The sequence below is a fragment of the Henckelia pumila genome, chromosome 2 (genome assembly GCF_033568475.1).
Source record: "Henckelia pumila isolate YLH828 chromosome 2, ASM3356847v2, whole genome shotgun sequence".
In the NCBI taxonomy this organism is placed as follows: domain Eukaryota; kingdom Viridiplantae; phylum Streptophyta; class Magnoliopsida; order Lamiales; family Gesneriaceae; genus Henckelia; species Henckelia pumila.
In genome coordinates, this window is record NC_133121.1 from 13,101,835 (window position 1) to 13,166,672 (window position 64,838).

Consider the following 64,838-nt stretch of genomic DNA (forward strand, 5'->3'; position numbering starts at 1 on the left):
TATTTTTGTACAATCGATTAATTTAATCGTTTGATCTGAGCAACCTGGCTTTGATACCACTGTTGAAAAAACGTGTTCAGATCAATTAAGAATTGATACCCGGTGCAGCGGAAGTTTAAAAATTTTTATTTTTCTATATGGAACGATTCCATATTATGGGTATCAAAACTTTACGATTAAATTATGCAAGTAAAAATAAAATCACAATTAAATTTTTACCTATTCAAGCAACGGCTTGATTATAGACACCAACAGAATTTAATCTGCTCTTCTTGTATATCCCGGAAACCGATGGCTTCACGATCAATCTCCGGAATAAGGTCCACGAATAGAAAACAGAAACCCTCTGATTGATTGCACTAGAAATCAATCAGATGTTTATCGAAGAGAATAAACATATTTGATCTGTTAATTCGGAATGTAATTTTTCACAAAAATCACAGACCGAATTTTCTCAAAAGGGACAGAGGAATTCGAAAAATTCCCCTTGAATATTATGAGTGATTTTCGAAAATTGGAAGATTGAATTCTTATGATTTTCGAACACTACTCATATATTTATAGATAATTTCTAGACTAGATTAAGTTATGATTATATTAGAACTCTAACTCCTTAGGGCCCATAATCCATAACTTAAGCCCCCAACAAGTCAAGCCTGTTATTATAGAAATTAATATAAAATTCATCGTGACTCCTATTGATAAACTGATTTTACCAATGTACACAGAAATCATTTCTGCACCTTTTAAAGTCAAGATAATTTTTCTGAATCCGAATTCAGTGATTTCCAAAAATGCCCATCCCTATGTCATTTTAAAAAATTCCACTCCCTTTTAGTTAAGAATTCCAACTTCTCTTTCATTAAATTTAAATCTTTAAATTTAACTATCTCAACGGGGTTTAGTAATCCATTACTTGTGTGACCCTCAATGGTTCAGGGATACAGCTAGCCGTGGGCTCACAACTCCTTGTGACTCGGAACAACAATTTCCGACTTGCCCAACGAATCATGGTAAGAGCGTCTAGCAACATCACCCCATGATTCCCTAGGTATCACTGATAGTGTCTGCAAGAACCAGTAAGTTTTGGTTAGCGTACAGTACGGTCCATTCATCCATATATCCCGATCGAATCAACAACCATTGGTGCATCGAGAGTCGTTCGAGATTCGATAACTATGCATTACATCTTGGAGATCAAATAGTGACATCGCATGTGTTACTAGGAAAACCGAGTAACCTAAAACACATCATGTACTCTGGCCAGAGATTCGTCACACTAATATCTTCTCAGATCGCATAGGATATCCACACTCGCAAGTATGTGGTGAATCCTTGACAACAAAGCATCGACTCCTATATGTGTCGTAACTGTACCCAATCCCGACACCTGTTGACCCCAATAAAGTCGGTAAACGAGTCAAAGTACAGTACTAGCATATAGAGTCTCAATGATGTTTCAAGTAGTAAGGACTAATGGTGTACAACCAAAACCGCGGACTTTATCCACTCGATAAGTGATAACCACTTGGAAAGTTCGAATAGGGTAGTTCGATCATTCATCATATGAATATCCATTTGCATGCTTTGAACATCTCCATGTCCATTACCAATGAAACGTGGTACTTGGCATCACAAATGCTAGTCTCAATCTCAAGCGATCCTTATCCTTATTAGCGGACGGCTCAATTGACTAGGAACTGTTTAGAATATACAGTTACTATAAGATGTGTTTCATAATAGTGATCTCTCTTTATTCACTATCTCATCTTACTTACACTATAGTATATTCAAGGTCTTTATCAAAACATCAATAGTATATCACAATATAACAATATGAAGAAAGACAGAGAAAATGCCATTAATGAATGTAAATTATATTAAACAAAGATTATTTATACATAGAGTCACAAAAGCCCTTAGCCACAAGTTGGCTAACCGGGCACCCACTCTTTCAAAATGGTGGGCGTTTCTATGGAGCCTGTCCATACCGCTGAAAGTCCGTATATTTTGGTGGCAAGTCTCCTATAATGCGATCCCTACACAATCAAATCTCCTCAAACACCATGTCCCGGTGTGTGGTGATTGTGCTCTATGCCATTTCAGCTGTGAAACAATATGTCATGCTTTGTTTTTTTTGTCTAGGTATAAAACACTTGTGGAAGTCAACCAAATATTATCAAATCATGAAGGAATCGCGGGAAGCCCACACGTTGGAGTTCTTCTATCTTTGGTTGTACAACAAGCTATCTAAGAGTGAGTTTGAAGAATTTTCCATCCACACTTGGGCAATATGGAAAGAAAGGTTGAAGCACACTTATGATAGTGATAGTGATACTCGTCCACGCTCCAGTACTTGGAGTGCGACCCTATTACAGGACTTTCAAAAATCTAGAATGATCGATCACACAAGGAGGCATAATCCAGCAAACAGATATGATGACAAATGGTCACCACCCATGAGATGCTAACTCAAACTCAATGTGGGTGCATGTATCAATAATAATCGGAATCGGTTCAGTGTGGGTAGCATATTGAGGGATACACAAGGCAGTCTGTTATTGGCGTTTGGGAAACAAAATAATAAACCGATCTCGGTTCTCCATGGAGAGCTTTTGGCCATTCGTGAAAGGGCTCTCCTACTATTCGGAAAAAAATTACCAGGATGTCTTAATTGTCTCCGACTCTTTATTGGTAGTGAAAACAGTCACGTCCAACCAAGAAGACCTTAGCTACGTGGGATCTTGTGTTTCAGACACGAAAAAACTATTATAGAAATCGTTGGCCTTCAACAATCTGCACAGGGGTCGGGAATCTAACATGGTGGCTCATCGACTTTGTAAGGCCCAGAAATATTAAATTATTACTTATGGGATTTGAGAATTAAATTCCATATTATGGGCTAATATTGATTTGAGAAGCGAAAGAAATTATAGATTTAATTTCTGAGCCGAAAATATTTAATTTGAGAATTTTACGAATTTTGAGAATTAAATTCCGGGAATTCTTAAATTAAAAGAATAAATATTCGATTTGACTATTTATGGAATTTAAGATTTAATTCCAAGTTTTGAGAATTAATATGATTTAATTTTGAAGTGAAACCTGATCAGGGGTTGATTTGCAAATATCGAAGTTGCAAGGGCTAATGTGCAAAAGGTTGGGATTATTTAATTTAATCCGAACTTATTTAATTTTAGTCCAAGTATATTTAATTTGGGAATATTTAGAGTTTCGATTTAAATTCTAATATTCTTAAATTATTTAGGATTAAAATTGAATTAAAACAAAGGTCGAGAATTGAATTGCAATTAATGAAGACTTGAGGGACTAAATTGCAATTTATGCAATACATATCCAATTTTACATTATATTATCAGCATGTCAACGTGGATTTCATATGGAATTCACAAAAGAGAGAGCAGAGGAAGCCGAGACCTCTTTTCCTTTTGAATTTTGATTTTTCAAATCGCCGTAACTTTTGATCCGATTGTCCGATTTTAATTCCGAAAAGAGTTCTGGAATCCTTGAAACAAGGACTTCGATTTGATGTAAGTCTTGATTTATTTCGGCATGTTTCAAAGATTGAAATTTGATAGAGATCAGAATTTGATTGTATGTTCATGTTCTTGAACGTTTCTACCTCGTATATTCGAAACCGAATCGAAGATTGATCATTGAATGAACTTGTTATGATTTCCAGCATGTATATAGAGAGTTTATAGCAGCTGATTGTGTTTGATATGATGGCGTATGAGGTTATAGTGCTAATATATCACACGTTCATGAAGTTAAATAAGTTAGATTCGAATTCGATATTTCGTCGGTTACCGATTTTTAATCGCTACGCCGTCGATTGATGATTTGAAGCCATTTTGATAGCCTATGACTGAGATGAGATGTTCTTTTAGATTTTATCGATGATATAGCAATTTTATTTCTTAGTTTCAGACTAGTTTGAAGGCTAACGACTCAAGACTTCGAATTCGAACCGAAGAAGAAGAAGTGAGGTTTGAAATGATTTTGATTGAAGATATATTGATGATTGTGACTCGATTCTAAAATGATTGAATAGAATGAAGCTTGATATGAATGTTTTGATGCTATGTTTCATATTTGAAGCGTTCAAAACAGAGGAAATACGAAGGTATAATGACGACATCGAGAGTCAGGGATTTTGAAACTCAAGATCGATTCTTCTTGAGTTGTCCCACCAAAACCACATACGTATGTATTGTTTTGATTTGATTTTGATGTTGTCAATCCATCTCAGGTAGTGGATCTTTGAGTTTGAGTCGATATGTTTACGATATGATATGCTATTGAATTGATTATATGCCAAGATCTGAGGCGATCTTATTTTATAGTCTGAGACGACTACGATAGATGGATATCCATGTCAAGATCATTTATGAATCTTGATGGCAACGAATTTATATGAATCAATTCTTATTCGAAGCATTAATTACTCTATTCGTGAGTCCTTATGTTTAGAGTTATTTGAAATGATTTATTTAATGTTTTTGATATGTTGCTTATACTGAGATGATTTCTCACCGGAGTTTATCCGGCTGTTGCTTTGTTTTGTATGTGTGCATTGCAACAGATGGGGCAGGAGCTAGTCTGAGATGACGTTGATAGCTCGGGAGCGAGACTTAACATGTGTGGACTTGGGTTTTAAGCTGAAGAATGGTAGTTAGATAGCATTGAATTTGACATGAAACTTTGTTTTAGAAGCTCACTTTTGAGACATGATATAGCTTGTAGTTTCATGCTTTTTATGCTATTCGTTTGATGTAATAAATGCATGATTTGATACTTGAAATTTTATACATGTTGATATGCATGTTTTAGAATTTATAAACCATGAATTGAGTTGATATTGAATTCATTTGGACTGATGATGCAAGATTGACAGCAAGAAAATAGAGTTGTCATTTTCTGGAACAGGAGCCCGCTCGATCGGGTGAATATCACCGATCGAGCGAGGCCTGTTTTTATTGTGCAAAAACTTGAATATTTCTTGCTCGCTCGATCGGTAGGATTTGACCGATCGAGCGAGGCCAAAATGTGTTCAGACCCGAGAGCTTGATTTTTATAGCTCCGAGGTCCTCACAACAAGTGGTATCAGAGCGTAAGTTTCTTGGACTGAGATAGAAGCTGAGCGGGGTAGATTGAGTTGCATGCATTTATAGTATTGCATGATTGTGCATTACTTGATTTGATGATTCGATGATTTGAAGAATTGCATGTGAACATGATTTACTCTTGAAGTGAAACTACCTGATTTACTGATTTGTAAATTTTCGAATTTCTTATCGGTGTTGTTATAAGATTTTCCCCGAGTGATGTAAGAACCCATAATTAAATAGAACAGTGTTCTTTGGGTGACGTAAGCACCCCCAGACTGACAGAATAGTATGGCCAGACTGAATAGAATGGTATGGTCAGACTGAACAGAACATTATTGCTCAGCTGAAAGAAGTATCTTTGATTGAACAGAACAGAATATCAGCGAATGAATAGATGTTATTGTAGGTAGAAGTTGGCCTGAAGAACTTGATCATTCGTTCAGATACCTAAAAGATACAGATGAATGACGCATCAGATTGACTATTTACCAACTTCAAGACCTAGCAACCAGCTGATAGATTTTGATGAAGAAATTCTGACAGAATTGAGATATATTTATTTGTTGGTAAGTGCTCAGAACAGATTTTGATTAACGGTTCTTTGCCACAGCAGATAGAAAGGATGAGAAGGCAGGATATGCCAAGAAAGAAGAATAGCCAGAAAACATAATATACCAATCAGAATTAGAGCAATTTGCAGACTGAAGAATATATTCCTAGATTTTCAAGCCTACTACTACGATTCTATGAATTATAGATGATGAAGAAGCTCAAGATTGAGTGTTTAATTCATGGCTTGAATTCAAAGATTATGTCTGAATAAATGTTGACAACTGAAACATTTTATGAAAGACATAGACAGAGCGAAGAAAACTGAAATTGAATGATGAAGCAGAAGGAATGAAATTGTAGATATGCCACAGTGTATGAGATAATCACAACTGGCTGCAATTTTTCCTTCCAAAATAGATATGAAGTGAACGATATGAAAGTAGTTCTTTAACTCTAGTAGACCGATGCAGATGTGTTTGGGTCTGAATGCAGAGTATGTCAGAGATTACTACACTCATTGTAGAGGGAGTTATCCGAAAAAGCAGTGTAAAGACATTTCAAGCCAATGTGCTAGACTATATTCGAAGCAAATCAGATTCTGAGATGATTTGAAGGAAGAACGGTTCCAGAAGTATACAGAGGATCAGAATAAAATTGCACCTGAGAATGAAATTGCAGGTAACAGATTTATTTTGTTTTAACCTATTTATGTTATTGGTGCAATAGATATATGATAGCTGAAAACTTATTATATGTACACCTCTGTATCAGAAGAGAGAATTTGTGAATTGAACTGAAGAATGGAACTACTGAATTGATGAAATGAGACTGAACATGATTTTGCTTCAAAGAAATGAAACTGAATATGATTGTGTTCGTATTTGAGATATCTGTTAGGTTGCATGATAGATGATGATGCAATAACCTAATATAGATTAGCAGAAGATTGATGATAAGAAACGATTGAATTAGATCAACAAGAACATAATGTGCATATGAATATGATGATATAGTATGGAATCTAGAATTAAAATTCTTTGATTTCGGATCAATGTATATTGTGTTGATTACAAAGATATTCCGAAATAAGTATATTCTATGCACTAGATATGTTCGAGATCTAAACAAGCATTGGTAGATATGTCAATGAGTAGAGATTGCAGATATGTTCCAGTAAGATTTCGACTTTAGTTTAAGTTGTGAACTGAAATTTTATAGCGACTTGATGAATTGATGAATTGAATGCTGCTTTTGAGGTTTATAAGATAGACGATGATATGAAAATCAGTTACAGTTGAGTCTTTTCTTTGATTATGCTGAATCGATTACATCAATTGGAAATATGATTCTTGAAATGATTGAATATTGATTGGCTCTCATGGCACATTGCTTTCGTTTAGAGCATGTGTTGATTCACTCATTCTCAGTTGGGTGATGCAAGTGAGTTGTTTTCACTTTATAGAGTTTGTTATCCAGAAGATTTGATTTTGGATGACCTTGATTGAGGGATTTTCTCAATCTTGATTTATTTCTTTTGATTTTGAAAATTATTAATCATTTGATGGATATTTCAGCATATTTTAAGATGGTTGACTCGTAACTGATAGAAGAATTTGAATATGATCTAGAGTTTGAGTTAAATGACATGAATTGTCAGTATTTTGGAGATAGAAATGAGAAATGAAATAGGCATTCGATAAATTGATTTCAGATTTCTGTGTATTCTGGTTCGAGTATTCAGACGAATGCATAACAATCAGATGAATCTCGATTGGAAATGAGCCAGAACTATTCAGAAGATAAAAAAAAACCACAGAAAGTAAATTGAAACGATGAGAATTCAGTAAAGAATGCCAGATTGAGATATGAATTGAAGCCTCAGATCAGAATGGATGAATTCGTTTGTGACTGATTATCTGTTTGTGCCTGATATTTTCGAAAAGAGATATCAGAATTTGAAGAATTGCACAACAATGAATTCAATATTCGTTCAATAATTGTTTTATCAGAATATAAAGCAAACATATGTAATAAAATTAGTATGTTTTTGAAGTTAAACGTATAGAGAGTTTCTGATGAAGTTGAAAATCGTTGACCAGATGAGTTCAGTGATAGTTTAGAAACTGCAGAAATTGAAACGAGATTATGATTTGAAAGAATATTTTGCGAAACTACCATGATGAAGCAGTATAGATGAGGTAAACAGGTGGTAGTTATGATCAGATTGATTGAAGTTACTGAATAAGATGATCTGTCTGTACGAATAAATCACTGATCCGTGATCAGAATTGTGCGAGATGTCACAATAAGCCAAGAATTATTGTTTCAAATTGAGACATTAGGTTTACTAGTGAATTGTAATACAAACGATCAGAAGGCTCTGAGTACTTTTTGGATGGAAAAGTACAAGATGTTATTCTTGAATTGAAGAATAGTCAAAGCAGATGAATCGAATTTCGAGAATGAACTATATCTAACATGATACCGATTATCAACAACTCTGAATATTTTAAAATCTATTGTCATGATTAAGACTTTAGATTTATTCGATAGATGTGGCATCGATTGATTGATATTTTGGGTATTGGTTATATGTGATTGCATTATACCATTATCCGATTGATGGATTATCTGACTTGATTATCCAGAATTTTTGAGAATATTCTCAGAACTTTAATACCTGATTTGGTATTAATTGAATTGATGTATTGCCACTTGATGATTATAATTCCTATAGCAGCTATCGAATTGATATTGAAGTGGTGCTGTGATGATGTGATGAGAAGAAATCAGATTTCTTTGTGTTGAAATGATACTACCGAAGTATACGACATTAGACCAGACATGATTTGCCGACATCAAATCAGATTTGATTTGAGGAACACAAAGATGATAAATATGAATCTGTATGAAGCGATAACAATGAAGAATCAGAGTAAGTAATTGAATGATAGATATAACTTTTGAAGCTGAAACTGATTCGTTAAGCGAAAGAGTTATTCTTGAAACACCATTCAATTCAGAATTGAAAAAGAGCAGAGTTGTTTTACAGATTCCGAATATGAATGAGAATAATGATTTTGAAGCGATGAACAGAATGACAGTGTAGACTTGATATATGTTCTATGCAGAGCATGGAATAATATAGAGAAAGAAACAAGTCAACACAAAAATCTGAAATTCATTGAATGAGATGTCCGACATAATTGATGATTTGATTGAAAGATTTATTCTTTTCATCTCGATACAATGGGTCCGAATTGTTACATGTGAATAAGAGAAGAAAGTATCAGTAGATTCTTCTTATGTACTTTAATCCGATGAGATAGATATTGAAAAGATTCTGAGTTAAGTCGATTATTCGACAGATATTTGATTGAAGAAAGAAACAACTCAGAGAGAATTTTTTTTAATTAATTAAAATACCAATGAATAGATATCGAATACAAGAGAATAGAAGCATATTCGAAGAAATAATCTGATAAGAGATGAAGATATGAGATACGAAGATCAGAGTTGGATGATTGAAGTGAGAATCACTTTAGATAATCATTCAGTTCATCAGACTTAATATTTCGATTGAATGTGATTTCGAGGACGAAATCATTTCTTAGAAGGGAGGAATTGTAAGACCCAGAAATATTAAATTATTACTTATGGGATTTGAGAATTAAATTCCATATTATGGGCTAATATTGAGTTGAGAAGCGAAAAAAATTATAGATTTAATTTTCGAGCCAAAAATATTTAATTTGAGAATTTTACGGATTTTGAGAATTAAATTTCGGGAATTCTTAAATTAAAAGAATAAATATTCGATTTGACTATTTATGGAATTTAAGATTTAATTCCAAGTTTTGGGAATTAATATGATTTACTTTTGAAGTGAAACCTGATCAGGGGTTGATTTGCAAATATCGAAGTTGCAAGGGCTAATGTGCAAAAGGCTGGGATTATTTAATTTAATCCGAACTTATTTAATTTTAGTCCGAGTATATTTAATTTGGGAATATTTAGAGTTTCGATTTAAATTTTAATATTCTTAAATTATTTAGGATTGAAATTGAATTAAAACGAAGGCCGAGGATTGAATTGCAATTAATGAAGACTTGAGGGACTAAATTGCAATTTATGCAATAAATATCCAATTTTACATTATATTATCAGCATGTAAACGTGGATGTCATATGGAATTCAGAAAAGAGAGAGCAGAGGAAGCCGAGACCTCTTTTCCTTTTGAATTTTGATTTTTCAAATCGCCGTAACTTTTGATCCGATTGTCCGATTTTAATTCCGAAAAGAGTTCTGGAATCCTTCCAACAAGGACTTCGATTTGATGTAAGTCTTGATTTATTTCGGCATGTTTCGAAGATTGAAATTTGATAGAGATCAGAATTTGATTGTATGTTCATGTTCTTGAACGTTTCTACCTCGTATATTCGAAACCGAATCAAAGATTGATCATTGAATGAACTTGTTATGATTTCCAGCATGTATATAGAGAGTTATAGCAGCTGATTGTGTTTGATATGCTGGTGTATGAGGTTATAGTGCTGATATATCACACGTTTATGAAGTTAAATAAATTAGATTCGAATTCGATATTTCGTCGGTTACCGATTTTTAATCGCTACGCCGTCGATTGATGATTTGAAGCCGTTTTGATAGCCTATGACTGAGATGAGATGTTCTTTTAGATGTTATCGATGATATATCAATTTTATTTCTCCGTTTCAGACTAGTTTGAAGGCTAACGACTCAAGACTTCGAATTCGAACCGAAGAAGAAGAAGTGAGGTTTGAAATGATTTTGATTGAAGATATATTGATGATTGTGACTCGATTCTAAAATGATTGAATAGAATGAAGCTTGATATGAATGTTTTGATGCTATGTTTCAGATTTGAAGCGTTCAAAATAGAGGAAATACGAAGGTATAATGACGACATCGAGAGTCAGGGATTTTGAAACTTAAGATCGATTCTTCTTGAGTTGTCCCGCCAAAACCACATACGTATTTATTGTTTTGATTTGATTTTGATGTTGTTGATCCATCTCAGGTAGTGGATCTTTGAGTTTGAGTCGATATGTTTACGATATGATATGCTATTGAATTGATTATATGCCAAGATCTGAGGCGATCTTATTTTATAGTCTGAGACGACTACGATAGATGGATATCCATGTCAAGATCATTTATGAATCTTGATGGCAACGAATTTATATGAATCAATTCTTATTCGAAGCGTTAATTACTCTATTCGTGAGTCCTTATGTTTAGAGTTATTTGAAATGATTTATTTAACGCTTTTGATATGTTGCTTATACTGAGATGATTTCTCACCGGAGTTTATCCGGCTGTTGCTTTGTTTTGTATGTATGCATTGCAACAGATGGGGCAGGAGCTAGTCTGAGATGACGTTGATAGCTCGGGAGCGAGACTTAACATGTGTGGACTCGGATTTTAAGCTGAAGAATGGTAGTTAGATAGCATTGAATTTGACATGAAACTTTGTTTTAGAAGCTCACTTTTGAGACATGGTATAGCTTGTAGTTTCATGCTTTTTATGCTATTCGTTTGATGTAATAAATGCATGATTTGATACTTAAAATTTTATACATGTTGATATGCATGTTTTAGAATTTATAAACCATGAATTGAGTTGATATTGAATTCATTTGGACTGATGATGCAAGATTGACAGCAAGAAAATAGTGTTGTCTTTTTCTGGAACAGGAGCCCGCTCGATCGGGTGAATATCATCGATCGAGCGAGACCTGTTTTTATTGGGCAGAACTTGAATATTTCTTGCTCGCTCGATCGGTAGGATTTGACCGATCGAGCGAGGCCAAAATGTGTTCAGACCCGAGAGCTTATTTTTATAGCTCGCTCGATCGGTGAAGTTTGTCCGATCGAGTGAGGCTTTTGAATAAAAAAAATAAAATTTAGCTCTTAATTTTATTTATTCTTAATAGTTTGATTAATTGTTTAATTAATCATTAGTTGCCCTAAGACGAGATTAACAACCCGAGGTCCTCACAGACTTGCTCTTTTTGCTTCTTTTTCTCCGTCACCTTTTATTTTATTAAATGGAGTTTTTCCTATTTGGTTGGTTAATTTTGTAACAGACAACTATTGATTCATAAGACTACAAGTTTAACCTTAAAAAAAAATTATTGTGACCATGAAGACATGATGGGAGTTGGACACCTGTCGTGTTTCTCCTCACAAGATCCACTTAAAAAATATGTGGACCTCATATGTATTTATAGTCAGTGACAAGGTCATGATTTCAAATCCACATGAGTTATAATTTGTTACACTTTTCAGTTCTTAATTTGAACTCACAGTAAATTCGCTCATAGAAACAAAATATATACTATTTAGGATATCTTTTTCAAGCTGAAGTGACGACTTTCTCTGTATCATATATAACGATAACACAAATTTTTTTTATGAACCTAAATGACTTGAACCTCAGAAAAAATCCAAACAACTCCATGGAAGCACACAAATTTAACTAAAGTACATCTTTCCATAATCAGCAATCATTAACCCTCAAAAAATTGTTAATATCGTCTTTAGAAATAAACACAAAATCAATATCAGAAATACAAAACCAACACAATGGTTAAAATGAGTCAAATTAGAACATTGGAATGCGAGATTCGTTTGACTAGATGGTTCAACCCGATTATCCCGCTTGTTATTTGTCTTCTTCCTTCTCGCTCTTTGCAATTCAAGGGCGGAGACAGACAAAGTTGTTGAAGAACAACCCACATTTGGTCAATAAAATGGGCTCATTAATTTTTTTTATATCTACGGACTGAAATTAAATCGGCCCAAAAATATTTTTTTAAAAAAATCGAGTCACTCGAGTTACAGTTCAGGTGGCCCAATACATGAATCTGCCCTTGTTGATGGCATTAATATTTGGATAAATTATAAAAACAACCCCTTTAGAAAAACATTGATTTTTAGATAAACTATAAAAACAAACTTAAAAGCTATCATCTGGTCTCGCTATCCCTTCGACGAAACTCATATGAAATAAGTGCAAACTACACAAAATCATTCCTAGTAGTGTCAATGCATCAATCGTGTTGAGGTCCAAGAAAAGCAAACCTAGGCATGTCCAAAGGGAGTGGTGGCTCTCGAAATCAGCTCGATGCTTGATCCTCCTCGTTTCTGTTTGCTCCATCGTTTGAGAAGACCAACAATGTGGCTCATCATTTAACTCACAAAACATCGATTATTTCTTCTAACTTTGAATGAGTATATGGATGTATTCCAGATTGGCTTTCTAATATTGTAAAGAATGACTTACTACCTTAATTTCTATTTTTGAGTTTATTTTCCTTTCCAAAAAAAAAAAAAAAAAGGTCTATGGGTTGATCATGAATTTTCAACAACTAAAGGGTCCTAAATGCTAATATGCGCAACAGCAGTACCCATTTCTGGAGGGCGTGGGCCCCAAGATATAAATCCGCGAACACCCCCACCCATTTCACCTCACTCAACGCTATCGCTATTGGCTTCAGCAAAGTTCTGTATTCTGCGAACCCTAGCTTTCCCTTATTCGAGCTAAATTCGCCAAACATTTACGGTGTTACGAGATTCCGTCCCAAATGATTCCGCTGTCATCGAAATTGTCCAGTCAAATTCGGTTTCTCATCCAGAGCTTGGATGACTCCGACTCGGGCTCCGACTTCGAATCGATTTTCCTAGAGCTCTGCGAGGTATGATCGCGTTTATGTAGATTCTTTGTGTCTCTTTCTGGTGCATGGATGAATTGCCCATTGTCGATGTTTCGATTCGGTAATCCAATTTGTTTATCTATAGTTGGATGAGGTATTGATGGTGAAGTTGAGTGGGATTTTGACGACTGGAGCTTTGTGTGGTGGTATGGAGTTTGAGTCGTCTTTATCTTCTTGGGTTCGAGGCTGTTTGTTTCTTTACATGAAATGGTGTTTTATGGGGTGGATTTGTTTGAATTCCGTGTTTGATGTTAAGATATGTTAAACATGTTTGCAAGAGAGGCTATTGATGTTCGCTTTCATATGAATATGATTACTTATGTGAGTAAAGTTACTGAAATTGCTCGTGCTCGCATTTATTTTATTTTTTCGACATTTTACTTGAATGGGATTTCGTTATGTTGCTTATGATTCAGATTTTAGAGCAAACAGTAGTGAGCTAGTTTTGTTGACACATCTGTTTTGAGTTGTTTTGATAATGACAGATGTGGATACTTTTTGGAAAATCCCCCAGCCACGTTAAAACTTAAAAGACAAACATAATTCTTGTCAATCATATCTTCGTCTTTGGTCTATATAACCGCATGTCGAACCGGTACCTATCTTCTTGAAGTAGTAATGATGGTCCCATAATTAGCTTGCCACAAAATAACCAAAATCAGGAGAATTGAAAATCTAGTTAACGTGACAGCACTTGGTTTCAATGTCTGGGCTGGTGGTTCCACCAAAATCCAAATTGTTTCACCACGAGGGAATAATTTAAGATATTACTCCAAAGCAGTAAAGCAGATAAAAACGTAAAGTAAAATATAAGAAAAATAAAATAGTAAAAAGTGGTTCGGAAAAAAATAAATTTAATGTTCATGTCCAGAACAATTTCAGTAATTGTTATTTTTTAAATCTTCATTGATACAATATGCATACTTATACAGTAATAGTTTTATATACTACTAATATTAATATCAATAGATTAAATGTGTAATTTGCCTTTCAATAAAAAAATTAAAAAATATGTATATGTTAAAAAAGAAAGCATGGTTTATTTTGAATTCGATCTCCCAGATGTGTATCAATCGCATAATTACTTGTTACTGAATTGCTCAATGGATCCGGATATACATAGTTGCAACTGCTTCAACCAGAGAAACAATGTTCATTAAAATTCTTAACTTTTTTTGTTTCAAAAAAAGGATGGAAGTCAGGTTCACTATCTACCACTATGATTACCCTGCTGCTGCTTCACTCTAGTAGCTTGCCTCCCCTTCAGACTCATATCCACTTTATATTTTTTGCTAATAAAGCTGATGTTTCTGAAGCTTGGTAAGAAATAAGAGAAAATGTAGTTATTCATTTCATATCTCTAAGTTTTAAATTTCTGCTATGTATCTTGACTATCTTCTGCATCTAGCAATATATTTTCTCCATCACGAGTTGAAAACGTACCTTTCCTCGTGTATGTCATAGCATTCTGTGTTGTTTGTGATCAATTTAAATTTTTTTAAAAAATCAGTTTGTGATGAATCTCATGATGCAAGTATCAAGATTTGTCTACTTTTTTTTTGTTATTTTTTTGATTGTCATTTTCTAGTGGCGTCTTTAAGAAGTTTCTGGGTTTATTCGTAGTAGTTACAGCCGCAGGCAACGTGGCTCAGATAGTGTTGAGGCACAACCCTTGCGAAAGGCCCACAACCTTTTGCAGGTCGCACATTGCACATAAGACGTGCAGTTAAAATTCAAGTCCACACACTATTTTTTTTATAACAAAAACGCTTCGCCAACCCACTGAAGTCAGCCCCCTTACCTAATGCCCAGAACTCTTTAATTAATTTTAATTAACCCTGCATGCATGTTGGAGTCTTTTTTTCTTTCTTTTGCTCCATGGTACCCTTGCGCTTCATGTCATTGTATTCAAGTTGTGGGTTATGATTCTAACAATGTTACATGTTGCAGTGTACTTCACATGGAACCGAAGGAAGCATATTGCTACTCCAAATCTGTTTGGATCACTTGAATACTTATCAGAAAGATTTGAAGAATATGCAGATGCATCCAATATTTGCTTCGTTGTTTAAACATATTATGGATAAACCTAATTTCAGCACAGTCCTCTGTCAATCATTGAGTACTGCAGCTATAAATGGAGAATATCTGCAGAATCTTTCTAATGGGTTGCACTTATCGCCATTAGAGAAAATGGGAATGGGCCTTGCTTTGTCTGATTCAGACAACCTTGAGATCAGAATGTGCGGTTAGTATTTTATCTTCCTAGACACCTGGATACGAGCATTGAAATTATTTGGTTGTGGAAGTGGTCTTGAATCTAAACAACTGAAGATTACAGTAAATAAAACTGTTGAGCTTAACCTTCTTTTCACTGTGCATTAAAGTAGTTCCATTTTTGTCATTGTCTTGCAGGGAAAAACTTTTGCATGAGTCAGATTACAGAATTGGGTGCCAATCCCGTGGCTTCAGATTCTTCTGAGCTAATTCAGCAAATTCTGGTGTTTCTTAGTCAATCCGAAGGTCTATCTAAGTATGTAGATTCGTTCATGCAAATGTTATCGCTTGTGCAATTGAAGGAGGGAGCCCAATTTATCTTAGCCCCTTTCCTTTCCGATGAATTGCGTGACGAAAATTTCTTCAGGTACTTTATTTGGGGGACTTGGTGTCAAAATCTCTCATAGCTGATTTGTTAGTGAGTGAGCTGTAAAAATAACCTTTCTCACCTCTCTCGTTTATTTAATGCAGGCATTTGGATTTATTCAATGAAGGTGATGAAGATGATTTTGATGCCATTCTAGCAGAAATGGAGAAGGAAAGTAGCATGGCTGATATGATGAATGAATTAGGCTATGGATGCACTGCCAATGTCTCACAATGCAAAGAAATGTTGTCTTTATTCTCCCCCCTTTCTGATGTCACCATTGCAAAGATACTTGGTACAATTGCCCGAACTTACGCAGGTCTTGATGACAGTCAAAATGTGTTCTCTACATTTTGTTCTGCACTTGGGGGTAATATTGCTTCAGAGCAACCGCCTCTGAACTCTTGGAATGTAGACGTACTAGTGGATTCAATAAAGCAGCTCGTAAGTTCTGTACTATGTTTCATATCAGTTTAGTGTATTTCAGTGATTCATTGCGTGGTAGTTAGTTCTAATTTTTGTCTCAGGCTCCTGGAATTAACTGGATAAATGTCATGGAGAAGCTGGACCACGAGAATTTTTATATCCCTAATGATACAGCATTTTCCTTTTTTATGTCCGTGTATAAATATGCATGCCAGGTATGCCTCCACACTCGGTCTTACTGGTTTTGATTCCCATCTTCTGTGAAAATCAATAATACTAACTTTATGAAATTGATGTTCTTTCCTGAAATATTCACTTTCCTTGCTAATTTTCTACATAATGCGCACATGTATAGATAGATAGCATCTTTTTGGTGTAGAAGATCCCTTGGTGCTCATTACGAGAAATGTTTCTATTTGCCTTTAAAAAAAGAAACAATAATATGATTTATGTGGAACTTGATTTTTCAGGACCCGTTTCCTCTTCATGCCATTTGCGGTTTTATTTGGAAGAATGTCGAGGGTCAGCTATCATTCTTAAAGTATGCCATCTCAATGCCACCTGAAGTGTTTACATTTGCACATTCTGAGAGGCAAATGGTATGTTTTCTTTAATATACAGTTACTGCATAACGCCGCTACTGCATGCCACATATTCTTAACTTTTTCTTCAAGAGCTTGCAAGGTGTATATTATTGAATCTGATCCATGCATATTAGCTTAAAAGTGGATACAAGTTTATGATAACTAATTTTCAACAATCCCGTTTCTTATACAGGTCTACGATGATGTTGTGACAGGGCATAAGTTTCCATCTGGTCTGTTAAATCATGCTTGGACCTGCCATGACCTCCTCGAGGTGTTATGCCAACTAGCTGAGAGGGGCCATGCAAATTTTGTGCGATCTGCTATTAAGAATCCTCTTAACCACTGCCCTGAAGTTTTGCTTATTGGGATGGCTCGTGTGAATGTACTTCATCTTAAATGAACTTTTATTATGTGTTCTGCCTTTTGTTGTGTAACTCATTATGTAACCCCTGATATTGCAGACGGCATATAATCTTATCCAGCACGAAGTGTCTTCTGCTGTTCTTCCTATGGTACTCAAAAATGTTTCAGGGAACAGTTTAATGCTTCATCTGTGGCATGACAACCCGAACATGTTGTTGCGAGGATTCATAGATGCCACGAACATTGATCCTGACAACTATAGTAGGATTCTGGATGCTTGCCAGGAATTAAAGGTAGATTTCTCACTTAATTTTGTTTCACAACATTCTAATTCATAATGAACTTCAAATAGTTTTGTACGTCGAAGGATGGTGTTGTTTGATGCAATAACAGGCAAACCTTATACAAGTTATTGATTACCAATGGCTCTTAAGGTCTTCCATGTGTTCCCTCAAATTTCTTCCGTATGATTCCTGGTTGGGATCTAGTTAACTTCTTGATTAGGATTTGTGACTTTAACTGCTGATAAGATTGATTGTATTTTATTAAGTTCATGTTCTGTCATTTCCTCATATTTTATTACTACTAGCATTTTGTTGCACGCATTGCGTGCTAACTTCATTTTTATAATAAAATTATATTTCAATTAAAGCCGACGAACAAAATTATTGTATTATATATTAAATACGAAAATTGGGGAGAAAAAAATAATTCAATGAAAAAAAAAGAAATCATAATTGAAGGAATTTTTTTTTTGAGATAGTGGATAAAAGCGGTTGAGTGTGTTCGGTGGTTTTTTTTTTTTAAGTGTGTGGGTGGTTTTTTTTAAAATTTATTTAATTATTTAAATTAGCATACCAAGAGACTAAGAGGTTCTTACATAATATATAGGAATAGATATATATATGTTGAATGCAATTTATGCTACCAACTGGCTGATTTCTATTTTTAATGTAGTAATGCGTATTTTTATGCCATCTGAGAGTTGCCTGGTACCGCCTGTTATTCTGCTACCGCACTGCAATAGCATCTCTTCCACCACATGTTACCACATTTCCTAGGAGTAGTTATGAAGTTTTTTTCGTGTTATTTGGTGGATTTGCGAAATATCTTTCCCTCTGTAAGCAGACACTTGAGATCAAACCCCCAGGAATAAAGTGATATTTAGTTTCGTATTTCATTATCGTTGTAGCAGTAGCGTTAGTTGATGTTTCTTCTTAACTTCGTTACAGATCCTATCTCCCGTATTGGATATGATTCCCTCTTATTTTGGAATTCGACTGGCTACCCTTGCTTCTAGAAAGGAATTCATGGATCTTGAAAACTGGTTGAGCAATAAATTAGTTGCATACAAAGATGCTTTCTATGAGGTAACTCCCTTTTTGTCTTAATAACACTTGTCCACCACCACTTGGGATCAAAGTATCTCTTGAGACCTTTAAAAGGAATAACGAACTTGACAATCTGCCACCAGTAACATTATGCTGATGTGGCTATCTGTCTCTTATAGTCTTGTACTTATTTTAGATGTCTGGAGTAATATAGAATAACAGATAAGTAATAGAAATTGTTTGCATGCTTTTTAGGAGTGCCTCAAGTTTCTAAAGGAGGTTCAGCTTGGAGCTCAGGATGTATCTTCTAATCGCTTTCACCCCATTGGCGCTCTTGTGAATACTTATTTGGAAGCATATCCCTCTTTCTTAAAGGTTTTGATATCCCGCTCTTCCCGCTTACTTTTGTATATCCAACTTGATCTTAATTGGCCTTAGCTGTTTACATGCTGGATCTGCAGGTCCTTCGGTCTCATGCTGGTGCCATTTCGTCCAGTCATTTGCCCGAGGAAATGGAAAAATTGCAAGCCACTACCATGCGTGGTAATACACGACTTAAAGATGGTGGAACTGCTGACTCTACCTCTTCTGATAGTTATGCTGATGATATTGAGAAAGAAGCAAATTCATACTTCCATCAAATGTTTTCGGGTCTGCTAGCAATTGATGCGATGATTCAAATGCTTACTCGTTTCAAGGAATCTCCGGAGAGAAGGTTTATGTCCAACCAAGATACCTGTCTTTATTTTTACCCAATCAATGTGCAATTTAAAACCCAACTGGTTGATAATTGGGATACTACGGTTATGAGCCTGGATTTTTTGCTTCGTCGATTTATTTTGGTTATTTATAAGCTGCCTTCGAGATACTCAAATGATACATTGATAGGACGATTGTGTCACCAATTAGTTATAGCTTTTGCAAGTGCAATTACAAGTTGAGGCTCAATTGAGAAAGCTGTTATTTTTAACAGGGAACAATTGATTTTTGAGTGCATGATTGCTAATCTATTCGAGGAGTACAAGTTCTTTTCTAAGTACCCTGAAAGGCAGTTGAAAATTGCCGCTGGTCTTTTTGGTGAGTCTTGTTTTACATTTTTTAAAATTAACCATGTTACTTATTCTAGCTAGTTTTCAGTGTCATATTTTTAGTTTTCATTTTGTTTATAGGCACTAATTCATTGTGACAGATGCACAAATGGCATAATGTATTTATGCATCAATTAATTTTTCTTTCTAGATTGGATGGTTAAATGTCAGATGTTAGGTTATCCTTTTGTGTTGTCATCCATTTTTTTGGTAAACTGATTACTTGAACATAGTTTTTATGCAAAGTCACTTCAGAATGGCCACATAAGTAGTTGTTTTTCACTTATTGAAATGTTAAAAATGCCGTTACATTTGTGTCATTCATGGAAAAAGGAGACTGACTGTCCAAGAAGGCATCTCCATCTGTTTGGGTTTTTCCATAAATAAGTCAGCACTGATTTAAGATATTCTGCATTTTTACATTGACTGAAAAGTGGGCTCCTATAGTCCTTTTCGATGCATAATTTCATAGTTTAGAGCCAGGCGAAATGGTGAGACAACAAGGTTAACCCAACTTAGCAGTTGTAGGTTTAACTATGTAACCTGACCAAACTTGGGTCGATTACTTGAACTGAGATAAAAAAAACTGATGCTTTATCTATATCTGTATTCCATTGGTGGAACTGAAATTATTGGAACAGTGGTATTTAGTGACTTTGAAATGGCTGTCCTGATTTCTTGTTTGGAGGAAAGTTGAATTTCTATTGAACTCAATTTTATAGGCTAAGGCAGACTCTTCAACTCACAAATATGCATAAACTCTCTTTTTTTTGTGTGGATAGGAAACAAAATTATACAATAAAGATATAAATGATGTTAATTTCAAAAAGTGAACTTGAGGTTCACACAGAAAGAGGTAAAACCAGAGGCATCTTAGCATAAAATAAGAACCCAATCGCTATACAAATATGTAACCGAAAAGTTTTTGAACTCCAGATTCTTCGCGATCCAAAACGGATCTGTGAATTTTATCTTGTCCCATCACTCACCAACCGATTCTTCTCCATTGCCAAAAATCCGCCTATTTCTCTACAACCGAACCAACCAACGTATACAATGGACCATCACCACCCAAAATTTTTTACCCCCCTACCTAGATTACAACCAAGATCTGCTGCGCCCTTCTACCTAGATTACAACCAAGATCTGCTGCGAATAAATCCCTAGTTGATCTCGGGGAAATCCAAACCAGTCCAACACCGCCAAAGCTCTGAATCTAAGAAAACTCGTAAAAGGACAATGAATGAGCAAATGGTCCTGTATCTCCACCTCTTGCGTAGTGCCTAAACAGTAAACACACCAACTTGGGCACAATGAACAATTGAAATTCCTTTTTTGCATCATCTTGCAAGTTGGTAATTTACCAAGCACAACAGTCCACGAAAACACTTGAACTTTTGACTGAATCGGCGCGTTCCAAATAGATTTAAAAAGAGGAAAAGAAGGGTAAATATCATCTAGGAAGAAAGATTCAAAGAAAGATTTTACATAAAAAAGCGCCGAAGAATCCCAAACTCATTTCCCACACATATATACACACAAATATGCATAAACTGGTTCATGCATATTTAATTTGTGTTCGTGAATTGTGATTGCTAGCTTAACTGGCTTACTCAAATTTGTTCTCTTGTTTCCTAAATTATGCGACGGACTCAACTTAAGGTGCTGCTCCTTGTTGGATTTGTCCATATTTATATTGAGTTTTTGGCATACCAAGTGCAACATGGTAATCTTTACTATGCTGTTATCATAAATTTGTAAATGTTCGCACTTAATTAGGCCACCACCTCTTTATTTTTTTATTTTTTTTTTGCACATTTTATGTATGAAGTTATTTGGTTTTCCTGACATGCTGTGGTCCTTTTGTATGTTTGTTACAGAGATTTCTCTGTTTAAGATTCTGAGCTGTTATTTGAAATAGATCTTGATCTGGATTCTCTTTCCAGGGTCACTCATCAAGCATCAACTCGTGACCCATCTCACCCTCGGTATCGCTTTGCGAGCTGTTTTAGATGCTCTGCGGAAACCTGCGGATTCAAAAGTTTGTTTATGTTCCTCATCTTATTTTTGTCAATTGACTCATTGTTTTGTTCATGAACTGACCAATGGCTTTTGTATCTTATGACATGTAGATGTTTGTTTTTGGGACTAAGGCGCTGGAACAGTTTGTTGACCGCCTCATTGAGTGGCCACAGTACTGCAATCATATTCTGCAAATATCTCATTTACGTGTTACGAACGGGGACCTCGTTACATTTATTGAGAGGGCACTCGCTAGGATTTCAGCAGCTCATACTGATCAAGACATTGTCCATAGTGACACTACAGATCTTCATCATGGTCCTATCCAGTCATCTTCTACTAACGTGGAGGTAGTGTATTGTTTATTACTCTGTTACATGCTCTGAACTTTCCACAGAAAAAAATTCAAGTTCAAGGATCAAATTTGATAGGTGAACTACTCAATGACATTGATGAAGTAGCAGTCAATGCAAAAACTGCCAATTGGAAAACTTGAGTCATGTTTTACATTTCACTTTTCTTGAAAGAGCGCATAAAATAATTTGAATTTTGACCATTTTTACGTGTAATAATGCGACATGGATGCAAATTTATCAGTAGAACTAGTGCTTTTGACTAGTTCAATCAACACTTCTACATATGCCTTAACAGAAATGTACTTCAAGGTGGCCCCTCCAAGATTTGCATTTCAAATGCCTATCCTTCTGGTTATGGGACCTTGATTTTGTTGGTTAACGATTGCTGGTGTTGGTCTTCTAACTCCTTTGGTAGTTAAATTACTTAAATAAAAATCACTGACCTTTGCCTTGCTAAATAATAACTTTTGTTTTGATTGGATTGCTTGTTATAACATGTTGTAACAACTATCGTTCCAGTGTCATTGTGTCAATTTTTTAGGCTGAAATCCTTGTGCCTTGCTCAGAATGCTAATTCTGCTATGTTATGACAATTACATCCACAGTCTCTCCTTATACTTTTGTACGAATTGCCACTTTGGACTCCATGATAATTGCTTTATATTCATTTGGTCGTCTCTTTTTTTGTGGTTGCTGGTGTTTCATTCTTAGTTCGAGCTATACATTTCATATCATAAACCATAATGTTTCTGGCCTTCTGGAAAAAGCTGTTAAATTTTGGTTATTGTTACGCTCTATTTTGCCTGTTGAGTTGGTTGAACCGAATGATAATTAAGTCAAGTGAAACTATTTTGAAAAGATGAGTTTTTCTTTTTGGGAATTTCTCTGCAATTTTTCTATCATTGATGGAATGTTCACACGGCCTTTATGTATTGTTGAAGTTAAGACTGTCATTTTCTGAGTGAGTTATATTCTGTTTCCCATTTTTTAGATTCCGAGCTCGTCTTTGTTGTTATCTGGACTGGGAAGTTCACAGACTGGGCCGCCAGTCACCCCTACAGTCCAACTTCCCCAAAGATCTACAAGTTCTTTAGATGAGAGAAAACCCCCCGTGGTGCTGTCTAATTACCTAAAGCCAGGACAATCAACTGCAGGGCAGCCTGCTGTTGCTCCTTCAAGTGATGCATCTGTCATTCAGAAGGCAAGTGATATAATTTCTCATCTACTATTACCATGGATATAATGAGTGTGTTTTAGTTTCCTTATATTTTTATTTGAGGTAAACTATACTGGCCAAACTTGCAGTCTCAGAGTTCCGTCGGTGCATTATCGCATGCTGCCTCTCCTGGTTTTCAACGCCCACCTCGAAATACCTCAACAAGTATTTTTATCCCCTCAGAGCATGTGATATACTTTTTAAGCTTGGTATCTTTAATTCAATGTTTATTCATTTTACAGGGTTTGGCTCTGCCTTAAACATCGAAACTCTTATCACAGCAGCAGAGAGAAGAGAGATTCCGATAGAGGTGCATTTTCTTGGTTGTGTTATGGATGCATTATTTGGGTGAAACTTTTTCCTAGTTGGTATCTCAGTCGTTGCTTATGCGTCTTACTTCTCATAATTTTCACAGATGATCTCCATCTTTTCATCCGATCTTTGCTAGTTTTCTGAGTTTGACCTGCCATTGGATGATTGTTTTGTCAATCTGAATTTCTTTCTTGCTCGTCTTGGTGATGAGCTGTCTTTCTTCCAGAAGCTATTTTCTGGGCGTTGTTTTTAACTGTCTGCACTCTAATATTTCATGTGCATAATATTTCTCACGACTGTTTCCCTAATAGTTCTATGACCTATCTTAGTTGGTCCTTTGCAGTTCTTGATTATTTTGTGATATTTACTTTTATTTTGGAACAGACTCCTGCTTCTGAAATTCAGGATAAGATATCTTTTATCATTAATAACTTGTCTGCTGCCAATATCGAGGCTAAAGCTAAAGAGTTTTCTGAGATTCTGAATGAGCGCTATTATCCCTGGTTTGCTCAGTATATGGTTATGAAGAGGTGAGAATTTTAATTTTCATTGTAATAACTACTGGGGTATATCTTTATCACTGAGAAACTGAAAACTCGTGTGTGGATTTTAGTTGAGAGTAATTTATTCCTTGATTTGCTCAATTTACCTTTTCGCCTGTGTCATCTGAACTAAGGGAAATTCGAAATTTTTTGAAAAGCAGTTCTAAACCTTGTGTTGGTTCTCATTCCTTTATCAACAGAGCAAGCATTGAGCCAAATTTTCATGATCTGTACTTAAAGTTCCTTGATAAAGTAAATCTGAAGTCTTTGAACAAAGAGGTTGTACAAGCCACTTACGAGAACTGCAAGGTTTGCATGACCCATAGATATATTCTTCATAAATTGTATCCCTTAAATGGTGTTTTATATGTGCCCTTTTAATTTTTCAGGTACTTCTAGGGTCAGAACTTATAAAGTCAAGTTCAGAAGAGCGTTCATTGCTGAAAAATTTAGGAAGCTGGCTTGGGAAGATTACTATTGGGAAAAATCAAGTTTTAAGGGCACGAGAGATTGATCCCAAATCTCTGATTGTGGAGGTATCTTCATTTTCTTCTTCTGTTTCCTTCTCATGTCAGCATGTGTATAAAGTCATCTTCTTTGTGACTCTTCTGTGACCTAGATTATCTTGTCCCTTCTTGATTTGAAGTTGATTTCATTCGGTGTATCGAACTATTTGCTATTTTTGCAGGCGTATGAGAAGGGACTTATGATTGCTGTCATTCCTTTTACATCCAAGGTATCATTCTTTAATTTTATGGTTGATGTTGCATCAGGTTAATATGTTGCATTTATCTTGTTGTTTTGCTCCAGATTTTGGAACCATGTTCTAACAGTCTAGCTTATCAACCTCCAAACCCTTGGACAATGGGTATACTTGGATTGCTTGTTGAGATTTATGCAATGCCTAATTTAAAAATAAATCTGAAGTTTGATATCGAGGTAAATCTTACGCGTAAATTTAGTGGTATTTTCCTTGAGGGGAAAAGTGCAAATATGAACACTCTAGCTATTTTCTTTTCATTTCCTTTTAGGTCCTGTTCAAGAACCTTGGTGTAGATTTAAAAGAAGTTACACCTACGTCTCTTCTCAAGGACAAAATTCGAGAAGTTGAAGGTAATCCTGATTTTTCCAATAAAGAAGTAGGATCTTCACAACCTCAGATGGTAAATGAGGTGAAGTCTGGAATAATACCTACACTCAACCAAGTTGAGCAACCACTTGATGTTGCTCCACCTCATCCGGGTGCTCATTCACATATCATATCTCAGGTGAGTCTTTGTGGATTGTTGCTTAATTTCCATGAAACACAGAAACACATTCTTTTTGGATTTTGAAGGTTCTTTTATGTTGTGTATTATCAGTATGCGGCTCCTCTTCATACTCCATCTGGCACATTGGCTGACGATGAGAAGTTGACAAGTCCGGGGGTAACTGAGCAGATTTCTTCTGCTCAAGGTCTTCCCCAGGGACAGTCCCAGTTTTCAGTTAACCAGGTTTGCTTAAATTTTTTATCCCTGCTTCCATAGCTGGATAGCTGTCATGGGTATTGACCTGATATATGCTATATTTGCTCTCTCAGATTCCAGTGCCAGCCTCTAATATGGAACAACAAGTTATTATCAATAAAAAACTCCATGCATTGGGTCTGTACTTGAATTTCCAGAGGTCAGATAATTTACTCATTGTTCAATTCTACTTCGTAAAAAATCAGTATTTCATGTTATATGATTGAACTTTTGTTTGGTTTAGTGTACTTCCAATTGCCATGGATAGAGCTATCACAGAGATAGTGTCCAGCATCGTGCAGCGAAGTGTTTCTATTGCAACTCAGACAACAAAGGAACTTGTTTTGAAGGTTTGCTTATATGAATTATTTCTTTACACATCTGAAAATCTATGTTTCGGTGTATGTTCATTCCAAAGTTCTAAACAAAAGTTCCACTCTATAATGGCAGGACTATGCTTTGGAGCCTGATGAAACCCTCATACGTAACGCAGCACATTTGATGGTTGCTAGGTTGGCTGGGAGTCTAGCACATGTGACATGCAAGGTAAAGCTGCACCTTTCCTTTACATGTAACTGGAATCATGATTGTTTGTTTCCCCCAAGGATTATTCCCTACATTGCATGTGTTTTAAGATTTATTTTGTTACTTTCAGGAACCTTTGCGTGGTTCAATATCAAGCCAGCTTAGGGGTTTGCTTCAGGGATTGAGCATATCGAATGAGCTTTTAGAGCAAGCGATTCAACTTGTGACCAATGACAATCTGGACCTTGGCTGTGCAGTGATTGAACAAGCTGCCACTGAAAAGGTTAGATGAATTGCTGATCCTTGTGACCACAAAAGTTTTTGAGTATCCCAAAAGTTTGACATCTTTATTCTGCCTACTTGGTTTTTGTGAGTCTTCTGAGATCAATTTTTCTCTTTGAGATAAAACTTGTCTACACTTTAATACCTGAGTTGATGAAATCTGATGTTTATTGCATGTTTTTGTATCTACTGATAAATGCTATGTTTAGAATGCTATATATTGTTGTTTCATTTTTCTGATGGAAATCGTGGACTAGAAACTTCTGTACAAGAAGTTGTTCGACCTCGAGCAAAGGGCAAAACATGGGAGTGAATAGGTGGGAAGTTATGGTCAATGTAAATGAAGTGAGAAAAAATAATTTTCACCATAGCAAAAAACATAGTAGATTCTAAAAAGTTACTAATTCTAAGACTTTGTTTTGTTTTGATGGGGTTCCAATATTATAAGCCGAAGTTAGCTGTCACGGGCTGGTTCTCTCATTAATAGCTACTCACTATTCATTTTCGGCAAATAGTAATAGTATGAATAAGTATTATAACTTCAATACTTCTGGCACAATTGTATTTATTGCATTGGAATTGACTTCTTTTGTTGCTGTTGTTTCCTTGTTGCATCATAATCCTATTGGTAGGCAATTCAAACCATTGATGGGGAAATTGCTCAGCAACTTACTATCAGGAGGAAACATAGAGAGGGTGCTGGTCTCACATATTTTGACTCTAGCCTGTATGCCCAAGGTCAAATGGGTGTTTTGCCGGACGCACTTCGCCCTAAACCTGGACGCCTGTCACACTCGCAGCAGCGTGTTTATGAGGTGGATTGCTTTGGCGCATGCCTAGAAAATCAATCAAATTGTTTCACATGGGAATTGGATTATACTGACTGGTGAATCCCTTTTGTGTTAATTTTAATTAGGATTTTGCTCGGTTACCGTGGCAGAATTGGTCCAGTCAGGGTTCAAATGCTGCACCTGTTATTCCCATTACTTCATCTGGCAGTGGGGGACTCTCTCGGCAATTTGTATCCGCATCTGACCAAATAACTGCTGGTATTTACACATCTGGCATTGCAAACGCAGGAATTAGTGCCATTCCCCAGAATCTGAAAATTGGTTATGAGGAGTTTGACGCCAATGCTTCTCATATTCCTAGGTTTCGTTTATTTCTATTCCTTTTCATTTTTTGTCATTAACTTTGAATTAAAGAACTAATTTACTTCCCCTCTTATGGGGATGTTTCAGTGCTTCCACTAATATTGCAACTGTTGATGCTTCTACTCTGCAAAGTCTTGAAAATGATGTTTCTTCGTTCCCCCTTACTTCGACACCTGAATTGCATTTGACAGGACCTTCTAATTATTTAAAAGTGAGTAATATTTCTATCAAAGTGCTACTGCTACTATTGTGAAGTTCACACCTTATGTGGGATTCTACATCTGCAGGAACCAGTGGCTTCGGTGCAGTCTGTTATTCCAACTTTGGCATCGGATCGTCTCGGAAGCAATGTTTTGGAGCCTTCGTTAACCACAGGCGATGCACTGGAGAAGTACCAGACTATTTCAGAGAAGGTAAATCTGGTATCCTAATTTTTCTTCTTGTATACGTATTTGGTATCAGTGTGATGACTAGAGGTTTCATGTTAAAATAGTAAGTGTCCAAGTAGCGGCAAAGGAATTAATATGATCTGCTTTGATTTTTTATAATGCTCTCTTCGTTGGTCCTTTTTCAGCTTGAAAATCTAGTGATTAGTGATGCCAAGGAGACAGAAATCCAGGTAACTACCTACCCCCAGAAGTGTTAATTCTCTCGTTTCTTCCTACGTATTGGTTGTAAATTTGTTTTCGTCAAAGCATTTTCACATTTGTGATTCGGATTCTTTACCCGAGTGTACCTGTTTTTTGTTTGTAGGGAGTTATAGCTGAGGTTCCCGCTGTCATCCTCAGGTGCATAAGCCGAGACGAGGCTGCTTTGGCAGTTGCCCAAAAGGTGTGATTTTCTGGATTCTTATTTGATTGTTACCTGAAAAAAAGAAAATATTGATATGTTAATTCCTACTAATTGTGCAGTCTTTCAAGGGCTTGTATGAAAACGCAGCAAACCGAGCTCATGTCAGTGCTCATCTAGCAATCTTGGCTGCCATTCGTGATGTTAGCAAGCTTGTTGTTAAGGAGCTCACTAGTTGGGTATGTCATTAGATTTTAAATTACAGTTAATTAAATTTGATCTTCTTGCCGGATACCTTGGAATTGGTAATTATTTTTGTGCAGTATTTTGGTATAGTTTTTGCATTTTTGAACTAATTGGCTTTGACAAATGCTGGTTCTAGAATTGTTTTAGTTTGTATTTTGAAATTGTTTTTATTTTTGGTGCATGATTATTTTGATGTCAGACTTGAAAAGTTGTATTCTCGTTGTTTTGATCTCCTTCGCGTGGTATTTCCCGGCCCCACAAATAAATTTAGGCATTAGTAGGGTATTACATTGATATGTTTTTCCACATTTTGTGTCTCCCTACGTAAATCATTACTTTTTATTCAACCGTTCATCACTTCCAAAAATGATTATTGTTATCTTATGTTCTAACCCGAGGAGCGAGTTCTTAGAATTTTAAAATATCTTATATCATGATTTGATAACATTATTAGACAATATTAAACATTCATTTTATTCTCGCAAAACAGTTATTTGAAATTATTTATCTAAAATTCTAAATGCATTTCTCTAAAACCCACAAATGTATCTGAACAACACAAATATTGCCTTGTGCCCTCTTACATTGTAATACAGTAGGATACTGAGGATTTATGATGAAAAACGTTCGGTTTCATGCCACAATTTAATCCCAATTTATGGTAGTATTGTACATTCATCAACATGATGTGAAATACTGGAGATAAGAAGCCAATGTAAAATTGCAGTATCTTCTCTTTAACTTCAAGTTTGCATATCATTTGAAAAAAAAGTATGGATCTGTGGACTGTTCTGTTTCTATATGGAAAAGCTACGGTATGTTTGTTTTATTTCTCAAAACCAAAAAATTTCCTTTTCCTGAATCAAGTACATACTATTGTTTTTTTTCCTCTAACAAATATTCCCCACCTTTTCACATTTGCAACACAGTTCTTAACTTTTTGGTTTTTCAATTTCCCAAAATATTCTGTCATTATATCACATCATAATTCAAAATATACTGTTTTAAATTTTGTTATAATCTGGCATGACTTGACATCTATAGTGTTAAAATCAGGCATTTGTAGTGAGAAAATCTGTTCTCCGTATTATATTTTCTGTACACGAATTCTGCTATTTATACATTTCTAATGAAGGATATATGTTACTACTAAAAATATGCAGAGCACGACTTCAAACTAACAACTCTGTTTGAACAGTGTAACAACGTAATTTTGCCAAAGCAAAGCCAAATATGCATTTTTTTCCCCGAACGAAGCTTTCAGAACTCTCATACTAAAACAAGAGATTCTGCAAGTGTTAATTCAATTCTTTTTGTGTTTTGACAGGTAATGTACTCTGATGAGGACCGGAAGTTCAATAAGGATATCACTGTTGGTCTTATTGGCAGTGAATTATTAAATCTTGCTGAATATAACGTCTATATGGCAAAGCTTATTGATGCGGGAAGGAATAGTATGTGTCTAATTGCTTAATTCCACTAGCATTATCAGTGACATTAATGAAATGCAACTCACTCTGTTTATCTTGCAGAGGCTGCCACAGAATTTGCCATTTCTCTTATCCAAACATTGGTTGTCAATGATTCTAAAGTGATATCAGAACTACACAATCTTGTTGATGCTCTGGCAAAGGCACTCGTTTGCTCCATTTTTCTCTTGCATACTACATCTTGCTCATTATGAGATCCTGACAAATTTTTCTCGTACTTTTTAGCTTGCTGCAAGGCCAGGATCTCCCGAGTCACTGCAACAGCTAGTTGAGATCGCTAAGAACCCTTCCGCAAATCCTACAACTTTGCCTACTGTGATTGTTGGGAAGGAAGACAATGTGAGATCATCTAAAGACAAAAAGGTTTTTGAAGTGACTTTTTTCTTGCTCCTCCTCAGACTATGTAATCAATATTTATCCCTATACATTAAATTTCCTGTTCTGAACAGGCCTCTGGGATACCTGGGTCGAGCAGGGAAGACTACTCGGCCACAGAATTGGTGGAACCAGATCCCGCTGGTCTGCATGAGCAGGTGCTAGCCGTAATTTGTCCTTTTAAATGATTTTTGCTGAAATACATCAACATTTGTGATGCTATTCGTTCTTTTACCCCATTTTTTTAAAGTGACGGTGATATAATTCTAGGGTTTGGCAATTTTTTTTCAAAATCATGCTTGCAATCTATAACAGCACGTTGACCTTTGTATCGTCATCCCTACTAGTGTTTCATCTCACTGTCAATGCTATGCTCTTGGCATTTGCATCATCTTGTTTGTTTGTTGTCAATGGCCAAACGCTTCTCAGTATGTTACTAATTCCTCCAGTCTCACCTGTAAACCAAAGAGTTATCGAGTGTCCCATGTTCAACATTTCCTCTGTTCAAGCCTCAAACTTTTTCTAGATTCGGAATGAGAATGCTTTGATATAGAGTGTGGCTTACATCAGCTCTAACATATCCAAAGGGGGATTATGGAACAAACGAAGCTATTTTACTCCTGTGTTTTCTGCTGAAAATATAACTCGTTTCTGCGTGCTTGTTTTATGTTTTGCTATCAAGAAAGCTGGTCTTTTTTGGGTTGATGTGTAACCGCGAGGTTGTTTCTTTGGTTCAAAGCTTTGGGGGAGTTGGTCTTGGTTTGGGTATCCCCGAGATCAGCTTGGGATTTATTTGTAGCTTCCTAATCTAGGTAGGAGGGTAAGAATGTTTTGGGCGGAAATAGTCCATTGTATATGTTTGGTTGGAGAGAAATATGAGGATTTTTGACAAAGGGGAAGACTCGGTTGGTGATTTCTGGGACAAGATAAAATTCACGGTTCCGTTTTGGATTTCGAAGTATGCGAAGTTCAAAACTTCTCGGTTACAGATTTGTATAGGGATTGGAGTCTTATTTTATGCTAAGATGACTCCGGTTTTTACCTCATTTTTTGTGATTTTTTGGTCCACTTTTTGCTATTAATCTGGTTTATATCTTATTAATATATTTTTCGTTTCCTATATTACTTGGTCAAGCCAAAAAGATTGCGGACTGGTTTTTGGAACTATTAGCTTTAAATAAGCTCTGATATGAAAATCAAATGATCTTTTTAATGCATTAGTGGCTAGCTTCTTCGAGAAATAAAAGTTAATATTTTATTACACTTTAGAAAGACTTGGTCGCAGACTGGGCAATACCAATTCTTCAAATTTCCATGGATTTTTATAATACAGTACATTTTTTAAGAATATTTCCATGCTTCTGAGTTTTTTCCTTGGATTATGCTATGTGCATAGGTTTCCATGCTGTTTGCAGAGTGGTACCAAATATGTGAACTTCCCGGAGCAAATGATGCAGCTTGCGCTCGTTATGTCTTGCACTTACAGCAGAGGGGCCTGCTTAATGGAGATGACACCTCAGAGCATTTTTTCCGCCGGCTTATGGTGAAGTTCCTCGTATTTTCAGTCGCGATATTTATAAATGGATTAAGAATTTTGAATTCAACATGCTTCAATTTCAGGAACTTTCAGTGTCACACTGCTTATCTTCTGAGGTGATTAATTCTAGCTCTTCCCAGTCACATTTGGGACAACCTTTGTCATTCCTTGCTATTGACATCTACGCGAAATTGGTCTTCTCAATTCTGAAGGTAGCATCATTTTCTTGGGCATTTCAAAAAATTAATGTTTACGGTTATACTCTGCTTCGCTGACTGTGTTCTCATTTTGTAACACTATCTTTTCTTACTAGAACTTATTGTGTGTGTTAACTACTATGTCTTGATATTTTTCAGTTCTTCCCTGTCGATCACGGGCCTAGTAAACTCTCTCTTTTGCTTAAGGTATGTATTTCTCCGTCAAATGATGAAAAAATTGTATTTTTTAATTGCTTATCTAGTTTTAATTTACTCAATTACTGGTTTTTGTAGATTCTTGCTGTGACTGTGAAGTTTATCCAAAAAGATGCTGCAGAGAAGCAATCCTCGTTTAATCCCAGGCCATATTTTAGGTTGTTTATTAACTGGTTGTTGGATTTGTGTTCCTTGGACCCAGTTTTTGATGGCACAAATTTCCAGGTATCCTGCATGTGTCATCACCACCTCATCACCAATTTTAATTGTGAATATTTTGACTTCTGTTTCTGATTGTGGGCATAAATCAAAATGTTAAACTTTGAGGGTTGTCTGCTAGTTCGGGCTGGATTTAACCTTTCACATTTTACTCAGGTTTTGACTGCTTTAGCAAATGCTTTCCATGCTCTTCAGCCTCTCAAGATTCCAGGGTTCAGGTCTGTTTGTTTATTCTACACCAGCATATTTGATGATTCAGTTTAGGCACTAGTTTGGAACATGATTATCAAAAGCGAAAGCCACGGTACATTACATGAAGAACATATAGTTCATGCACAAGATGCAAAGCATGGTTAAATATTTGGAGGGAAATTCATCAGATGCAACCAATTTCTATTATTGAAGATAAGTGAACAAATACACGTTAGATATAGCAACTTTGTTTTCAAAGATTCGATTCCTTTCCTTTGTTTCTGCAAGAGGTTGTGAGGATTGACTTGTTGAACTGCTAATGAAATACATGGTTTACTTAAAAAAAGAAAAAAGCAAATACACATCAGTCTATTATTGAAATATATGTTTTTAAGTTATTGGTCACTTCATTATTGCTCTTCTGCACATTCTTGGGAAATATATGTTCTGAGTTATTGGTTCTCATTATTGCTCTGCAAGCTGGTGGATCTAGATTTTTACTAAATCACGTGTTTTCTAGTCACGATTAACTTTTAATTTGCTTTCAGCTTTGCTTGGCTCGAGTTGGTGAGTCATAGAAGTTTCATGCCAAAATTACTCACGGTAAATGCTCAGAAGGGATGGCCTTATTTTCAAAGACTTCTGGTAGACTTATTCCAGTTCATGGAGCCATTCCTGAGACTTGCTGACCTGGGAGAGCCGGTAGGTCTTCATATGGTGACAATTTTCCTCTTTTGGTGCTCCTTATACCGGAATATGATAATTCAGTGGATCCTTTCTTTTTTTTTTCTTTTGTAATTTTTGTTTTTGCTGTCATTCAGATACAATTTCTTTATAAAGGGACACTGAGGGTCTTGTTGGTTCTACTCCATGATTTCCCAGAGTTCCTTTGTGATTATCATTTCAGCTTCTGTGATGTCATTCCACCAAGTTGCATACAGATGCGAAATATAATCCTCAGTGCATTTCCTCGCAATATGAGGTTGCCTGATCCATCTACCCCCAATTTAAAGGTTTGTACCTTATCTTGATTCTGTATGTTTTCTTCTTTGATTGTGGATTAAATTCTGAACTGAGATATAATATATATTTTCAGATTGACCTACTGGCAGAAATCAGTCATACTCCACGAATTCTCTCTGAGGTTGATGCAGCTCTTAAAGCAAAGCAGATCAAGAATGACGTGGATGAGTATCTCAAGGTAAACAAGAAAGAAACTGAGCACAATTTTGAGGAAATATTTATGGGGGAGATTTGACTGTTTGGATGGTGTACAAGTTTCGATGTGCAAGTTGGGAAACAGAATGGAGGCACTGACTTTTTGTAGCTGTCCACTGATCAGTGTTAAACCAGATGTTTCATAAATTCATGCTTCAATATCCATGTTCTTAGTTTCCTTTTGTCCTTGTATGTACAGACAAGGCAGCAAGGGTCTTCATTTCTCACTGAATTGAAGCAGAAGCTTTTGCTTACTCCATCTGAAGGAGCTCGGTCTGGGAGTCGTTACAACGTTCCTCTCATGAACGCTCTTGTCCTTTATGTTGGGATGCAGGTATGCCATTTCTTACTTTTAACCCTTGTAAATGCAGGTAAGCAAATCGGGAAAATATCAATGGAAATGCCTTCTTTTGTCTTTGTCGTCATGCTTGATAAATGTATCTCTGCCTACCCATTTTCATTTCTAAAAACCTTCTGGAATCTCACTGTAGGCCATCCAACAGCTGCAATCTAGAGTCCCACCATACACGCAATCCATGGCTAGTATGACCGCGTTCTTGGTTAGTGCTGCTCTGGACATTTTCCAGACCTTGATATTCGATCTGGACTCAGAGGGCCGTTACCTGTTCTTGAATGCTATCGGGAACCAGTTGCGCTATCCAAACAACCACACTCATTACTTCTCTTTCATCCTTCTTTACCTGTTTAACGAATCAAATCAGGTGTGTATAGTTTCTGTGCCTTACTTAACAGGGAGAGTCGGTTCTTGAATTTTGAGTGCTCAGAAAGTGATGGCAAAATTTGATGATTTGTTGCTAATGAATATATTCGAGCAGGAAATAATTCAGGAGCAAATCACCCGGGTCCTTCTTGAACGACTGATTGTTAATAGGCCTCATCCTTGGGGACTTCTAATTACGTTCATTGAGCTCATCAAGGTACTTAATCTATTAGCTGCAGTATAGAGGTAGCGTTTGTGAGATCTCCTAGGAAGCTCTCCCCAACACTACTATAAGACCACTTTTGCAAGAACCAAACCCGATGTGGCCCTCAAAACTTCACTTAGATGTCACATATGTTGTATGCCTTCCCTCCAAGTCCGACCCGAAAACGTGATTTACATAATTTCCGATTATGGTTAATTGGCTATAACCTGCATTGATCAATTATCGCTATTCTACCTGTTGAACAGAATCCCCGATACAATTTCTGGAGCCGGTCTTTTACGAGGTGTGCGCCTGAGATTGAGAAGCTTTTCGAATCAGTGTCAAGGTCATGTGGGGGTCCAAAACCAGTCGACGAGAACGTGGTTTCGGGCGGCATTCCGGACAATATGCACTAAAAGCTTAGTTGTAAATTGTTGAAATACCCTAGTTCCAAGTAGATTCCACCATAGTTTCCATGCCTTTAGGTCTCTCCGTTTCCCCACGTTTTCGATTAAATGTTTTCATTTTTCTACGGCCTTAATTATTGTTGATGTTATTGTTGCCACAATTCATTTATTATTTTTCGTTATGTACATTTTCTGGGGTGTGAATTCCCTTGAATCATGGGGACAGAGACTCAATTGTTCGATTTTTATTTATTGATCTATTACCATTAGCCCTGTTTTTAAAATATTAACTTAATAATTATATAATTACTGTCTATGTTTAAACGAATGAGAAGTAATAAAAAAAGTTATATATTTTTACTATATTATAAAACTTCAACCTCACATAGAAACCGATTTGGTTTGACTTGTTTACATCAAAATTAAATTATCAGTTTACCTTAAAAAATTGCACTTTATTTTATATTATCTCTAGGTAAAATAGTCAGTATAAATACACATCTTTTCACGTTATCATGTGTAACTTCAAATTTGAAATTCAAATTTGTAGAAAATAATTACCTCTCTTTTTCATGTCATTCTTTCATAAAGATTACTTGATTTGGTCTTTATTTGTGTGTGCATCTTTCTACTAGTCTATATAGAAAAGAAGGGATAATAGCCAAAATAGTTTGTAAGTTTGTTTGTTTTGTGTTTTGGCCTTTTAAGTAATAAATTTTTGATTTTGGTCCCATAAGTTAGGATATTTTTGGTTTTTAGTTTTTTTCACGTAGCGACGTAAGCATCATCGTTTTTCAGTGTCACGAAAGTATTTGCAATCGTCACATTAATATTTTTCGATATCACGTTAACACTCCATTAAAAATAGACTAAAACCAAAACATAACTTAACTTATATGATTAAAATATCCAAAATTGAATAGTTACAAGATCAAAACACAAAATGTGCAATTTTGGCTGTATTCCTTAAATAAAATTATTTGACAAAAAAGGATGGCACAGATGGGCATGGATAAGTCATCTTGGCGTTAAATGCCATCACAACAAACCTGGTAGACGACTTCCCTTGGCCCAATAAAGGAAAACCTGGGCCCAACTAATTTAATATCGAGGCCATATAGAAATGGGCCTTCGACCCAGCTTATCATCTTCCAAAAAATCATTCTGCTATTTTAGACAACTAGCAGGCTTTCTTTTTCTTTAGTTTTCATATTTTCCAATTTCCAGTGTGAAGATCATTCATAGCCAACATAATGCGTATTCGTATCATTTCAAGAATATGATTCCCAGTTCCTTCTCATTTCTCGCATAACTTGATTATTCGACCAAGGAGATTATAACTAACAGCCGATTTGCGAATTCGACTCGACTCGTTCGGTTTTCAGAAGTTAGATTTTTATTATTTTTTTCATCTATCACACATTGAATTGGTATTTTCATATCTATCACATGGGCAAATACGACCACCAAATACGAAAAGTGAGCTCATAATAAATGCCTAATCGATTTTTTATTTTTATTTTATAAATGAAATCAACCTAATCGAGTATTTTTATATCCAAGCAAAATATCATAAATAGAATCTCGTGCATAAAAAAAAAAAAAAAAGGAAAATTTGAACATTATCAGTTCAAAATCCTAAAATTTAATGAATTTAAAACATAGTAAACATATACAAATAATTCTTCGGAATTTCAAACTACAATCCATTCCTTGCAAAATCATTCCTCTTTTTTTTTTGCATATTTTTTTAAGTTGGGAAAGATCTAACGGTGTGCATTTACCAATAAATTTGGGGTTAATTATTTTTTAGTGGACCCCGCATATATTGATAAATGAGGACTCTTAAATCTATCATGGGGGTAATGTCTGTAAAAGTAGGTTGAAATAAACCGGAAAAGGGTTTGTTGCAATTAAATTTCAAATACGATATCTCGTTCCAAACTTAAACATCCTTATCGATATATATGTGCATTATCAATATAAAAAAATTTCACCCCCAACTGATCACGTTCTTGCAGAATCAAGGAAAAGAACAAAAAACATTACTTCTGACAATACTTCTTTTCTCTTCTTTTTCTTTCCCTCGTAGCTAATCCCAAAAGTTCATAGGTATATATTATTGGATTCACAATATTATGAGCATGCTTCGTTGAGGCCTAAATAATATCTAACTTTCAATAAGAATTTAATTATATTGGGGAAAAATGAAAGCGGCCATTATATGCATATACATTACATTGGAGAAAATGAATGAGTCCAAAGTTTTTCCAAGTGAAAGAATCATAGATTGTTAAAATAAATTATATAAAATTTTGATATTTTATATTTTATTTAAAATATCCAATTCTCGTAATATTGATATCGAAACTACAAAAAAAATAAGTTTTTTTCCCCATATCAATTGCACTTAATAAGGTCATCATTGACTTTGACCACTTTCTAGCTGATTTTATTTTTTTAAAAATAAATAAATCAAGATGTTACACTTACGTTTACATTTTACGTGATAAATTACAAATGTCATTGAATCCAGTTATTATTATTATTATTATTATTATTATTATTATTATTACCATTGAAAATGAAAAAAATGTAGTATACATCTACCAGGACTCTTTGTTTAATGGTTTTAAAACTTATAACTTCAAATATATAAACAAAATAAAATCAAATGTCACATAATTTTAGATCCACGAAAGTACATAGAATGACTTCGGTACCTAAACTAGGATATATATGTTACGTGCCATCATCATCGACTGGCGCAGGGAGATTAAGATCAATGCTCAAAATTCCACCAATATTTCTTGAAACACTAGCACCCACAAAATGTGACCTTTTGTGCCCTCCAAGTGCCTGACCTGAAGCGAACACCCTATCACAGAAAGGGCACTCATGTACCCTCTCCACCGCAGCAGCCGCCACCGGACCGCCACCACGGCGAGCCATCTCGGAAGTCGACGCCGGCGGGTTGACCTTAATTTTCTTGTGGCTGGCCCTGTGCCCACCAAGTGCCTGATAAGACCTAAACAACTCGTTACATGTCTTGCACCTATACTTGCCTCTAACTACTTTACTACTACTACTACTACCACCTTTATTCACTTTCAAAACATCAGAATATTCTTGGTGATAATCATCTCCCATTAACCCCTTTTCTTTTTCCTCCCTTTTCCACTTGTCTCTGGACAGCATCATCAAGCAATAAGCGACGTCTTCGTCCTCCGTCGTCGTGTCCGAAATCGAGCTCAAGGCCGCCTCCGTCGTCTCCGATGAGTTCTTGATTTGTAACAAATTTCTAGACGACCTTTTGATCAGCCTTCTTCCGACCAAATTATATTCTTTCCTCGACGAATCGGTTTCGCTCTCCCAATCTTGAACTTCAACAGAACAGAACTCTGAAACCGATCCCTTTTCGAAATTAATCTCCCACTTCTCCTCTTCGGACGATGATCGAGATGAAATGGACAAACACGATCGAGAATCTTCTAGATTAATCTCGAAAGGGTCATCGACCTTCTCACGCTTTAATCCCTTTCTTGGATTCATGACATGAGATCTCATGTGCCCTCCAAGAGCTTTCCCATTAGCGAAATTCTTGAAACAAAGCTTGCATCTGTGTGCACTCTCCATCGTAGACAAAATATATGAACAAAAAAGATGCCTTTTTTTCACACACTGAGTGTGTTTTTTGGTTCTTGAAAATATTGTTGGAGTGTCTCTGCAGATGCTCTGTTTGTTTGAACGTTTAAGGAGTAGGTAACAAGCATTCTTTCACCCTAGCAATGAAATATATATATATATATATATATATATATATGATATTAATTATGTGACAAGATTTGGGATTTAATTTGAGTTTATATATTTTCTTTGAAACGGCAAAAAAACGCAATTAATAAGGAAAACTTCATTAAAGTTGCATTTTCTTTAAGGCAAAGATGGACGTGTAACATGCGGACTAGTATTTAATATAATGTAACTGTTATAGCCTTACAATTCAACAAGATCCTTGAAGTAAAGAGTTGACCCAAAAAATTTATAAGTGATTTAAAAATTGGATATCAAATAATTTATATGGGTTTTGGATTTTAACAATATTCTCTAAAAACCCATTGACTTTCACATAATTCTACAATTTCTGTTAGCATTGAAGTTTTTCCTACGAAATCTTCCATTGACTATACTTTCTAGTGTCCACAATTTTTTTTTTTAGATTGCCTATAAAGTGTGTGCAACAATAATATAGTAGAAGAAGGTCAAATTGCATTACCTATTAATTACATTAATAAGTATCGATCGTGATAATATTTGCGAAAATATTATAAAATACAATAAATTCGAAACCGGATTTTATTTTTTTTTAATTCAGAAAAACTGATGGGATTGTTGTAACCACAAAAGTCCAACATTGAGCTATTTTTTATTTTTTACTTTTCAAAAAAAAAAAAAGAAAAGAAGTGTGACACATGCGTGATCACTAATCTTAAAGATTAGATGGTTCAAATTAATCTAGATTATGTTTCTTGGAAAACGATCTCATGACAAGTAATTCTAATCATATTTATAATAAAAAATATATATATTTTTGGCATAAAAATAGTATTATTTTTTCATGAGTGATCTAAAAAAGATATTCGTTTCACAAAATTAATCCTTTAGACTGTCAAAAGCTTTCGTGAATTTTAAATTTTAAAATACCAAAAAAAATTGTTTACTTTTGGTGTTGTTGCTAATGTGTGTACCTTGGCCCCCGTTCAGAACTGAATATGTAATATTTTGTTATATTTTATACTACATTTCTTGTTATACAAATATATATTCTTAATCACCATCGAATGACATGAGATATGCAAGGATATCCTAGAATCATTATAGATTCTGGATAGGATCTTAACAAATTATATAAGTTGATATATATGAGCAATTTGTTAGATGTGTATAACTAATTGAAATTCTATCCGAGTATAACTGAGTGTAATTGTAAATGACTTAGATAAATTTAAATTTGACAAAAAGTTTGAATTTAATTTCAAGGTTCCATAAGAAGACAATATGAAAAGATCAAGTCTATTAAGAAGGGGAACAATCAATTTATAAGTCCCATAAGTTGTTATGTTTTATATTTTAGCCATTTAACTTGTTGAAGTTGAATTTCAGTCATATTTTAGTCTTATTTTTTTTCCGAATGTTGATATGGTGTTGAATACGTTAACAATTTTTTTGATGTTATGAAAACATTTCCAGGCGATAAAAGACAAGAACTAACAAAAGACAAATTTACCAGATTAATATTTAATTTTGACAAATTAGAGGACAAAAATTGAAAACATGACAGCTTACGTGACCAATTTGACAATTTTCCCCGTCAAGAATTTCATCTTTGAAATCTTAGAATGTGAAGTTAGTGCTCACAATATTAAATCAAATGTTAATAACTTAACTTTCAGACTTTGCCATTATTTTCAGGTGGGGTGTAAAGGGTCCAAGAATTGGTGCAGGAAGTTCTTGACTTTGACCAAAATCACCCATTTACACTAGAATATTGTTTTAATGGAGGATAGATAACAAACGTGCAATCAATTATGGTTGATTTTCAGAATCCCTGCTTTACTTTTGTATCTTTGCTTGAATTTCTAATGCAAAAATAGTGCAGAAAAAGGACAAAAAATGGCCAAATTATATTATGGAAACGAATACACGCAGACACACGCACTTAATAAAGTACTAGCCCTAACATAACTAACTTTGTTGAATTCACACATTTCAGATTTAATACATATAGTTAGTTTTACATTAAAAAAAACAAATTCATGAGAAAGAATTTTAAGAACAAAACATACACAATACATAATATTCATATTATTATGTTACACACACAAAGTACGTATAGGATGGCTACCTAGTATATTACTAAGCACAAATCTTTTAAACTAACTTCGTTATTTTCGATTTTGGCACTTTGTTTATTTAATGTTAGATAACGAAAAAATTGTATGAGTATTATGGTAAATTCACTTACACGCAAAACTATCTCCATTTAATCCAAATCTTACGTCCAAAAATTTAATAATAATAATAATAATAATAATAATAATAATAATAATAATAATAATAATAATAATAATAATAGCTGCTAATAGTAAATTAGAAAAGTTCAAATTGCATAGGCAAGTGTTACTATTAAAATGGGGTCGAATCTTTTCCTCTAACCTCCTCCGTTGAGAATGGAGTATTGTGGGCAAGTAAATGCCGTTTCGTTGGGGCTAAAATTGATGGACCTCATTTAGTTGTTTAGCTTGCCTACTTTTAACTTTATTGTTTTGATTTTTATTTTCAATTATTTGAATATTTTATTCAACGTAAATATTGATTATAATCCTTTAATATTATAAATATAAAATAAAACCCTCTGAGTAAAAAAAAATTCAATAAAATACTGTGTAGATATTTAATTTAATGGGATTTTTTTGTAATAATTTCCTCATATTTAATTTGTGATACTAATGTCCCACGTGAGAAAAATAAGAGATTTAAAATGAGTTTATAATGGGAGACAATGTACTTCTATAACAATTTAGATGAATCTTTTTTGTAAAGCAATGACGAATACAAAATAATTGCGATAAGGGTCCATTCTGCAGTGACAGAATGATATCAAAAACGATTTGCGGGCTTGAACCCGGGACGTGACAAAATAATATTAGAGACGATCATAGTAACCCCAAGAAATGCTTTGCGTTCACCAAATATTTAATTAGTTGGCATCTCTATAGTCGAAGCCTTATCATAATAATAATATTTATCAAACAATATTATTAAATTAATACTTCATCCGTCTCAATTATATAGTTTTACTTGAGAAGACAAATTATGCACACACTTCCAATTTTATCCCTATTTGATGTATTCAAAATATGGTTGTACAAGATGTAATTAACATGAGTATATTAGTAAAAGAGTGTAAAAATTTATTATTAAATATGGTATATGTTTATAAATTTGGGATAAGTTAAAAAGAAAGCATGGTCTATACAATCGAAACGATGGAGTATATAATATTTGAAAATACTATATATTAATGGAGCATAGGTGATCGGTGCCACCGAGTGAGAAAAGGTGGGTAAAATTACTAAGTCAATGCACTTGTTTTTCAGTAGTGTTTCATTAATTCTATGAAGACATTTTAGCTCACAAAGAAGTCAAACTTTCTATGACGATTTTCTACACATTTATCGAGTCATGACTCACGACTAACCTTAGTTGACTAGGGTTTTCTCATGTTACAAATTTATTATTTCCTAGAAATTTTTAATCTGGTAAAAAAAATTTAATCCAATTTTTGTTTTGAAATTTATATCACCGATATATTGTGATATTTTGTACTTCCTCTCATTATAAATAAATTAAAAATTATTTTATTTAGTGTGTAATCGTGTGATATCGATGAAGGGCAATTTAACAGGATAAATTGTGATATTGGAAATATGAGACTTTTATGTATATTCCAAACGAGCCACACACCTCTAATGGTAAATATTATATAATTAAGAAGCATTTCTTCTGATATATTATGTACTAAACTGGATAAATATTAAATAGAAAGATACGTGAATTCTAGATTATATTATATATTTCAAATAAACCACATACATCTGATGATGATTCATAACAGAATGTCCCATTTGAATTAAAAGATTTGATAAAATATTTTAAGTTGGCCTGGATGTAAATATTTCAAATCCATAAAATTCAAATGTACTTTTGTTGTTCAGAAAAGAATGATCATAAACATCAAGGTAGTGTTTGGAAGTAGCTTTTAGAAAGCACTTCTCAGCTTTTCGTTAACAAAATTTTAAATTTTTGTTAACGAAAAAAACTGATAAATGTTTTCTAGAAACTCTCCCAAATACTACCCAAATCTACTTCTTTCATGTTTATATAATATCTCATGATAATCATGATGGATTTTAAGTTCATCCAATAAAGTGATCATTTGAAATCCATCTAACTAAATAATCAAATTATGAATTTAAGATTTCTCTATGTTTCATTGTTAACACTAAAATTGTAATAGAAATCCATAAATTTAAAATACTTTCATCCAAACGCAACCTTAAAGAATAATTTCGAATCGATTTGAAATCCACAATATCTATCTGAAAAAATAACCAGTAGAAGATAAATACATTATCAAATGGATGTATCAAAACAAATCAATAGATTTGTTATTACGGATTTGAAATCCTTCAACTTCAAGTCTATAAATCCAAATGCAACTGAACATAAATGTCTTCACGTTGCACTCATTCATGACTTCATGTCAGGAAAGGAAACTGAAGCATATGAATGCATACAAAAGAATATTAAAAAGTATACTTTAATAGAAATCAAGATGGCTCTCAGACTATGTATGAATATTTAATTGTTAATAACGTGAGCAAACACAATCAAAAAAGATGATGAAAAAGCATGGACAATAATGTCAAGGGAAGGGGCATGCCCAACATACGTAAGCCAAAGTGCTGCCTAAGATATTACAAGTGATGATGGTAGATATAGTGAAGGAACATCTATTTGTCAATGCCGACGCATATGATGTGGTCAAATCGTCCTAAAATGGGTTGAGTTCAACCTAACGTTGAGAGATTGTCCCAAGTGTATATTCAACTCATAGATGAGGTTTCGAGTGCTATTATTCAGGGTTTTAAACTGACATTTTATAGAAATCGATATCATATATGGCACGTAATTTGAAACAGAACACGATAAATATTTAGACACGTTCCAACACTCTTCAACAACGATTAACTGAGTGCGCGCCAAATTTAACACATTCTCATAGCCACAAGCAACCAAAGACAGTTTCATTGCACAAAGCACACAAATTCATTGCATGGAAAAGAATTCTTACATTTACAACAGAGAAAAACCAAACATAACGTGAAGCCTAAACAATGTAATAATAAATTTCATAAGGGTATTAAACATACTGCAAACCTGGGTTAGTAATCAAGGAGGTTCTGCAACCATCATGAACTACCATTCCTACATGGACACAGACAAATATTTTAAACATTCATCGGATCTCAACGAACCCATGATGCAGAATCAATCTCATCCCGTGCTTTCTTGTACAATTCAAGCCTTTTAGCACATTGCTGCCGCCTCTCCATCAGTGCGGGATCTTCGTCCAATAAATCTGAAAGTTGCTTACCCTGCAAAATCATCCAATAAGTCTGAGGAAAAGAACGAGTTGACAAATGAAACCCACGAAACCATTCTCATTGTCAGATAAACAATTCCAATGACTAACATATATAAAAGTTTAAAAAATTTGGGTCACAGCGGACAATAATCATTCTCATTTTTCAGTGGTAAAACAGCTGAAACATACCGTGTATTTAATGGTTTGAGTTTTACAATATTACCTCAGACATAGTTTATAGTACAGTGACAGATGCTTGATTTAAAGAAAAAAACACATACTACATCAAATTTAATTGGTTGGATTCCAAAGTATTTTGGTAGATCATAAGAATTGTATGGTTACATGTGAGCAACAATTATCCGGCTATCGTGTATATCAGCTAATGACAATGGTCAAAACATAAGTTTGGACAACATAGTGAAAATCCCATTTGTTATTTTGATTTTTTTTTTAATCTCTCATCCGTTATTTCTAAGTAAAAAGTCAATTTAAAATTTTGATTAAATCGTTGACATAATCAATTATTTTTGATATTATATTTTGCTTAGCCCAAAGAAAAGGAGAAAGAATTTGGTATAAACAAAGAAAGGATAACCAAACTAAATACCTCTTTCTTCCCAATTTGAGTGTAAAAGTAATGAAGTAAATTCTGCTTGGCCTCCTTAACTTGACAATAAACCACAGCCTTTGGAATTGAGTTCCTCAGAGTCTCAGATATCATATTTATGTAAGATGATACATTCGACCCTATCCTCCTGAAATGTCCATCTGCGTAACGATCAGAGGCTGGGGTGGCAGCTGAGTTTTCTCGTGTATTTTCACGTGGTTTTCCCCCTTGGTTTCCTACTTTCTCAATTTCCTGCGGAAGTCTTCGGAAGAAATCAACGGTGAGATATGAAGATTCCATGTCAACCAATCTGGTAACTGTTTTCTTGCCCTCCTCGCGAAATTTTTCCAAAGACTGATTTCCTGCTCCAGCTATTGCTGATTGCAGAGTTGGAAATCGTCTCAATTCCTATTTGGCACAAAATATTTAGAAATGAGTGATCTGCGTGTCAACTAAAACCAAATTATGGCAGGGCAATTGAGATTATAGAATGACCTGACACTCCCCAATTGACTTCCTCACTAGTTCCTTCAAGACAAAGTGAACCTGAACGAAAGTTTTGTAGGTCAGTCATGGAGGCAGCAAGAGAAAAACCGTAGCATGAGGAAAAGAAGGATCCGAGAGACTTACAGCATCTACAGAGGCTTCAGCAGGCCCCCTAAAATAATTTAATGAACCCTCAATGAGGCGTCGATAACCTTGCTCAGGTGCAATCAAGTGTGGTTGATAACCATCGGATTCTGAAACAATTTTTCTCACGTTCTGAATGGATAGATGACGATCAAATGGAAGTTTTCTCAAAGCAGCTGGAAGCTGATTGTCAAAAACTCCATAAATTCTATCACCTCCTGGTCGCCTGACATTAATAATACACGTTGCTGATTAGAGTAATTTGTCAGCAAAGATGATATAGTTTTGAAAGCAAGGGCAATCAAATAGGCCTTATCTAAGTATTATAATGTCTTGAAGGTCATGATAACCAAAAAAGATGGCGATTATAGAAAAGAGTTTTTGAAGAATAATTTGTCCACGTCTAAGTTAGATGTTACCATACATCCGATCTAACCAAACAGACGGGGGAGGAGGGGGGAGGGAGCACAAGGACAAGCATACCCTCCATCCAAATGTTCCTTGAATATCTTGTCAAAAGCACGGCAAAGTTCCAAGATGGTGTATAATTGAGCCTGAAACATACGTTCAGTTGCTGACATATTGATAATTCAAATTTGATAATCGCAACAAGGAAGGCAAGAAATTAACCCCGGCATCAACAGCAATTGGCCTTCCGAGGTGGTCCAGCTCAGATTCAAGTTCATCAATGCTTTTGTTTATCAAAGAAGTGATACTCGGTATTCTTGCCCGAATAACAGATTCCAAGTGCTGAAATCAAACCATTCAACAATATGAGCACTGAGCTCTAACATAAATTCAAGCATATGAACACCAGTCATCCAATGCAAACAGGATGCCAAATGAAAAGAGAAACAAAATATACTTTCGAGAGAAGCTTTGCCAGATATTCAGAGCCCATTTTACTTGACAGGTGTCCATAGTCAGCACTTGAAGCAAAATAATCGCGCTCCTTCCGCCTAGCAGCTAGCATATCAACATTTTTATTTATATCTGCCTGGGAGCGGTTCACAATACCCACCCAGGGATGTTGTAAACGATAAGATCTTCCTTCAAGAACCTAAGAAAATCATACAATCAGGGGAACTTTCTATCGTTAAATGAAATTAAAAAGAAGAGGTTTGGGAAGAAGAAACGAGGATGAGGAAAACCACTAGAAGACTATGGCTAGCTTTTTTGATATCGAAGAAATGATATCCATTCATAAATATTAGAATATAGAATTGAATAATAAGACATCTTCCAACCGATGTTTGGAACTAACTAATAGAAAGACAAGCAGAAAAGAAAACATTTTCATGTTAGAAAATAGTTTACAATCTTCCTTGCATTTAAAACCGAACTGATGATATTAAGTTTAAAACCAAACTAATGATTATTAAGTTTACAATCAGAGGCACCCAAAAGATTTACCTTCTCAAAGTTTTAATAAATTATATTCTCATGGAAGAAGGTAAACCTTTTGGGTGCCTCTGATTGTATACTTAATAATCATTAGTTTGGTTTTTACCTTCTCAAAGTTTTAATAAATTATATTCTCATGGAAGAGGTAATTCCTGTTTCTAGGTTCCTAAAAGGCAAAATGTTCCTCCAAGGGACAAACTGTGTTCCAGGCTTCCAGCTACTCTTTTAATTATTTATTTTCATTATTCCATAGTGAGTGGGCAAATGTTCACTGGTAGTGCCCTTGTGGAACTGTGAGAGCGGGGGTAGAGCTTTTACATCAAGTGCATGAGTTCCTTTGTCCATCAGATCTAGCTTTGTTAGCACTCCAAATGTGCGTTCACCTACCAATATTGCAAATTTCAAATTTCAAAACGGCAATATAAAGTAATATAACATAAATATATTAACATTCATAATATCAATTTATCAAATGATAAGTTAAAAATACCTGTTGCATCAACTTCCCTTGCCAACTTAATGGCATCTGAGGTTGCAATATCTTGGTTTGCCGGAGATATTGCCAATATGATGCAGTTTGGCTGCATGTGGTGCAGATAACAAATGTATTTTCTATCAGAACTGACACTTAAAATCATACTGAGAAAAAAAAAAAAATTAAAAACCCCACCAAAAAAAAGAGAAAAGCAATGTGTGGAGCAAAGTGTAGATAAATGGCAACTGTCCAAAGCACCTGAATTTGTCTACATTTCTTATAAATACTTAAATGTTCATCATATATACATATATATTTTTTCTTTTCTGAAATTAAAATGTTCATCATAATTTAACGGTTAATATTTTTCAGAAAGAAGCATGTTGATGCAAACAATAAATGTACTTGAAGAACAACAAAAAATTATTATCTTGCCTTCTCAACATAATTGCGAACCATATTTTCAATCTCTTGAACTATACTTTCTGGTTGCCCCTCTGAAGAGAATGCATGTCTATGTCAGATACAGTCCACATCAACATAAAAACTGTCTGAACAGAAACTTACCAACAGCAACTTTAGTTAAACCAGGCAGATCAATCAGTGTTAGGTTGACCACTGCAATTTATGACAAAGCAAAAACATCCGTAGCCGTAAACCTTAGGTAAATAAGTATATATTTAATTTAGAAACTTTGGATATGAAAACCAACATTCTGAGCAAAAGGAAAAAATAAAATAGCTCAACAAGAACAACATACCATTTGGGGAGTATATACTTAAGTGAATAGGAATTGGAGAAATCTGTTTTGTCTTCCCCGTCACTCTATCAGTTTCATCTTGAATTTCTTTACGAACCAGAGCTGTAAATGAAAATGAGAAGGCATAAACATTTTCCCAATCTACTCAACACCAGTTTTCAAAACCCAGAAAGCAAGCCATTTCCTGAAATAGGATAACAATTGTGCTCTACCTTATGCTATTTGCTCTTCAGAACACGAATCGGAACTAGGCACTGAGCCGTGACCTAACTACATCGCCCCCGGTTTCTTATTTCATTCCAAATTACACAAACTATAACAAAAACAACTATCGTAGTGTTTGATAGGGGTGTCTATTATTCTACTTAAAAACTTTACACTGAGTGTGGAGGGGAGGCTAAAACAAAGGCAACACAAAACACACCAATTATCAGAAACCCAAAGTTTCATGCAAAATTTCTACTAAAAACATGACAGATAACAGCAGAAATTGCACATACAGAAATCGGTGAATCGTCTCCGTGGTAAATGCCCGAACTCAGCATATTCCTCTTGCCCATCTTCTGTTTTCTGCAGCTGCAATACCAATGGCCTTCTCGTAACAATGCCTGAACTCAACAGTCAAATAACACAAAGAGATCAACAATTTCCAAAGATGTAAACTCAAATTTAACTCAGAAATTACTAAACAATAATTTTAAAAAAAACACAAACCAGAGCCTCGAGGCAGAAAATCTCGCCCCACTACGCTCTCCAAAACTGAGGACTTTCCCGAACTCTGTTTAGCACAAAACACACACCCAAAAAAATTACAAAAACCAAAACCAAAACCAAAACAAAAGAAAAGAAAAGCAAATATGAACCCCAAGAAAATAAACTTGAAAAAACTCCATCCAACTCTCATAAAATACGCAGCAATAATAGTTGAAACAGTTAGAACCACAAAGATGCTGATGACCTGACCACCGACAACGGCAACGGACGGCAAAGCGTCCCACAGAGAAGAAAAGGCTTGGTCTCCGCCGCCGTAGTCACCGAGGGCGGTGCAAGCCCTCTGAATTCGGTTCACCAGTCCAATTAAGCTCTCCATTGTCGCCATTCGTCCCAAGATTTCAGCTTGCTTATGTGCAATTACTCAGAAATTGGATCTGAATCAAAATTGAGATAACTACTGTGGAATTCAAAGTGCTCGATGTAAGAGTTAACTGTGACTGAGTGAGAGAGAGAGAGAGAGAGGATTGAGAGTTTGGAGGACCCAATTCAAACTGTTGTGGACTTTATTTATTTATTTATTATTTATTTATTTATTTATTTGGGTTTTCAGATAAAATTAATATTAATTCATCGGGAAATTGGGAATAAATCCCCACACCTACTTTTCAATTTGAGAACAGTCCCTGTGTCAGACTTCTACCGGAATCAGTCCCCAATAAATTTTAATTCTTTGTTTTAACTCCCTTTTGATGAGATAATACCGTATTGCCCTTGAGAATTATTTAAATCCACAAGAATACCGCAACATTTATTCCTCCCTTTTAAAGTTTCAGCGGCAACATCACTCAGTAGAATCATCTTTCTTAGCTCGATTTTTCTGAGCATCTTTTCAACGGAGAAGAAAAGAATTCAGGCCCTAGAAGTGTAGCATCATCGCTCTTGTAGCTAGCGCAACGAAGGTTAGTAAGATAATCATTATCCAATATTATCGAGATGTAACAAAACCTATTTTCTCTTCTTTTGGTGATTTGGATATTGAAATTCTCCAAGGCATCTGTTTTCGATAATTTTTGTGATACACTGTGTTTATTAGTGTATAGTGTTTCATTTTTGTTTAAGTTTTAGATGATTTAATTTTTTTCGATCAAATGCCCGAATTCTAGTGTATTGAAATTCCAAGGCATTGTGTAATTTTTGGTAATTTTGTGATACATTGTGTTTATTAGTGTGTAATGTTTCATTTTTTGGATGATATAATTTTTTTCGAACGAATGCCCAAATTCTAGGGTTTCGGAATATTGAAATTCCAAGGCATTGTGTAATTTCTGGTAATTTTTGTGATACATTGTGTTTATTAGTGTTATGTTTCATTTTTGTTTCATTTTTTGGATGATATAATTTTTTTCTCGAACGAATGCCCAAATTCTAGGGTTTCGGAATTGGAACCTAGCGAGCCCATAAACTATAGCTAGCTTTTTGTGAAGTTTTTTTTCTCTTCATGTTTCATGGTTAACAATGAAGCATTGACCATTTGGTGAATACTCAATTGTGTCAAGGTGGAGCTCAAATTTTGTGATATAGTGATTCAATCATAATTATTTTTTCTGATTGCTCACGTATCGTTGGATTATAAGAAAAGTTTCAGTTGGTTAGTATATTCGATTGAACATGATTTTGAGTATGAGTATAATATATTTAATTACATTTGTTCATGAGTGAGCATGAATTACAGTTATGACTTTAAAAAGTTAAAATGCTCCAGTTTCGTATTGTGATTCCTTTTTATTTATGTTATTTTGTAAATCATAGATTAATGTATGATATGTTACATTTACAATTCAGAAATGCCACGGAAAAAGGAAAAGATTGATGATGGAATTAAGGGACGTCGAAATAGTTGTAAAATATCATTTTCACGATGTTCTACAACTATTTTTAGAGATATGATGAAAATTCTGTTGCCTAAGTTAGGTAATAGACAGCGTCAAAGAATTTCAAAAACACCGCTTGTGGAATGGTTGGAGATGCCAAAGTTGGCAATATTCAGTACACGAGTTGATTACATCATACAAAGATTTGATGCAGAAAATGTGTCATTCTGTTTTGGACCCGATATGAATGTGCCCTTCACTGCTGCCGAGTTCTCAATTGTTTTAGGCTTGCCTCAAGTAGGGCAACCTGTGGACATGGATATGAATTTGGGATCAGATTTCTTGGATCGTTATTTCCAAGGAAAACGATCAATTGCCGACAGAGATGCTATATCCACAAAACTTATTGATTTAGCTGATAAGGAGTCTGATCAAGATGTAGATGACTTTGTCAGGTTTTTTATTTTGTTTGTGTTTAATTGTGTGGTGTTTCCAGTGAGTAACTTATGTACACCACAATATATTTGGTCTTATTTGGATGATCTGGATACATTTTTCGAATATTCTTGGGGTGATGCTGCATATAGATTCTTGTTGGATGATATTTTAGATCATTTGGATTTCTCGAAGAAGATGAATAAGGTCAACAAAAAATATGTCGATGGATGTCTTGTTGGTTTGATGGTAAGACATATTTAATTTTAACTAATGGTTATTTTTGTTAATATACAATAATGTTTTGAATTTTGTAGGCTTGGGCTTATGAACATGTGCCTATGCTTGGCAAAGCCCGTTGCATACGTTGTTTTCCAAGGATGTTCAAATGGGAAGATAGCAAGATCCCTTTGCAATCGAAAGCAGCTGAATTGTTCCTGCAATCGATAACTTCTAGGAAGGTTCTTACTCGTTAAAATAAATTTTTTATTTTTATCTTATATATAATTTAAATTGAAACTGACAAAGATTCTATTTGTGATAAGATTGTGTGGATAAAACCATTTTCTCAGGAGAAGAAACTTGTTCTTGATACCATGGATTGTGTTGATCCGGTAATTAAAAAAATCTAATAAATATCTAAGTTATAAAATGTTGAGCAACCATAAATTTTATTAAATTGAAATATTTTTTGTCAGGTTAGAACGTGTAATAATGATGCTGAAGTGATGTTGCATATGAGAAGATTAGAGAATGAGTTGGAATGTTTGAAAAAGAAACTGGAAATAGCAGCAAGGTTGAAAAGGAGAATGTGGAAATTTATGAAAATGATGATAATAGAGGTGACAAGGTTGAATTGAATAAAAAATCTGACGATGGTGGTATGAATGTGTGTGAGGATAAAAATTTAAATATCGGAGATGAGAATGTGGATGTTAATGGAAAATTTGAGAAGGAAGATTACTTCGAGTACATAAATTTGCATGCTGATGCTGCGAAATTTGAGGTTTCAGATGTGGACAAAGTGAGAAATGACAGTGAAGAAGATGATAGCGATTCATCGAGTGGAATTCCTTGTTCACCTATTGCGAAAAGAGTTATGACCAGATGTGATGAAATGCGAAAGAGAACAGATTCAATGTTAATGGCACCTCCTAGTAGCACTATGAAGCGGCAGAAGAAAAATGCATTGAATTCTGATATCATTGAAGTCGATCAATTTGTGAATGTGGTAAATTTATAATGACATTATACTTTTTAACTATTACATTAAGTTTTAAATTGTGATACATTTTTTGTTGCAGGACAATATAAGTTCAATTGTTTTAGACATTGCCGAAAGTGCATTAGAGGATTCGATTAAGGTTTATCATGGCAGAGTTGATTATTGTGGCTGTACTGAGATCTCGGAGGATTGTAAGGAGATCATAGATACGTATCTTTTTGGAGATAGATTGGGGTAAATTTTTTATTGTTCAATAACTTTCAATGGTTATTTTTACAGTTTAATTGTTCTTTAACTTATATGCGTGTAATTGTAGTGGTGTAGTTTGGCAAGATAAGGATGTTGTAATGGATGCAACGGACTTGATGAAACTGTTATTTGGAGAGTCCATAAGACAAGATGTAATACACGCGTATTTCAATATATTGACCACCACTGAATGTGCAAATTGAAACGACCCTAACTCTATAATTATTAAATAAATAAATATGCGGAAATTTTTTTTTTATATATACTTACTAAATAAAATATGCACATATATGCCCATACATACATGCACAGAATAAAAAGATTTAAAATACATAAATAAAAACTTAAATAAAAGAATTTCCTTCTTTAAATAAAATAAATATCTGAGTCAAACATTTAATTAAAAGTACTGCATAAATAAAATGATTAAAATTTGCATGCACTGACAATATTCAATAAAATATTCAAAACACACAACCACTGAAAAATAATATAAAATGTGTAACATGCTGACATAATCAAAACATGCAATATGACTCAGACATCTATCACGGTCACGGGGTCACTGCATGTCCGCTCATATGTCCTCGCCGCCGGTAGGAGCTACATCCTCCTCTACGAACTCACCTGCACCATACCAGTGTAGTGAGCCTAGAGGCCCAACATGCTAACATAACAAGGGTTTAAAATAATTTAAATCACTTTAATACTAATACATAACATATACATGAATGGGCATGCTTAAAAATATCATGAACATAACATAAACTTAAATTAAACTTAAATATCATAATAATACATAAACATTGTTGAGCAAAGTATTTTTTAACATCGCATGGTTGTATCCATAGTGTAACCTTAAATACATACATTAAATACTGATCAGCGTGGTAACCAACGTACGTGGCGGTGACGAATCACCTCTTAAATTGGCAGTAAACTGCCCTTCAATAGTTCACATATGGGGACGAATCCCCCTTAAATTGTCACACTACTTCAACTTCCAACATAAAATTATTTTCTTTTGCTCAACCTTAAACATTAAATCATGCATAAAAATTATTTCATGAATGCATGTACTTAAATAAAATGTGTGTCCTTAATATATATTTAATTTAATTTCATACTAACATATAAATATTAAAAATAACTTCAATGCATAAAAATAATTAAATATATAATCAGGACACATGCAAATTTCTCATGGATTGTACTGGACTGCTGGCCCTAACACTCAAGCCCAATTTCTTAAATCTGGCCCAATAACATACTTAAGCCCAATAACATTGTTCTAAGCCCAATTAAAATAATTTAAAGCCCATAAAATATTCTAAGCCCAATAACAACTTAAACTGGCTCAATGGGCCCAAAAGCCCAAAGACTGGCCCAATAACTTTCATGGGCTCAAAAGCCCATAAAATTAATGGACTAACTTAATTAAAATTTTAAAAGCCCAAATAAAATTATTTGGGAGTCCAAATAATTTTATTTCTAATTAATTGGCCCAAAAACCAATTAATTCATAAAATACTTTAAAAATAAAAAGACTCGAGCCCGGCCCACCGAACCCAGACCCGGACCAACTTAACCCGACCCACTACCCCACTGACCCGACCCGGGACCACAGACCCGACCCGGAACCAAACCCTAACCCTAAACCCGACGCCCCCCCCCTTTACCCTGCAGCCCACGGCCGCCGCGAGCAGCAGCCCTTTAGGGGCTGCTGCCGCCTCGCTCCGGCCGCCCCTGGCCGGAGCGCCACCGCCCAGACGTAGCCCACGTCTGGGCGGATTGAACCTAGCCCAGCCCCGGTCCCCATGCACCCTAGCCAAGGAACCCGAAGCCCCTTAATCCAAAACCCTAGTCTGCGTCTACCATGGAGCCGACCACCTCTTGGCTTGATTCTAGGCTCGTTTGGCTCGAGCCCCTCGAGCCACTTGAGCCTAGACCCACCTTAGACATCCTATCAACCATGACCAGCAGCTAGAACGATCCATTCCAAGGAAAATCGTGAGAATGATCAAGCAAAATGCCTAGACAAGTCTCAAACCTCAAAACCGAAATATTTTCCTTGAAAACTTGAAGATTCGATGCACAAACAATACACACGCAATAATAACTGATAGGTATGAAAAATAGGGAAGAAAATCATGCCTTGCACCGAAGAAATCGATTGAGCACGTACGTAGAACGTTTCCGGGACGACGGGACGAACACACCTTCGAAGCTTTAAGAAAATCGAGCTATGGAACCTCCTAGGCTTGTTGATCGAGGAAGAAGATGAATAATGGGGGAGAGGGAGGCGGCTAAGAGGGGTAATCGGTTAAGGGTTTGGGTAGATTAGGTTTTGGGGTTTTTTTTTTTTTTGTTTAATTAAAATAGGTTTTAGGATAATTAAAAGTTTTAAATATAAAACATAAAATTTTAAAACTCTAAATAAAAGTTAAAATCTGATAACTTAAACTAGATAATATAAAAATCCCGAAATTACAAATTTAGGGAATTTTAAAAATAATTAAAAGTCATTAAAATGGCTAAATTTGGATAAAAAATGGACTCCTAAAATTATATAAAATTAAATACTAAAAATTTTGAGATAATAAAACTCAAAATAATATTTTAGGGCTCTAAAAAGGCTCATGAAATTAATTGGCTAGAAAGTTGTCATCTCGTCCGTCCACGGTCCCGTCTACGCGATAAAATAATTAAAATACTAAAAATCATAAAAATCACTAATTATGGGTTAAATGCTTAAAAATAAATTAAATCATGCACAAATAATTCACATAATTATTTAACCCATAAATCTAAACTTTAAATAATTAAATTTCCTAATTATGCATGCGGATTTACGTATTTAAAAATACCGGGTGTTACAATTCTCCCCCCCTTAAATTGAATTTCGTCCTCGAAATTAAAGTACTTACCCGAACAACTCCGGGTAGCGAGTCCTCATGTCTGCCTCGGTCTCCCAAGTAGCTTCCTCCTCTGAGTGATTCAGCCACTGGACTCTGACCATCGGTATGACCCGCGTCCTAAGCCTCCGCTCCTCCCTAGCCAAGATCCGCACTGGCCTCTCCTCATACACTAGATCTGGTGGCAACTGCAAGGGCTCGAAATCCAACACATGCGACGGGTTGGAGACGTATCTCCGAAGCATGGATACATGGAAAACGTTGTGCACTGCCGCTAGCCCCGGTGGTAGAGCTAACCGGTAGGCCAACGTGCCAACTCTCTCCAAGATCTCGAATTGCCCTATATACCTCGGATTAAGCTTGCCTCTCCGGCCAAAACGCACTACTCCCTTCATAGGTGACACCTTCAGGAATACGTGATCCCCTACAGCGAACTCCAAATCTCGTCGTCTGGCATCTGCATAACTCTTCTGCCGACTCTGAGCAGTCCTCATCCGATCTCTAATCTGAGTCACAATGTCAACTGTCTGCTGCACAATCACAGGACCCAGTAGAATCCGCTCACCAACCTCATCCCAATGCACAGGAGATCTGCATCTCCTCCCATACAATGCTGCATAAGGAGCCATACCTATAGACGACTGAAAACTGTTGTTATAGGTAAACTCCACTAATGGCAGTCTAGTCTCCCAAGAGCCCCGAAAATCAATGACACAAGCTCTCAGAAGATCCTCGAAAACCTGGATCACCCTCTCAGACTGACCATCTGTCTGGGGATGAAATGTTGTACTGAACAAAAGCCTCGTCCCCAAAGCCGTGTGCAGACTCTTCCAAAACGCAGATGTGAATCTCGGATCTCTGTCTGACACAATAGACACTGGTATGCCATGCAGTCTAACAATCTCTCTGATGTAAAGCTCTGCATACTGTGTCAAAGAATAAGTAGTCCTCACCGGCAAGAAATGAGCTGACTTGGTGAGTCTATCCATAATCACCCAAATCGTTGTGCAACCTCTGGCACTCCTCGGTAAGCCAACTACAAAGTCCATCGTAATATTCTCCCATTTCCATTCCGGAATAGGAAGAGGTCTAAGAAGTCCTGCTGGACGCTGATGCTCTGCCTTGACTTGCTGACAAGTCAAGCACTCTTACACCACTCTCCCGATGTCACTCTTCATTCCGGGCCACCAATACAATAGCTGCAAATCTTTGTACATCTTCGTACTTCCGGGGTGAATGGAGTACGGAGATGTGTGAGCCTCTGCTAAAATCTCAGCTCTCAACTGATCGACGTTCGGTACCCACATCCTACCACGGTACTGAACGATACCATCCTTCACTGTATACAAGAGGTTACCTCTAGCCTCATCTCTCTGTCTCCATCGCTGCAACTCCTCATCAGTAGACTGTCCCTCCCTAATCCGATCTCGCAGAACTGGCTGCACCATCAACACTGACAAGCTCGGTGCATGGCCACTCGGATAACACTCCAAGCCAAATCTCTGAATCTCGCTCTGTAGTGGTAACTGTACGGTCAAACATGATACCACTGACGACTTCCGACTCAAAGCATCGGCCACTACATTAGCTTTACCCGGATGGTAGCTAATGTCACAGTCATAGTCCTTCACCAACTCCAACCATCTGCGCTGTCTCATGTTCAACTCCTTCTGTGTGAAGAAGTACTTGAGACTCTTGTGGTCTGTGAAAATCTTGCACTTCTCTCCATACAGATAGTGCCTCCAGATTTTCAAAGCGAAAACCACTGCTGCTAACTCCAAGTCATGCGTCGGATAATTCTGCTCATGCACCTTCAGCTGCCTCGACGCATACGCAATAACCTTACCACACTGCATAAACACTGCGCCTAAACCTAGTTTAGACGCGTCGGTGTACACCACTAACTCCTCGTGTGGTACTGTCATCGCTAACACTGGTGCAGTAGTGAGTGCTTCCTTCAGCTGATCGAAGCTCCTCTGACAGTCTGAACTCCAGATAAACTTCGCATTCTTCTTGGTCAAGGAAGTCAAGGGTACTGCAATAGAGGAAAAACCCTTGATGAACTTCCTATAATATCCTGCCAAACCCAAGAAACTGCGAATCTCTGAAGCATTCTTCGGAATACCCCAATTCTGCACTGCCTCAACCTTAGACTGATCAACTGCAATCCCCTCTCTCGAAATAATGTGGCCAAGAAATGCCACCTGCTCAAGCCAAAACTCGCACTTGCTGAACTTGGCATACAACCGATGCTCCCTCAAAGTCTGCAAGGCTGTCTGAAGATGCTGTCTATGCTCCTCGATGCTCCTAGAATAGATCAAAATATCATCAATAAAGACTATGATGAACTGATCTAAATACGGCTGAAAGACTCGGTTCATGAGATCCATGAAAACCGCTGGAGCATTGGTCATCCCAAATGACATCACTAAAAACTCGTAATGCCCATATCGTGTCCTGAAAGCAGTCTTGGACACATCTGCATCTCTAACACGCAACTGATGATAACCAGATCGCAGGTCGATCTTGGAGAACACTGAAGCTCCCTGCAACTGGTCAAATAAATCTTCTATCCTCGGCAGTGGATACTTGTTCTTCACTGTGACCCTGTTGAGCTCTCGGTAACCGATGCACAGTCTCATACTGCCATCCTTCTTCTTCACAAATAACACCGGAGCTCCCCACGGAGAAAAGCTAGGACGAACAAAGCCTTTCTCTAACAACTCTTGAATCTGCTCCTTCAACTCTTTCATCTCGATAGGAGCAAGTCTGTATGGTGTCTTAGAGATAGGCACGGTGTCTGGCACTAAGTCGATGCTGAACTCCACATCTCTCACTGGTGGAATTCCTGCAACATCCTCCGGAAAGACATCCGGAAAGTCACGAACCACCTCTATCTCTGATAATGATCTGCTAGATGGCTCTGAAGTCGTGATGATACTCGCTAGAAACCCCTGGCAACCCCGTCTCAACAACTTCCTCGCCTGAATAAGAGATATCACCTGAGGAATATCACTGCTCTGAGATGCATGAAAAGTGAACGGGTCGCCTACTGTAGGTCTCACTGACACTGATCTCCGACGAAAATCAATCGAAGCTCCATTGATTGTCAACCAGTCCATACCCAAAATCAAATCGAAACCACTCAATGGCAAAACCACCACATCTGCTCGAACGGAGTGTCCTTGCAGCTCCAACTCCAGTCCTCGAATAACCTTTGAGGTAGAAATAATCTGCCCTGACGGCATAGTAACATCATACCCACTGTCAATACTCTCAGGTGTGATGTCTACCCGCCTGATAAACTCTAGGGAGATAAACGAATGCGTAGCTCCCGAATCTAGCAACGCAAACGTGGAGTTTCCTCCAACTAGGATTCTCCCTGCACGCAGAAAATTCCCAACAGTTTCATACCACTACTAAATTTTCCCCAACGAGTCACTACTAATTCTTAATTCTAATCACAAGTAAGACATGCTTCCTATTCTAACATGCAGTTAAATAACCCAAATTAACAACAATTCCAAAATAAAGACGAAATTTTAATCAAAGGAGAATTATTAAAATGTTAGGGGTAAGATATACCGGTGATCAAGGAGGTGTCTGGATCTACCTCCTCGGCCTGCATCACAAACACCCTACCAGCGGTGTTCTTCTTCCTCGGGCAGTTAGCTATCTGATGCCCTGGCTCCCTACAGTGGTAGCAAACTCCTTCTCCCAATAGACAAGGTCCCGAATGCATCTTCTGACACTTCGGGCAAGTAGGATAACCTATGGCATTAGGGGCCCCGCCCCTCTGCTGCTGCGGCCTCTGCTGCTGTGGCCTCTGCTGTGGATTCGGGCCCTTAGCCGGCCCTGTAAACTGCTTCTTCGCAGGAGGCTGCAAAGATGGTCGCTGATACCCAGCCTGATACTGCCTCTTCCCCTGCTGCTCCCTCTGAATCTCTCTCCGACCCTCCTCGGAACGCAAGGCTCTACTGACTGCAGACTCATAAGTAAGGACGTCTGCCATGCGAACATCATGCTTGATATCCGCCCTCAAACCCTCCACAAACTGCCTCAACTTCTCTGGTGGACTATCTGAAATCAGAGGCACAAAGCGACAGCCCCTCTCAAACTGACTCACGTACTCGACCACTGTCTTGTCCCCCTGACGGAGACTCATAAACTCCCGGATCATGCGAATGCGCACATCCTCTGTGAAGTACTTGGCGTAGAAGATACGCCTAAACTCTGTCCATGTCAGCGTAGGAAGGTGAACTCCCCTGACAGCACCCTCCCACCAAAGAGCTGCGTCACCCCTCAGCATGTACATCGCACAGTTCACCCTGTCGGTGTCTGTGATCCCCATATAAGCAAAGATGGACTCCAGAGAGCGAATCCATCCCTCAGCCACCAAAGGATCGGTGGTACCAACAAACTCCTTGGGTCCCTTCTTCTGGAACCTCTCAGCAACGTCCTCCTCATGGGACAACCTAGGACGAGTAGCCTGCTGCTCTAACAGAGCAGTAATCCCTGCCATCATATTCGCATTGGCCTGCTCCAATGCTGCTAGAGGGTTCTGCGGAGGTGGAGGTGTAGGTGGAGATCCCCCACGTCTGTTCATCGGTCTGGGAGGCATTCTGCACCACCACATATTTCTTTACGTAAATCGCCATGCATAACTAAGTTGTTTAAAATTAATGCTAACTTAAATTCTAAAAATTAAATCATGCTATAAACACTTAAAACTTACAGACCGGTAGCGTGGATTTCTGAGCTCGCATAGCAGTAATGACCCCTCCAAGAACCGTGCTCTGATACCAACTGAAACGACCCTAACTCTATAATTATTAAATAAATAAATATGCGGAAATTTTTTTTATATATATACTTACTAAATAAAATATGCACATATATGCCCATACATACATGCACAGAATAAAAAGATTTAAAATACATAAATAAAAACTTAAATAAAAGAATTTCCTTCTTTAAATAAAATAAATATCTGAGTCAAACATTTAATTAAAAGTACTGCATAAATAAAATGATTAAAATTTGCATGCACTGACAATATTCAATAAAATATTCAAAACACACAACCACTGAAAAATAATATAAAATGTGTAACATGCTGACATAATCAAAACATGCAATATGACTCAGACATCTATCACGGTCACGGGGTCACTGCATGTCCGCTCATATGTCCTCGCCGCCGGTAGGAGCTACATCCTCCTCTACGAACTCACCTGCACCATACCAGTGTAGTGAGCCTAGAGGCCCAACATGCTAACATAACAAGGGTTTAAAATAATTTAAATCACTTTAATACTAATACATAACATATACATGAATGAGCATGCTTAAAAATATCATGAACATAACATAAAATTAAATTAAACTTAAATATCATAATAATACATAAACATTGTTGAGCAAAGTATTTTCTAACATCGCATGGTTGTATCCATAGTGTAACCTTAAATACATACATTAAATACTGATCAGCGTGGTAACCAACGTACGTGGCGGTGACGAATCACCTCTTAAATTGGCAGTAAACTGCCCTTCAATAGTTCACATATGGGGACAAACGTCTGGGCGGCGGCGCTCCGGCCAGGGGCGGCTGGAGCGAGGCGGCAGCAGCCCCTAAAGGGCTGCTGCTCGCGGCGGCCGTGGGCTGCAGGGTAGGGGGGCGTCGGGTTTAGGGTTAGGGTTTGGTTCCGAGTCGGGTCTGTGGTCCCGGGTCGGGTCTGTGGGGTAGTGGGTCGGGTTAAGTTGGTCCAGGTTCGGGTTCGGTGGGCCGGGCTCGAGTCTTTTTATTTTTAAAGTATTTTATGAATTAATTGGTTTTTGGGCCAATTAATTAGAAATAAAATTATTTGGACTCCCAAATAATTTTATTTGGGCTTTTAAAATTTTAATTAAGTTAGTCCATTAATTTTATGGGCTTTTGAGCCCATGAAAGTTATTGGGCCAGTCTTTGGGCTTTTGGGCCCATTGGGCCAGTTTAAGTTGTTATTGGGCTTAGAATGTTTTATGGGCTTTAAATTATTTTAATTGGGCTTAGAACAATGTTATTGGGCTTAAGTATGTTATTGGGCCAGATTTAAGAAATTGGGCTTGAGTGTTAGGGCCAGCAGTCCAGTACAATCCATGAGAAATTTGCATGTGTCCTGATTATATATTTAATTATTTTTATGCATTGAAGTTATTTTTAATATTTATATGTTAGTATGAAATTAAATTAAATATATATGAAGGACACACATTTTATTTAAGCACATGCATTCATGAAATAATTTTTATGCATGATTTAATGTTTAAGGTTGAGCAAAAGAAAATAATTTTATGTTGGAAGTTGAAGTAGTGTGACAATTTAAGGGAGATTCGTCCCCATATGTGAACTATTGAAGGGCAGTTTACTGCCAATTTAAGAGGTGATTCGTCACCGCCACGTACGTTGGTTACCACGCTGATCAGTATTTAATGTATGTATTTAAGGTTACACTATGGATACAACCATGCGATGTTAGAAAATACTTTGCTCAACAATGTTTATGTATTATTATGATATTTAAGTTTAATTTAAGTTTATGTTATGTTCATGATATTTTTAAGCATGCTCATTCATGTATATGTTATGTATTAGTATTAAAGTGATTTAAATTATTTTAAACCCTTGTTATGTTAGCATGTTGGGCCTCTAGGCTCACTACACTGGTATGGTGCAGGTGAGTTCGTAGAGGAGGATGTAGCTCCTACCGGCGGCGAGGACATATGAGCGGACATGCAGTGACCCCGTGACCGTGATAGATGTCTGAGTCATATTGCATGTTTTGATTATGTCAGCATGTTACACATTTTATATTATTTTTCAGTGGTTGTGTGTTTTGAATATTTTATTGAATATTGTCAGTGCATGCAAATTTTAATCATTTTATTTATGCAGTACTTTTAATTAAATGTTTGACTCAGATATTTATTTTATTTAAAGAAGGAAATTCTTTTATTTAAGTTTTTATTTATGTATTTTAAATCTTTTTATTCTGTGCATGTATGTATGGGCATATATGTGCATATTTTATTTAGTAAGTATATATATAAAAAAAAAATTCCGCATATTTATTTATTTAATAATTATAGAGTTAGGATCGTTTCACAAATAGTCACAAAATCTATTGTATGTCTCCGTTGGTGCAGGTATATAATATTAGAAAGATTTGATATATTTTCTTCAACTACTCTGTTGATAATAATATTATTATTCATGAATGATTTTAATAGGTTGATGTGATAAGCCATCTTGAGCAGTTGAAGAAAAAAAGGGTTGGGGAATTTGAATTCGGTGAATTTATGTTAACGTTGCGTAAGAGTACAATAACGAAGCTTTCTGAATTGAACAAAGAGGTCGTGACATGTTGCAAATATATACTTTTCCCTATAGTCTTCAAGAATCACCGGTTCTTGTTGACTTTATGTCCGGGTCAGAATATATTTTGGGTGAAAGACTCCATGCCCAGCTCATTTCACAAGGGTGCTGCAAAAATATTTGTAAGTTGGCATTTAAATATAATTTTGAATATTTTCATTTGGTATTTTCAAATATTTTGTTGAAATTCAATTTAATTATTTTTATAGGCAAAGTTTGTGGCTGGATATCTTTTAAATATGGTGGGTTGCGATGTCGGAAGTGGTGATGTGATATTTAATATTAGCCGTGAGAGGGAATCGATCAAAATTGTGGAATATTCACATGTCTGTGGGGTGAGTGTTATGTGAAAGATGACAGTGCATTTTGGAATTACCAGGAGACATGCTCCATTGATGCGTATAGAGCCCACACTGCGAAGATATTGTTCGATGAAAGGGGAATGTTAAAATCATTGAAATGATGTTACTACAATGAAGATCGGTCATATGTGGTGACATTTTATAGATTGCTTTGAAATTATGAATGTAAGTGGTGGTAGATCATGTACGAACAAAGTTGATTGAGTTATAGGATGTGACATATTTTGGGTTATTCTGATTTTGATGCATGATATATTTTGCAGTAGTGGAATATGATGTATGCAAACATTTTGATCCACAAGTTTTAAATCTTATTGTATCATGTACATTGAATTCCAATATTAACAATTCAATATATTGTATTATTCCAAATGAAGCCATTACTATGTGGAAAAAATAAAGTTAGACTCATTAACTGTGAGTGATAAGTGTTAATATATGTCAGTATTTTGATCCATTAATAAAGCATATTCATCTTGCAATCCAATATTAAACCTTTAATATGAAGTAGTACTCGAAAGAAATCAAGTACTATGTGGAAAACTATGTTAGGCCCACAGAATATGGATTTGTATAAATCCAACACTTAATATAATAAATCAATCATGATATGGACATAATAGAGTTCTATAACATGAAATTTGATGATATGATTTGGCGATATACCATCCACCATGAGAGATCAATTAAAAACAAAATAAAGATATTAGAATACGAATCAAGTCCTAAACACATAAAATATAATAAATTTGAATTAAGTGTTCTTAGGATAATTGATTGTCAAGATCATTAAAGTTGTACAAGAAATATCATGTGACGAATAAAATCTAACAATAGAACTTCAATTTCCTTAACTTTCTAATCTCAATAGAGTCGACAATACACAAACATAATATGATGTTCAAATATGTTTTTTTCATAGTAACTTACTAATTTATTTTCAAGATCATTGTG

General features: G+C 35.8%; 3 protein-coding genes across 4 annotated transcripts; 1 reads left to right on the plus strand and 2 right to left on the minus strand.

Annotated features, from left to right (window-relative positions):
* The first annotated feature begins 13,201 nt into the window (after positions 1-13,201).
* Positions 13,202-35,794, plus strand: LOC140884519 (uncharacterized). 2 transcript variants are annotated; one of them, XM_073291293.1, is made up of 51 exons: positions 13,202-13,423; positions 15,392-15,689; positions 15,857-16,085; positions 16,190-16,529; positions 16,613-16,726; positions 16,982-17,110; positions 17,289-17,480; positions 17,560-17,754; positions 18,694-18,831; positions 19,048-19,167; positions 19,254-19,507; positions 19,766-19,869; positions 21,827-21,921; positions 22,013-22,252; positions 23,250-23,459; positions 23,564-23,639; positions 23,717-23,784; positions 24,171-24,316; positions 24,529-24,637; positions 24,718-24,864; positions 25,017-25,064; positions 25,139-25,267; positions 25,360-25,596; positions 25,690-25,821; positions 25,908-25,993; positions 26,078-26,183; positions 26,284-26,379; positions 26,489-26,641; positions 27,273-27,455; positions 27,557-27,792; positions 27,882-28,005; positions 28,082-28,207; positions 28,369-28,413; positions 28,548-28,625; positions 28,706-28,822; positions 30,157-30,283; positions 30,362-30,462; positions 30,545-30,682; positions 30,769-30,852; positions 32,091-32,237; positions 32,315-32,443; positions 32,588-32,635; positions 32,723-32,869; positions 33,020-33,081; positions 33,604-33,757; positions 33,877-34,068; positions 34,152-34,256; positions 34,473-34,607; positions 34,765-34,995; positions 35,110-35,211; positions 35,466-35,794. In XM_073291293.1, the coding sequence occupies exons 1-51, from the start codon at positions 13,313-13,315 to the stop codon at positions 35,613-35,615; spliced, it is 7,263 nt and encodes a 2,420-aa protein (XP_073147394.1). In that variant the 5' UTR covers positions 13,202-13,312; the 3' UTR covers positions 35,616-35,794. The 2 variants fall into 2 exon arrangements, with proteins under 2 accessions (XP_073147394.1, XP_073147395.1); XM_073291294.1 differs by having other exon boundaries at positions 23,570-23,639.
* Positions 35,795-38,246: 2,452 nt separating this feature from the next.
* LOC140883569 (zinc finger protein ZAT9-like) lies at positions 38,247-39,367 on the minus strand. The gene has a single exon (XM_073290093.1). The coding sequence runs from the start codon at positions 39,240-39,242 to the stop codon at positions 38,349-38,351; it is 894 nt and encodes a 297-aa protein (XP_073146194.1). The 5' UTR covers positions 39,243-39,367; the 3' UTR covers positions 38,247-38,348.
* Positions 39,368-44,453: 5,086 nt separating this feature from the next.
* Positions 44,454-49,943, minus strand: LOC140883568 (phragmoplastin DRP1E-like). The gene is made up of 15 exons (XM_073290092.1): positions 49,655-49,943; positions 49,411-49,474; positions 49,197-49,304; positions 48,697-48,798; positions 48,504-48,554; positions 48,372-48,433; positions 47,952-48,042; positions 47,780-47,844; positions 46,923-47,117; positions 46,688-46,807; positions 46,541-46,611; positions 46,058-46,283; positions 45,923-45,973; positions 45,428-45,835; positions 44,454-44,827 (listed from the first exon to the last, which is right to left on the minus strand). The coding sequence occupies exons 1-15, from the start codon at positions 49,793-49,795 to the stop codon at positions 44,699-44,701; spliced, it is 1,884 nt and encodes a 627-aa protein (XP_073146193.1). The 5' UTR covers positions 49,796-49,943; the 3' UTR covers positions 44,454-44,698.
* Between the last annotated feature and the right edge of the window lie 14,895 nt (positions 49,944-64,838).

What these genes read in the sequence shown, in the direction of transcription:
- LOC140883568 (XM_073290092.1), bottom strand. Translation starts at nt 49,795, where the DNA reads ATGGCGACAATGGAGAGCTTAATTGGACTGGTGAACCGAATTCAGAGG. An exon ending in AAGTATATACTCCCCAAATG is followed by an intron (nt 48,555 to 48,696) that starts GTATGTTGTTCT and finishes CATAAATTGCAG; the next exon opens with TGGTCAACCTAACACTGATT. An exon ending in CAATTGCTGTTGATGCCGGG is followed by an intron (nt 46,612 to 46,687) that starts GTTAATTTCTTG and finishes CGTATGTTTCAG; the next exon opens with GCTCAATTATACACCATCTT.
- LOC140883569 (XM_073290093.1), bottom strand. Translation starts at nt 39,242, where the DNA reads ATGGAGAGTGCACACAGATGCAAGCTTTGTTTCAAGAATTTCGCTAAT.
- LOC140884519 (XM_073291293.1), top strand. Translation starts at nt 13,313, where the DNA reads ATGATTCCGCTGTCATCGAAATTGTCCAGTCAAATTCGGTTTCTCATC. An exon ending in TTTTCCTAGAGCTCTGCGAG is followed by an intron (nt 13,424 to 15,391) that starts GTATGATCGCGT and finishes TACATGTTGCAG; the next exon opens with TGTACTTCACATGGAACCGA. An exon ending in CTCAAGATTCCAGGGTTCAG is followed by an intron (nt 33,082 to 33,603) that starts GTCTGTTTGTTT and finishes ATTTGCTTTCAG; the next exon opens with CTTTGCTTGGCTCGAGTTGG.